Source organism: Mytilus trossulus, chromosome 7 (assembly GCF_036588685.1).
Source record: "Mytilus trossulus isolate FHL-02 chromosome 7, PNRI_Mtr1.1.1.hap1, whole genome shotgun sequence".
Classification (NCBI taxonomy): domain Eukaryota; kingdom Metazoa; phylum Mollusca; class Bivalvia; order Mytilida; family Mytilidae; genus Mytilus; species Mytilus trossulus.
Window position 1 is genome coordinate 33,831,451 of NC_086379.1, and position 59,822 is coordinate 33,891,272.

Below are 59,822 nucleotides of genomic sequence, written 5' to 3' on the forward strand. Positions count from 1 at the left end.
ATATTAAACACACTGCATATTTTTACAAATAAACATGCCTCTAATATAAAAAGTACTATGCCGTAAGCACGTAAAGGAACCCTTGCAACATTTTAAAGGATTCGGAAGTTGCAATATTTGTAAGTCATAATAGGAGTCTTACAAAAATATTCCTATCCAAAATGCTTTGTTTGCCTTTGCCGGTCCCTTTTGATCACCTTTTTACTTCCTACTTATTATAGTCATTAAAACATTTGCCTTCGTATTGAATACTTATTTAATATATTAAGGTATTGTAAAATACACGAATGAATAATACATATATTAAATTGGAGGTGAAAAAGAGATAATGAAGTTAACACTTACCTAGTAAAAGTATTATTTCATAAACAAATCCACTATTTGCAGTACCATATACCATTGTTCTGTTCCAATATCCGAATGGTGTGACTATGGTAGTGTATACCATTGTTACGCTGAGGTTAAAATCACTTGTTATTGGTGGCGACGCGGTGCTTGTAACATAAAAAGACGAATACCATGTAGTAGAATATTATATGTTATTCAGGTCTCAGACAGGGTATATACTGTGACATTCCCGGCTTAGAGTTTATATTCCCTGAGCCGAAGGCGAAAGGGATATAAGCCCTAAGCCGGGAATGTCACAGTATATACCCTTTCTGAGACCTGAATTACACATATATTACGGATTACCCCTGATTTAATTTTATTTTTCAGTGCAGGTATTTGATGTCAACACATATATAAGTTGAAACACCTAATCTGATATGTTCGGCATACGTGAAGGATTTTCTAAATGTTGTGAACATAATTTTATCGTGTATGTAATGATTTATAATAACACTTTTAACATTAAATTTAAGTATTAAAAATGTTAATTGCGTGATTTTGTATCAAAAATGTATTATTGACTGAAGCACGTCATTATGTCCCCTCTGTGAGCCTCTGACAGGCTGATAGCTTTTGACTACGTCACATAGTAACCGGTATTATGATGACGTTTTTGAGGTTCCAATTGGGGATAAAAACGTCGTATATACCCCGGCAGTTTCCTGAATATATACTGACATCTCTGTGTTGTTATCCAATCACAAACCTCGACACATTTGTAATCCGTAATATATAATTGATACTGGTGCTTTGAACGGCACTGTATTGTCTGAATTCGTAGATGAAAATGTTGTTGACAATCCTTGGACTGATAATGATTTCAACGATTTCCTATAGACTGACTTCGTAGACACGACTGATGTTGACATCCTAGTCGGAGGTGATATGGGTATTTCGGTGGTTGTTTTGCTTCGGGTTGAGAGGAAAGTTGTAAAATGTTTAACTGATACTGATGCTGTTAACGGCATTGTATAGTCTGAATTGGTAGATGAAAACGGTCTTGGAATTCCTGGGACTGAAGATGACGTAAACGATTCTGTAAAATCTGTCTTCTTAGACAAAATAGATGTTGACATGTTAGCCGGAGGTGATATGGGAGTTTCTGCAGTTAATGTGCTTAAGGTAGAGATTAATTGTATCCATTGTGTGAACATGGTGAAGTTTCTTTGTTTCTGTGACATGCTCTCTTTCATTATTTTTGTAGTGTGTCCTTGATAATAAAAATAAGATCATCATATTCAGTTATTAAAAAGAAAAGAAAAAAATAAACATTACTAGTTTACTATGATTAGAATGTTTACCATTAACATGATAAATGTATCTGCATAAATTTGAAACAATGCAGACACATTCATTACTTAGAATGTTAAGTGTTGTGAATATCGAAAATTTAACTATTGGACAAACGTGGTTGCTTACCACATGCTTGACATGCTATTATTTCATTATATTTAGATTTTAGAATTGATTATTCTGTTTATATAGGAAATATTGATATGCCGTTAATCAGCTTTGACCTATTGTCATGATTAAAGTTTTCGTTCGATTTCAAAATACAACAGAATAAAAAAAAGGCGTGTGTGTTCATACAATGAGAATCAATCAACACCAATGATTAATTTTATGAAATTTATCATTTTGTTTTCCGGAAATGATGCAGGTGTTATTGGTATACTGTATAACCAAAAGTATCTTATTTTTTGTCAAGGGCAGTACTTAGTCTTAATCATAGAATAGGTGTGCACCCTTTAATTTCTGTAGGAATATAAACCAGTTAGTGTGAAGAGTAAAAATATCTCACTAGTTCCGGAATAGATGTTGCACTCCCAAACGTGTCCTTCCCCCCCCCAAACATGTCCGATTCTCCCAAACGTGTCTTTTCTCCCTAAACGTGTCCGAAATGTACAATATTTTCCAAACGTGTCCGATTTCATAACCCTTAAACGTGTCCGATAATTGTTATTCGCCAAAACATGTCCAATATTTAACGTCAAAATGTTACACGTCTTTAGCGCGTTTACGTGTATCTCGTAAATAAAATCGCTGATAACGTTTACGGCAATTCTATGATGAGAGACACACGTGATGAAGTTGTCATTTATCAGATTAAGTTAGTTCGATGTAGGTTTTTAATGATTATAATAATTGCAAAATTAATCTGTTATTGTTAAGTAACTTTGACTGCAGTTGTTTATAGTCCAGTTGCAAGTATTTCATATTCGTTCAGAGCGAACATACACATAGTTCTGGAGTTGAATTAATCGTTAACTTTGTTAATTATTTTGTACTTATAAACCCCGATGATGCCTTTTATATTTATCCGAAAATTGCATGGCGGGCTTTTAACAGTAACTTTTTCCACTTTTGTCAATAGTTTGTGTGTATTTCAAAAGCCTATCAAATTATAAACTTGTTAACCGGGTTTTAAATAAATTTTAGGTTTCCACCATCACTAAAGACACACGATAAGAAACATAACGTCCAGTGCCAAATATTTCATGCATACGGTTTATAGATTTGTTTTATGAATATGACTGTTATGTGATCAACGCCAGTTTTAAATGCAAATTTATTTTGTAGTGTATAAATAAACTTTAGACAGTTGATAACGTATTGTCCAGTTGCAAGTACTTTATGCATATTTAGAGCGCACAATAGTTTTGCAAGTTTTAATGTTTTTACAGTTGTACTGTACACATGAACTTTAAACTAAACTTTAAACTGATGAGTGCGTATTGTCCAGTTGCAAGTATGTCATGCATATTTAGAGACAACATACAAGTTTCAATGTTTTTGAAGTTCTATTTAGAGAGAATATAGGCTACCTGTTTTTTTTTACACTTTAACATACATGTTTTAATGTTTTTACTGTTCTTTTGTTAAGATAAACTCTAGACTGCAGGTTGCGTATTGTCCAGTTGCAATTATTTCGTGAAAATTAGAGAAAGCATACTAGTTTTAATGTTTTTTTCCAGTTTTGTTGAATAAATTAACTTCAGACTGTTGATTGCGAATTGTCCAGTTGTCAGTATTTCATGCATAATTAGAGAGAACATTAAAGTTTAAACGCGCAGAGAAAGGGACACTTTGACCCGTTAACTGTACAGTTTAACTCAACATGTTTGCTTACAATTTACAAACAAAATAGCCGAAATGACGCCCCACTTAAACCCAGTTTAATTCTTCCGTTTTGAAAAAGTACTAACGTGCTTATGTATATTTTTAATGAAATGGTAAAATTAGTATACGTTAATGAAATAGCAATAACCAAATAAGGCTTGATATGGACACGTTTTGGGGATTGGACACCTGTGGGGATTAGTTGAGAAATGGACACGTTTGGGCGTTTATACAAATGACACGCTTTGGCGCAGTTTTCAACTAGACATGTTTGGGGGAATCAGACAGACAGACACGTTTGGGGGAAGGCCACGTTTCTGAGTGTTACATATATAGGAAATGTTAGTTAAGCTATGAGTTTTTCGCCAGTCATATAACTAGCTCTTCTTTAAGGTTGAAAAAAAATTGTTTGTTTTACGGGAAAATTAAAAATATCTACCCCAATGAAATTCAGAACAAAAAGTCTTTTTGCAAATATGGTAAAATCAAAAGCTCGAAAGCAGCTGAAGAATGGCAAACAACCTAGATATTCCTGACGTGGTACCAGCATTCCCTAATAGAAAATATGGTGGATTGAACCTGATTTTATAGCTAGCTAAACCTCTCACTTGTATGAAAGTCACCTAGAATTCAATTGTATCGATAACAATGTGAAATGATGTGTGCAAAATAAAAATCTTAGCTATACTCATACTTCTCTTTCACTTGGTTCGGATGTATATATATATATGTTTTATTAAAATTCAGTTTTCCAGCTGAGACAACACTTTGACATCTCATTGTATTATATATCATTCTTACATTGACAAACTTTTTTATCTTATTTTGTCTAGCAAAACAATTAAAAAGATATTGAATATTAAGGGAGTAATCAAATGAGTTCTGTTACAGAATTTAAACAATATTGCCTTGTTGTTTTCGAATATGAGTGATTGTTACAAAATGTTGTGCAGTTTTTTCGTAAATTAATAATTGAGTTTAATTTTACATGATGAATTTATGTTTAAATCTAGTGTGTTTTTCAGAAGCACACTCAAGTGAAAATATCTGTATTACCAACAGCTGGACAATGTCGAATGTCACCTAGATCTCCTGGTTGTTTTGGTTTGCAGATTGCCTTGTATGCATATTTACAAGGTAATGGAATGTACTTAACTTTCCTGTATATCACTTTTAAATATACACAATCAATATTTACGAATTGTTGAACTTGATCTGAAAAAATATAACAAATAGCTTAGATACTTTTATTCAATCACTCTTATAATGTAGAAAAAATGAGATCTGATATGTCCACCAAAGTTCCAACGAAGTGGATGAACATGTAAGCAATTAGAAGCAACCGTAGGTTTTTTTATCCATGCTGATGTTCTGAACCCTAAAGCCAGGGGAATGGAAACTAAAATATATCAACAAATTGATGCTTTACCTTGTCAACCTGTATCATTAGATATATTTGTCTAGTCGACTTTAAAACATGTTAGTTGATTTTGTTTGATTTCAATCAAAAATGATTTTGATAATGTGCCTTCGAATTTGTAAATGTCAACATGTACCATATGTAGTTTTGAAAAAAACATATGAACATCTTTTAACAGTAGAGGTTCAGTAAAATTAAACAATATGATCAAGTTGATAAATTCTTAGAAAGAGGACTACAATCAAGAACATCATATAATGCTCTTCAACTTTGTAATTTATTTAGCTTTTTTTTAAACTTTTTTGGATTCGAGTGTCACTGATGAGTCTTTTGTAGACGATACGCGCGTCTGGCGCATATATAAAATTTAGTTCAGATGTTTATGATTAGGTTATTTATCAGATTTTGAAAGGTTCTTTGACAAACGCTTGTTCTTGTCGTTATCCATAGATAGTTTATGATATGTTTTTTTTACCCAAAGAGCAGAGGTACATCAATGTAGGTAGACTTAAATGTATCACAATATTGATGCTATAATGTGTAAACCTGTATCATTGTATTTTCTGGTCTACCCGAATTTCAAAAGTTTCACTTTTATTGTAACTATAAATTGCATGTCTAAATACATCGAGTGTTATCCTTATTATTATTTTAATGAAATACATGCTTGAAGTAAAACAGGGTGCACCTAACTTAAACATATCACTAAATTATTGAATATATGGCAAAAATCTACAATATGAATCTGGGATATGAGCGCAATAAAAGTCGTACATCTCTAGAGCAAACAGTCCATCATACTCATTAAATATAAAAACATAAACATATAACTACAATAACATCATGATCTCCTGCTATGCAGCATACGCGACCGAGTGACTAAGAAAAATCTTGCACGAACATTAATTTTGAATTTCGACTCATCAAACCGTATTATATAAAGATCAGTACTCAAACATTATAATGAACTGCACATGTGGCTGGGAATAGGTTTGTAGCGATTACTTTGTAATTTTATCTTTACGTTTTGATTGCATTATAGAATGAAAACCGTTGATTTAAACACTATAAAGGCTAGTTTGGTACAACAAATAAAATCCAGTGCAAAGGCAACAATAGGTTACTGTTTAATGTATAAACTTACTGCAGATTTCATGAAACACTTCATCAGTGATCCATTTGCGAACCTTGGCCCTGTAGATATTTGACCAGTACTCTCTTCCAAACTCAAAATTATGAACATTATCTAAAGTGCTCAGTATTTTACCATTTAACGAAGCACACCTACTGATGGCCGACTGATACGTGTCTGTGAGTCGCATATGCTTGATTACTAAAATAATAATAAAATAACCATGGACGAAATGGACCCAAAGTTAAAACAACTGATGCAGTTCTAATAGGAATTCGACTTTAATTATGTCAACGATAAGAGAAGTGTGTGCAATGCAACAACTGTCAAAATACATGGATTGTTGTAAAATGTAGTGCCGGTAATAATTTAATAACTGTTAAAGCTTACATTTTATCTTATAAATAAAAAGTGACATGCTTGTATATAGATTACGAAAATCATTTGGAAATGTATTTTTGGTACTGACGCTTACCTTGTTAAACATAAAACTGATACATACTATAGGCTTATTTCATGAATACTGGCCACCGTTTCACAAAGGGTCGTAAATCGTGAAAAAGGTCGTACGACCATTTTAACGATATGCGACCGTTTCACAAATATTTACGATTTACGACCTACGAGGAATATTGGTCGCAAATTCCCGACTGGGTTTAAGCAGTCGTAAATCGGAAACTTTAATAAAACGGGAAATAATACGTGTCATTTTTAGCAACTATGGCTGCGTTCATGGCTTTGCTAGAACAAGAAGAGAGGAAAGAGAGGAGGCCGCGTATTTTCCGTGATCGGAACAACCCAATCGACTATATGACAGATGTTGAGCTGATTGAGCGATACAGGCCATCGTTTCACAAAACATCGTAAATCGTACGATTTACGACTGGTCGTAGAATATGTTCCCGACCAAGTTAACGAGTGTTTCACAAACGTGTCGGAAAAATTATCGTACGACTTCCGATTACCGACCACGGTTTATACAGCTCTTTTGTGTGAAGGTCGGTAAATTGATCAGACGCGCACCTGTGTTGAATTAATAATATCATTTATCGGAGCTCTTTATCGACAATCATATGTCATATGATATATTTCTGGTTTATGTATACAGTTCTTTCAAGTAAGACAAGCAGGTTATATAAGAATGGAACGGTTTCAGGTAAGTATGTTGAGTATCGAATTGTAATATAAACATTTATAGTTAAAAAAAAAATCCGCGAAATGTGCTTCATGAAAGGTTCCCAAGCAGACGACATCATAACTTGAAGATGGACTCTATTGTTAGCACAGGGAAGGCCATCCGGTGGTCAAAAGAAGAGGTTTCAACCCTTGTAACTCTTGTTACCGGGAGTATAGACATAATTAAGGGGAAATTTTCTCCTGGCCTATCCAGTTCCGACAAAACTAAATGTTGGGACTCCATTACAGAAAGGTAAACAATCTTCAACTCAACCCTCCCCTATATCTGTAGCCAATGAAGAAAAGTAACGCATAACAATATGTACATTTAAAATTCAATTCAACATGTTCAAGAGAAGTCCGAATCTGATGTCAGAAGATGTAACAAAAGAAAATAAACAAAATGACACTTGATTATATATATTACAACAGACTACTATAGCAGTTAACTGACATGCCCTATCTGAACACCTGATCAACAACAAATTGAATAGTTGACCTTTAAATTTCATGTAAAATCTATCAATAGAAATTCTGTTCAGTGAGGCATAAGTGAGTAGAATAAACCTGATCATCATTGCTTTCAATCATGGTAAACAATAGATTTTATATTTAGTCGGGTAAGCATCAAACTGGGCATGTACATATTAAATTAAGAACATCAATTGGTGCATCAACTGTTTCAGGTCACTGCCATAATAAGTAGAGAATGCCAGTGACAGTCTGCCCTGGCCTATTTTGATTTAAATCCAGATTAAACAAAAATAGATTATCCTTCTATTCCATGTATTACCACCATATAGAGGGTTTGTTCCCAACCTCTTCAATATTTTCATTTTAAAGATTACTTTTGAAATGATAAGAAAAAGTATATATGTTTAACTTGTCCAACCGATATAATTATCATTATTATGTGTAAAACATAACATTTCCAAAGGGAAATTCTTTACTAGCCACTGTTGTAACATACAATGTATTCACTTGTACATTGTACTGGTTTATTTCTCAGGTTTCAATTTTATTTTATTTTATTTTGAACATTATATAATAATAATTACTTTAATTTAATAAGACTAACATGAATTTTATCTAGCACATTCACATCTACTATCATGACTATACAGCCAACTTTAAAAATAAATAACATAAAACATACAGGATAAAAACTGACAAAGTTTTATTGCTGACATCATGTTGATATAAATAAGGCAGTACAATCATCCATACAATTAGATATATAAACATGTTCCTAAATATCAAGAATGATTTATAAGAATATTTACAACTCAAAGTGAAAACAGTTGGAGTACATTTACTGTAAAAACAGTCAATATCATTATTATATCTAGATCATCAGTTTTAGAACACTTAATAATCATGATAATATAAATTTTATAAAATTAGTAAGAATTTGATAGGAAGAAATTATTTATTGTTTCTGAATTTCATACTCCAAAATAAGAAAAAAAAATAATTCTAAAGCCATTGTTAGCAGGTTGAAGTTCATCTTGCTAATTTATATCTTTTTATTACATAGGTTGCAATTATTTACATAAGATAAAATCCGATAATTTCACATGTGAAATAAACATGGTTACTGTAAATTCAGAAATTATTGCGTGCATTTATTATTGCGATTCTGTCAATTTACACTTGAGAAAAGTCATGCTTAATTCAGTTAAAATATTACAAAATGCGAGTTTTAATTATTGCGTTTACAACTCAGACGCATTATTCGCAATAATAAAAACCTCGCAATAATTTCTGAATTTACAGTATTTCACTCTCTGACATCATACAACGATAGGCATTGTCAAGACGTTGATAACGGCAGAACAAAACAAATAGTAAATGCATAGAAAAAAAGATATAGTTTCTAACATTTTTTACACAAATTTCTTTAAAAAAAGCCATTTGCCAATGTAATAAAAAGAAAAACTAATCAAAGAATTCAAATATTGAAAAATATTCAACTTGTGACCACACAACACTTATATCGCGTCGCCAGGCAAACTGACAGTAAAACTACCGATGGACGTCCTTAAAGCTTCAAATACAATACAGTTATCTCTTTATTATTGCTTTTATTTTCCTTTGATCTTGTTGATTAATAAATCCCTTTCTCATCGGGGTAAAGAGGTAAGAAAAATTATCATTAGAAACTTAGGGGCATGTGGCCTTTAATTGACAATTTTTTATTGTCAAATAGCGATTAACATGATAACAGACTTTCAAATGGTCATCTCTTCTTGATTGCTTTTTTTTGCTTTTGCTGTATTGGCTAAAGAGACATAATCAATCTTCTGGAGATGATCAACGATAATCAATAAATATAAGAATTACATGTATGTTTTTAAACATTACACATTTTTTTTCAGTATCAATTCCTGCAACATACAACCTAGAAGTATCACGCAAGTAAAGAAAAAATGGCTTGATTTGCAAAGTGATGCCAGAAAGAAGGAGAACAAAAGGAGGAGAGACAGTTTGATGACTGGAGGTGGGCCAGCCCCTCCAGAGATTGACTCTAACGAATTAAAGGTGATTAATCAATTTTTCCTTAGTTTTTAAGACTTTCATATTTTTTATGGTGCAAATTCCTTAAGCCATTAAACCTTTACTGTATCATATGGATAAATTGTGGAATAATATACAACACAAATTTTAAAGACTTTTTTTTGACTAAGGACAGAAATATGTATGATGTGTAAGGGCTACACAAATAAGCTTACATGTATGCACCTCCAGGCGCGTAGCTACGTTTACATCAAAACGCATAGGCCTACACTTGAATTTTGGTAAAAAAAATATTTCAATCTCAATGAATTAATAAAATCTGGTTTAAAGCACACCAGCCATTAAATCTCTCTTCAATAGCTTGTAATTGCAAATAAAAGGCACAATATTTGATTTCAATCAAATGGTACCCTATTATTATTGTCTACATGATAATTTTTAAAACCTTCAGATATTGTCATGAGACTTAGGTAGTAGTAAAATATTCCAAATAAAGGAAAATAAATTATAAAGAAACTGTTTGATTATTTAAAATCCTGTGATGGACTGATAAAAAGATTCACTTTTCTTGGGAAGAGGTAATATAGCAAGAACTACGGTTCCATGGAACCCTTTACGAATTAACATAATGCACCATAACATCTATGACAGTTAATAAATTCATATTCATTAACTACATTTGCACAAAAAGAGGGTTTACTCGAGTAATTGCTATACCCCACGGTTCCATTTGAAAAAATGTTTTAAAGTAACTGGTTTGGATATTTTCTGTTACACCATTGAAATGATTGACCATTTGAAATTTGACCATTAGATTTCAAATCAACACCATGAATGCATTAAACATAAAAGATGAAAAAAATAGCCTATTGGGTATTTTGATTTGCTATTGATCAGTTGTTAATGACACCTCCCCCTCAAATCCACTACTAGAAAGTGTTATAACCTGGGTCGATCAGGGATATCGAACCTCTCGCAAAGGTTGGGGTGTACACATAAAAATAGTCAAGCTAAGCCACTAACCTCTGGTTCTGAAACCCAATGAATGTTTCACACAGTACTTTTACAGGAAAAAACACAATTATACAGTATATTTCTTATTTCTTTTCAGATTATAAGTGTAACATCAGACGCTGCCATTTCAGGGTTGGAATCAGGCTATGATTCTCTAGGTAGGAAGATTATTTACTAACTATACAATTATTCTTGTTTTAAGAATATTATTATATTTCATGCAACAAGGTAAATTGTTTCACCTATCCGGCGTATCAGTCAAATTTTATGGCTCTGCCATATAGTTTTATCCTTGACAGAAATTCTGTAATTCAGAAATTTTAAACGCCTGCTGACAATGGGCTAAATTTTGGTATGTGAGTTAACCATAATGAGTTACAGATCAAGTTTAATTTTAGTTCTGCTTCGCTAATTTTTACCGAAATTACATGGTTTTGACTTTGATAAATTGTTGAAAAGCACAGTTATACAGACTCTTTTTCAAAACGCTTTTAGATATTGGGCAAATTTTTGGTATGTGAGTTACCCATGATAACTTACAGATCAAGTTAAATTTTGTTTCACTTGACTATTTCTGCTGTTATTTTGGGCTTTGGACTTTGGTTTTCTCAGCTAATTTTTGACAAAATTAAGGGATATCAACTTTGAAAATTGTTGAAAATCACTCTTGTACAGACTATTTTCTATACACCACTAGATTTTGAGCTGATTTTCGACATGTGAGACTACCATCATGTTTGTGTCCACATCAACCACATGTGTTATTGAAATTGATGATTTTTCAACATTTTGAGACGGGGGCCATTTATGTCGCTTTGACCCATCTAGTTGTTGTTTAAGTCACAATTGTTGGAAAAAGACCAACATTTGTGCAAAAGGTGGATTCTGGTGGATACCGAAATAAAAAGCTAGAGCTACATTATGAGTAAAGATTCTGATTGGTACTAATGGTAATGGTCCAAAATGATTTCCTTACCTTAATTTAGGATACATGGATTCACCAATAAACATACATTTAAAAAAGATGTCAATGAAACGAAAAACTTGCAGACTATTTGAATTGATCCGAGTACAGACTACACAGTTATTTTGAGTGAACTACTTTTAGACAATAAATGAAAATGAAAAAAAAATCCCCCCCTGTGATTTCTCAATAATATTTTTAAAGTGTGTTGTACTACTTTTGGGACAAATTATATCAAAATTAGAGAAAACTTCATTTTTAACTCGAAATATGGAAATTTTAAGTTACGGGGGTCTTGAAAGCTTTTGACAGCTTCCGAAGTGCTATTTTTTGTACCTTTTTCAGCTGGACATAATCACTACTTTACATTAATATTTATAACCCAAATTTTTTACAGTGTCATTTCACCCCCCCCCCCCGAATTGCTAAATGAGGCATAAAACAGGGAGAAATAAATTTGGGAGGGGTATAACAAAATTTAGCCAGTAATTCACTGTCCACACTAAGGACTATATACGTGGACAAAGAAAATCAAAGAACGATAACTGTGTACTCTGACCAATTAATTTTTTTTTCATTCGTTGATTTATAAATGTTGTCCCTAAGGATATTGACCTTCTGTATTGAATTAACTTGTATTGTAGAATATTTTTTTTATTACTCCAAATCAGTTTATTTACAGTTGTAATAGTATGAATAGTGTTCTTGTCGCTATAGTATTCTACTTTGAAACTTAACATTTCAGCAAAGCCAAAGAACTTCATACAGTTTCATGAGGAAGGTGAACCAAGTGTCCTAAGTAAGTGCAATTATTGAAGAACAAATATATCATTCTGCTTATATGGTGCTTTTAACATGTCTTAAAAATGTATGTATATCTCTACACTGAACTGAACCACAGTTAAACCAAAAAATATTTTATTTCATTTTTTTTGGGGGGGGGGTATGGTGAGGCTGAATAAAAACATCTTAATTAATGCCAAGGCTAAAATGCCAACACCTTCATCACCAGGTTCTATTAACAAACCATTGCATGTTAGCTTAACAAATTAAATAAACTTAAACATTACAAATGGACCATCACACTTTAGAGTTACTTTCAAAGAGACCAAAATCACCATTATTGAACTTGACCTTCATTTAGTTGTTAGTAACAACATATTAAAATTTTAAAAGTTTTGGTTGAACGGTTCATGAGTTAATGCACTGACAACATTTGATTGCCGCCTGCCCGGCCGCCCGACCACAGTACATCCCCAAATCAATAACTGACACTTTGTAACAAAAATCTGGTTAAAAATGTAATAATTGGAATAAAATCATAACATTTTATATTTTCATTAAGTTTTTTAAAATTATGATATAATTTTGTTTCAGAAAATCCTGAAACAGCTGAGGCTAACTTGTCTGCAGCATTGCCAACAAGAGGTATGTTACTTTTGATAAGTCCCATGTCAACAAAGCTAAAGCTTAATCTAAACAATATTTATTATTTCTTCTAATTTTAACTTTTATTACGCAGAATTTAATTCAGGTACAGCGCATAAATATATTTGAACATGTCAATTTATGCAGATAATCAGTTTTCCACACTTTTTAATCATGATAAGCATGTTTTAAGATAATTATTTGATATTTGTTTTTTCAAGTGTTAATGATGAATAATATTTTGTGTTTTATGCCTACTCATAATGTTAATTGTACCTAATTATAATATAGTTTACAGAAAAAAATGACACTGAAAAGAGATTAATACTATCTCCAGTCAGGAAAGAAACCAAAAATTATCCTGTTCCGTCTTCATCAGGTTTGTAAATTAGAACAATAATCAAGGAATTACTGTAATATGAGGTGGACACAGTATAACCTGCAAGCAATTTATTTTAAAGTGTGTGCCACATTTTTTATGTTATTCAGGATAGACCAAAAAAGTATTTATACATTCATTTCTTATAATTTAATTCTTAACTCCAATTTAAACTGAAGTAAATCATGAAAAAACAATGATAACCATCATAACCACATGATAAAGTTATGTCTATGAGCTGATAAACAAAAAAGGCTCAGCCAATCAGAAGAAAAGTTAAATTAAATTATTGTGAAATGTTGTGCATAGTAATACAAGAAATGGATGCCACACTGAATCTAAAACATCCATATGAAATAAAATTTGTAAACATAAAAGACAAAATTAAGTCCATGTTTTCCGGACTTGAAATGGGTGCATAGATACTTTTCAGTTATATTTTTTTTTAGTGATATTTAAACTACTCTCTGTATCTTGAGTCTGCATTAAATAAAATATTACAGCTTTGAACTCACTCCAAATCAGTTCAAAGGAAATCCGAGTGTGATATTAAAAGAAAGTAGAAGAGGAAACTAAGCAAATTGACAATTATCAATATAATACCAATTTATACTAAAACCATGGCCAACTCAAGATATCAATTGAACTAATTTAAAGACTATATTTTAGTAATCATACAGAAAATTAACCAGTATCACTTTAAGTTAATTCATTTATCACTAGTGTAAAGAGCAAAAAGATCTACATGATGAATTTATTTCCACCAAGTTCTTGTACAATTTTAATGTAAGAGATACCTATATATAAATAGTGTTGGACGTGTCCTTTTGTTATGTAAGTATTTAAACAATGTTTCTTTACAGAATTGTTATTAGAAGTTGAAAAAGAAAAGCTGAAAGTTAAAAAAGAAAAACTGGAATTGGAAAAAAAGAAATTTGCCCTAAAACAGGAAAACCAAGAGGTTTATAGAAGACAAAGGGAAGAAAAACTAGAACTGTTAAAACAAGGCATTGCAATGAAGAAAAGGGGCCTGGAGCTATTTGAAGATTATGTAAAGTTGAAGAAAATGAAATTTTCAAACGACTTATCTGATGTGATGTTGTCTCCAATTATTAAAATGATAAATGAAAATTAAACCAAAAATATGAAAGCTAAAAAAAATTTTTTTCAAATAACAAAACTTAAATTTAAACTTTAGTAAATTAAAGCAGTTTTTCCACAGATACCAGAATTTTAGCCAAGACACCATCTAATTAACTATTGAGTTGACCTTCTATGACCATATAAGCGATGTATACATAAACATAGATATAAATAGATTAAACTACCCATGCAATTCAAATTTTATAGGTCTGTTAAATATAAATAGAATAAACTGCCCTTGCAATTAGAACTTTATAGGTCTGGTAAATTTTGTTTTATAAATTATAAATTTATGTTTATCATGGTTTTTACTGTTATCAGAAAGAGTTTTTGTGGATTGAATTAATCAATCAAATTATTTACCTTTGTTTCATTTTCAAGGTTGACATTCTTTTCCTTTAAATAACAATACACAGGCAGCGCATGCATATTCTATATCTTTCTACAGGGTTAATTTGGAGTTCACATAAATACGGATTTAAATAGGTTGAGTTTTTCACTGGCAAATGAATAATTCAATGATTATTAGCTTTATTTGAAAAAACTGAACCATTCCAGCTGATAAAAGCAAATTATTATTTCACTATTTCACTTTCATTAATGATTGAACAAAAAAAAACATACTTCAGATTTTTTATATATCTAGTAGCTAGTGCCCCTTTAAAGATAATTTTATATAATACCCTACAGCCATATTCTCATTCATATTTCTTAATTGTGAATTACTGAGTACATGCAATTATACATAATAGTAAAAATTGAGATTTCTGTTATATAAATTGAAAATTGATATAAATATATTTTTGGTGGAAAACAGAAACATGTTTTTCTAATTTTCATGAATCATATAGGCATATAAATAAATTTTTAGGCAAATCTCTGAATAATGTGTTCTCTAAGAGTTTGAACAGTAGCAGGTGCAATATCTCTAATATGGTTATCTACATTGTCAATAAAATCATCTGTAAAATCTGGAAGTGGCAACTTGTCATCTATACACTTATTGTGGAGTTTAAAAACAGCTGTAACAACTATTGCAGATTTGTCAGGTGTAAATGGCAAACAGCCCCCTGTTTTATGCAAACGCCTGTAATGATAAAAAAAAGCAATATTTTTTTTACATTGGAAATTGTTGTAATTTGCACTTAAGAAAAAGAAAATTGTTTCATTCTTCATATTTTATTAATAAGATGTAGTACGAGAGTCAATGAGACATACTCTGCACCCAAGACTGAATTTAGCAGAATTATAGGTAACAATACAACTTCTTCAATAAGGAGTCTTGGTGCACATGGAACAGCAAGTTATAGAGGGCATAAGAATGACTGTTCGTTAACATATATTTAAAATGATATTTTTTGAAATTTGAAAATAATATTTTTGTTTACCTATATCTAGATTTGCATACACCAAATGCCTGTTCCACTATGGTGCGTGTTTTTGAGTGAGCCTTATTGTATTTCTCCTCAGCCAGTGTGTTAGGATTTAATTTTGGAGTAAGCAAATACTTTTTTAGACCATATCCAGAATCTCCCAGTAACCATCCATCCACATTGTTCTCTTCAAAAAAGTATCCCAATTCAGAGTTTGAAAAGATGTACGAGTCATGTACACTGCCTGGAAATTTTGCTACTAGGTTTGTAAATCTGAAATAAAATAAAATGTGTACATGCATAAAGCTAAATTATTAAATAATTGTAAGAATCTTAAATATTTAAAAATCACTCCTATCCCCAACAGCCTTATACAATTTATTATACAGTGCTTATCATTAATATAACCTTTTAAAATCTTTTGATAGGGGCAAAACAAGTTTTTATAACTTTTTAAAAGATTTTATTATACATTGATCATAAAGTACATATAACATTCCACTAAGAAAAACTGCTATTTTAGATTTTATTGAATTCTTACATCTTAACCTATTATTATTTTAATACATAGATCTTTTAAATAAAACCTCCCTTTAATGTACATTTTATGCATACTAAAAAGCAAATTTAAATGAAACATAATTTTAAATTTAAATAAAACTAAGTCACATACTTAAGTGAATATACTTGTATGGTAGAATATTTTGTAATAATAAGGTCCATGTAAATATGCCATACATGACATTCCTATAGTTAATTGTTTATTTATATGTGCTGTACATATGTTGGAAAATTTTTGTTTTATCATTTTAAAAACATTTTTTTTTAAGTTAAGGGAAAACTCCATATATATTTGAAGGTGCTCCTAATTAAAGGAGGCTTATACCAAGAAGAAGAAGAAGTTGCCTTTCCTACCCTATTTTATGAATTTAATTTCAATGCTTATTTTCATGTTGTTGCTTTTTTTCATCAGTGAATTATAATACTGTTATTTGTTATTTTTATTGTGTTTATTTTTGTTTCCTGAATAACAGGTAAGTATATACAGTAGCAAATTAGTAATCTCCAAATAAATATCATATCATATTTCCAGTTTTGTTTTCACTCACCTCATCTCATGATCCACAACTGCCTGTATATTCAAGGAATGGTATCCTTTCCTACAGACATATGCAGGTTCATTCTCTTTTGGAGCAATAATGGGGATTAAAGTACCATCTACTGCACCGATGACATTTGGGACCTTGGCAATACGATAAAATCCCCTTTTAATCACATTCATCTCAGCTTCTGTTGATGGAAATTTTATGTTGTCCATTTCTGACACGATGGCTTTAGATACTCTTGTGATGCATCTAGACACACTGGCTTTTGAAATTCCATGCAAATCTCCGACTTCAGAGTAAAAATCCCCCTTTGCATAATATCTCAAAGAGACCAATACCTGAAAAAAAGGGGTTGAAAAAGTTGAATACTGGGGAAACATCAAGTTAAAGTTTGAACAGGACAAGCGAGGCAATCATTGCCATTTGTGTTGAACATTTGCATTTTACTATCGAGAATCTAAGATAACTACCAGGCAAAACATATCTCTGTGTCCACATTTCAATAATGTTTAGTCAAGTTGCAAAATTTTTAATAAGATTTGTTTTGACAGTAAGAAATGCTATCTGCAAGACAAGGTTGCTAGACTATTGGCGGCCATGTTTTTAATTTATAGACAAATCGGACAATATTGTTTGGTTGCTGTCCATGCATAACTAAATTGAAGTACATTTTGCAGTTTTTATAAGGATGCTAAAATTGGTGGTATATTGTTATCAGGTCGTTGAAGTTATCAGCGTCATCCGAAGACGAATGATTTCTAGATAATTACTTAAGTATTAGATTGATTTTGGAAGTTTTTGTCACAACAGTTTAAGAATTAGGGGCCAAAAACAGGTCCCAAATAAGCATTTGTCTTGGTTTTTTGCACAATAACTTAAGTATAAATTTATAGAAATCTATGAAATTTTAACACAAGGTTTATGACCACAAAAAGAAGTTTTGGATTGATTTTGGGAGTTTTGATACCAACGAATTAGGGGCCAAAAGTGTCCAAAATTAAACTTTGTATGATTTCATCCAAAAATGAATTATTGGGGTTCTTTGATATGCCAAATTTAACTGTGTATTCAGATTCTTAATTATTTGGTCCGGTTTTCAAATTGGTCTACATTAAGGTCCAAATGGTCCAAAATTAAACTAAGCTTGATTTTAACAAAAATTGATTGCTTGGGGTTCTTTGATATGAGGAATCTAAACATGTACTTAGGTTTTCGATTTTGGGCCCAGTATTCAAGTTGGACCAAAATTATTAGTACAAGAATTTGGCAGTAGCAAGAAATCTTCAATTGCACAGTATTGGGCAATGGTAATAAATCTTCAATTGCACAGTATTGTGCAAAAGCATGAAATATTCAATTGCACAGTATTGTGCAATAGCAAGAAATATCTAAATACACAATATTGGGCAATAGGTATGGAATGATGGTAAGGTGTATATGTGTAGCCGGCAGATGTCATCTGACCTTGACCTCATTTTCATGGTTGAGTGGTCAAAGTTAAGTTTTTGAGTCTTTTTATCTAATACTATATGTCATAGGTCAACTATATTTTGTGTATGATATTATTAGCTCACCTGGCCCAAAGGGCCAAGTGAGCTTTTCCCATCACTTGGCGTCTGTCGTCTTTAACTTTTACAAAAATCTTCTCTAAAACTACTGGGCCAAATTAATCCAAACTTGGCCACAATCATCATTCAGGTATCAAGTTTAAAAAATGTGTCTGGTGACCCCGACAACCAACCAACCAAGAAGGCCGCCATGGCTAAAAATAGAACAGAGTGGTAAAATGCAGTTTTTTGCTTATAACCCGAAAACCAAAGCATTTAGAGCATTTTTGATAGAGGGTAAAATTGTTTATCAGGTCAAGATCTATGTGCCCTGAAATTTTCAGATGAATCAGACAACCTGTTGTTGGGTTGCTGCCCCTGAATTGGTAAGTTTAAGGAAATTTTACTGTTTTTGGCTATTATCTTGAATATTATTATAAGTAGAGATAAACTGTAAACTGCAATAATGTTCAGCAAAGTAAGATTTACAAATAAGTCAACATGACCGAAATGTGCAATTGACCCCTTTAGGAGTTATTGCCCCTTTATAGTCAATGTTTAACCATTTTTCGTAGATCTTAGTAATCTTTTATGTAATAGGTCAATCAAATTTGGTGTATGAAAATATTTTATGATCTACATTTCAGTGACGCAAGTTTTATTTGACCTTGACCTTATTTTCATGGTTCATTGCTCAGTGTTAAGTTTTTGTGTTTTGGTCTTTTTTAGCTCACCTGGCCTAAAAGGTTTAACGGTTAAGTCTGTACCAGATTACTAGTAATAAACTCATATGGAAGCTTAAGTATTTTTGGCGTACGTAAGTTGTTAAAGCGGCCGACCAGGGAATCATCTTGATATGACAACAGTGTCCTGACCATTGGTTAATTGTTCTCATCCAGGTCTGATTTATAAGCATTAATTTAACTATGTGTACATGCCGGTTGATGTTTATTTGACTTTACCCTCATTAATTTAATTGGTAGTTATGTCAACTTCTCTGAGTCAATTAGTATACGGTGGCGGATCCAAAGTGGGATTGGGTTCATGTTTAAATATGCTTCAGTAATTCCCTTTACTTTTGTATATATATATAATCAGAAGTCCCTTACTAGTCTATATAGGTGGATATAGGGGGCCCTTTCCGGGGAAGATTTGATTGCAGATTATATAGGGAATCACTGAAGCATGACTGGAACGCCCCCTCTTTTGGAATAGTCAGAGGGCCCCCACGTATTAAAAGTTCTAGATCCGCCACTGGTATAGTAAAGCACTTCTGTTTTCTGTTATAATCCACTACATTTCCCACAAAAGGATGGACCCCTAGCCCCATGAATCCGCCTATGATGTAAGCAATAGGCAACTATATTGGGTGTATGGTATGATTGTAATGAGTACTCTTTTGTCTTTAAAGGATTGTCTCACGTTGGCAACGTAAACTTGGAGCTATAAGTTTCGGGGAATAACTGTATATAGTAAAGCATGAAGTAATGATCGTCTCTTTATGATAAGAATTAAAAAAAGACAGCTAGACATACCAGCTTGAACACGCTGGACTATAATTTACACGCCTTTCAGCCTAATATTCCAACTGGTGGTAAGTTAATTTAAATAAGGAACAATGAGACACATATCGGACGTGGTAGGGTAATTATTTTACGTACTTGTGGGATGTAAGGCTACTAATATATGTTATTGTACATGCATGACCATGTGATGTCATAGTTAGCAATTACAGTTCCTTCATGACTTACTAGATGTTAATGCAAGGATAAGTTCTGAGATAGACACATGCATACATGCTGTTATTAATTTAATAAAAAAAATCCTGGACGAATAATACTTTTAATACACCATCAATTTTTGGATAGGATTTTGATGACTGTATGTATTGTGAGGAAGAAGGCTACTTGAATGAGGGGGGGACAAGGGGGTCCCCATAACAGCAAAACAGTGAATTAATTTGGTGGAAAACAGATAACAAGGAATTGAAAAGGGACAATAACAGATAACAGTAAATGAAATATGAAAATAAATGTCCAGAACAAATCCAGTAGAAGACTCGTAGATCTTAGTATATTATAACTTGTGGTATGGACCTGGAAATTTGTAATTTGTGTAAACAAGACATTTCGGCCGTTGAGGCAGTTCTGTTTTGGTTGATTTTTATAACAGTACAGCATAAATACTGGAATGGTCCTGGTCCAAACGATTTTAAAAGTTTTTTTCTGATGAATGTTACTGAAATTCTTCTGCAAATACAGGGCCACTCGATATTACAAGAAGAAAGACCCCAATAGATATACATTGTAAGAAGATGTGGTAAGCATGCCAATGAGACTGTTATCCATTCAAATCACAATTTTCAATTATCTTCATTTTCTACGGAAGATAGGCTGTCAAAATGCTAACATTTCAATTTCCAATAACAGTTAACAGCAAATAGATTCTCACAATAACAGATAACAAAATAGATAAAACTCCTATAACAGCTAACAGAGAATAAGACAATAACAGCTAACAGCTAACAGTAAATTTATTTTCAAAATAACGGATAACAAAGAATTAAAATGCCCCATAACAGCATAACAGTTAAACCCCTTGCCCCCCTCTTGAATGCCCTCGATGAAGGTGCTTATATGGAAAATACATCTTTGTTGATTTCGTTGTATTGTTCTGTCTTACTTCGGTACTATAGAATTTGTACACGTGTTCAAATGCCCTTATAAAGATTTGTTCAGAGTTAAATTTAAAATACTGGTAGATAATTTGTTATTTTTGTCTCTGATTCATGAGGGTCTTCAATTGTATATTGTTTAATTTTTTTAGCCCTTTATTCCGCAATTTTTGTCAACACATCTCTATTCTGTAGACTGGACCATCGAGACCCTCATTTCTGTTCATTTTTATGTTCACCAAAACAGACTTAGGAAAGTATGTATAGTAGTTATTGCAGGTAAGGAAATGGGACGATGAAAATAACTTATGTCTGATTCATGTTATGTAATGCATATGGTGTACTTTTATTGGAATATTTATAATGTTACACGCAGCGGAGTTACGGGCCGGGGGTGTATACTATTTTGTACACTCCTCCTTCATCGCCAATATATATATATATATATATATATAGATGAAGATGTGATGTGGTGTGAGTACCAATGAGACAACTCTCCATCCAAATAACAATGTCCGGTGTGTATTTTTTTTGTCCAGTGTTAGTTATTTTTTTTAACCATTTTCGTTCGTTCTTTGTTGCTATTACAATGTACTTTATAATTTATCTCTTTGTACCAGTCGTTCAAGTTTAAGTAAAAGTTGTGCGTTAAGGATCATTTACACATGTAATAAAAATAATTGTATTATGGTGTATGACTATAATAGTTAAAATATTTGAGAAATATGTTTGTTAAAACAGCTATCACGGATTTATAAATATATATCGTTAGAAGTTACTGCTATTATGAATACTTCACATAGTTTTATAGTAATGTTTGATAAAACTTTTTAAATAATTCTTATTCCCTTTTTGTAACTTATTTTTAATATTAACTTGACGGGGAAAAGAAACAAAAACACAAAACACATATCACACAGAAAACCTGACCGTACCAGCTTTGTTTCGTATGTTATTTTTTACAAGGGAGATAAACGTTATAAGTGGGAAAATGGCAGGATCATAACAAAATAAAGGATTTCACACCTGTAAAATTGCTGGAATAGCATGACTTCTGTATGTTGGACTCTCTATATCTTTTCTAACTAAATCAACAACTTCCAAGATCTTAATTCTTGGCATTCTGGCCACCGTTTCACAAAGGGTCGTAAATCGTGAAAAAGGTCGTACGACCATTTTAACGATATGCGACCGTTTCACAAATATTTACGATTTACGACCTACGAGGAATATTGGTCGCAAATTCCCGACTGGGTTTAAGCAGTCGTAAATCGGAAACTTTAATAAAACGGGAAATAATACGTGTCATTTTTAGCAACTATGGCTGCGTTCATGGCTTTGCTAGAACAAGAAGAGAGGAAAGAGAGGAGGCCGCGTATTTTCCGTGATCGACTATATGACAGATGTTGAGCTGATTGAGCGATACAGAATGCCAAGATTTAAGATCTTGGAAGTTGTTGATTTAGTTAGAAAAGATATAGAGAGTCCAACATACAGAAGTCATGCTATTCCAGCAATTTTACAGGTGTGAAATCCTTTATTTTGTTATGATCCTGCCATTTTCCCACTTATAACGTTTATCTCCCTTGTAAAAAATAACATACGAAACAAAGCTGGTACGGTCAGGTTTTCTGTGTGATATGTGTTTTGTGTTTTTGTTTCTTTTCCCCGTCAAGTTAATATTAAAAATAAGTTACAAAAAGGGAATAAGAATTATTTAAAAAGTTTTATCAAACATTACTATAAAACTATGTGAAGTATTCATAATAGCAGTAACTTCTAACGATATATATTTATAAATCCGTGATAGCTGTTTTAACAAACATATTTCTCAAATATTTTAACTATTATAGTCATACACCATAATACAATTATTTTTATTACATGTGTAAATGATCCTTAACGCACAACTTTTACTTAAACTTGAACGACTGGTACAAAGAGATAAATTATAAAGTACATTGTAATAGCAACAAAGAACGAACGAAAATGGTTAAAAAAAATAACTAACACTGGACAAAAAAAATACACACCGGACTTTTATACATTGTTATTTGGATGGAGAGTTGTCTCATTGGTACTCACACCACATCACATCTTCATCTATATATATATATATATATATATTGGCGATGAAGGAGGAGTGTACAAAATAGTATACACCCCCGGCCCGTAACTCCGCTGCGTGTAACATTATAAATATTCCAATAAAAGTACACCATATGCATTACATAACATGAATCAGACATAAGTTATTTTCATCGTCCCATTTCCTTACCTGCAATAACTACTATACATACTTTCCTAAGTCTGTTTTGGTGAACATAAAAATGAACAGAAATGAGGGTCTCGATGGTCCAGTCTACAGAATAGAGATGTGTTGACAAAAATTGCGGAATAAAGGGCTAAAAAATTTAAACAATATACAATTGAAGACCCTCATGAATCAGAGACAAAAATAACAAATTATCTACCAGTATTTTAAATTTAACTCTGAACAAATCTTTATAAGGGCATTTGAACACGTGTACAAATTCTATAGTACCGAAGTAAGACAGAACAATACAACGAAATCAACAAAGATGTATTTTCCATATAAGCACCTTCATCGAGGGCATTCAAGAGGGGGGCAAGGGGTTTAACTGTTATGCTGTTATGGGGCATTTTAATTCTTTGTTATCCGTTATTTTGAAAATAAATTTACTGTTAGCTGTTAGCTGTTATTGTCTTATTCTCTGTTAGCTGTTATAGGAGTTTTATCTATTTTGTTATCTGTTATTGTGAGAATCTATTTGCTGTTAACTGTTATTGGAAATTGAAATGTTAGCATTTTGACAGCCTATCTTCCGTAGAAAATGAAGATAATTGAAAATTGTGATTTGAATGGATAACAGTCTCATTGGCATGCTTACCACATCTTCTTACAATGTATATCTATTGGGGTCTTTCTTCTTGTAATATCGAGTGGCCCTGTATTTGCAGAAGAATTTCAGTAACATTCATCAGAAAAAAACTTTTAAAATCGTTTGGACCAGGACCATTCCAGTATTTATGCTGTACTGTTATAAAAATCAACCAAAACAGAACTGCCTCAACGGCCGAAATGTCTTGTTTACACAAATTACAAATTTCCAGGTCCATACCACAAGTTATAATATACTAAGATCTACGAGTCTTCTACTGGATTTGTTCTGGACATTTATTTTCATATTTCATTTACTGTTATCTGTTATTGTCCCTGTTCAATTCCTTGTTATCTGTTTTCCACCAAATTAATTCACTGTTTTGCTGTTATGGGGACCCCCTTGTCCCCCCCTCATTCAAGTAGCCTTCTTCCTCACAATACATACAGTCATCAAAATCATATCCAAAAATTGATGGTGTATTAAAAGTATTATTCGTCCAGGATTTTTTTTATTAAATTAATAACAGCATGTATGCATGTGTCTATCTCAGAACTTATCCTTGCATTAACATCTAGTAAGTCATGAAGGAACTGTAATTGCTAACTATGACATCACATGGTCATGCATGTACAATAACATATATTAGTAGCCTTACATCCCACAAGTACGTAAAATAATTACCCTACCACGTCCGATATGTGTCTCATTGTTCCTTATTTAAATTAACTTACCACCAGTTGGAATATTAGGCTGAAAGGCGTGTAAATTATAGTCCAGCGTGTACAAGCTGGTATGTCTAGCTGTCTTTTTTTAATTCTTATCATAAAGAGACGATCATTACTTCATGCTTTACTATATACAGTTATTCCCCGAAACTTATAGCTCCAAGTTTACGTTGCCAACGTGAGACAATCCTTTAAAGACAAAAGAGTACTCATTACAATCATACCATACACCCAATATAGTTGCCTATTGCTTACATCATAGGCGGATTCATGGGGCTAGGGGTCCATCTTTTTGTGGGAAATGTAGTGGATTATAACAGAAAACAGAAGTGCTTTACTATACCAGTGGCGGATCTAGAACTTTTAATACGTGGGGGCCCTCTGACTATTCCAAAAGAGGGGGCGTTCCAGTCATGCTTCAGTGATTCCCTATATAATCTGCAATCAAATTTTCCCCGGAAAGGGCCCCCTATATCCACCTATATAGACTAGTAAGGGACTTCTGATTATATATATATACAAAAGTAAAGGGAATTACTGAAGCATATTTAAACATGAACCCAATCCCACTTTGGATCCGCCACCGTATACTAATTGACTCAGAGAAGTTGACATAACTACCAATTAAATTAATGAGGGTAAAGTCAAATAAACATCAACCGGCATGTACACATAGTTAAATTAATGCTTATAAATCAGACCTGGATGAGAACAATTAACCAATGGTCAGGACACTGTTGTCATATCAAGATGATTCCCTGGTCGGCCGCTTTAACAACTTACGTACGCCAAAAATACTTAAGCTTCCATATGAGTTTATTACTAGTAATCTGGTACAGACTTAACCGTTAAACCTTTTAGGCCAGGTGAGCTAAAAAAGACCAAAACACAAAAACTTAACACTGAGCAATGAACCATGAAAATAAGGTCAAGGTCAAATAAAACTTGCGTCACTGAAATGTAGATCATAAAATATTTTCATACACCAAATTTGATTGACCTATTACATAAAAGATTACTAAGATCTACGAAAAATGGTTAAACATTGACTATAAAGGGGCAATAACTCCTAAAGGGGTCAATTGCACATTTCGGTCATGTTGACTTATTTGTAAATCTTACTTTGCTGAACATTATTGCAGTTTACAGTTTATCTCTACTTATAATAATATTCAAGATAATAGCCAAAAACAGTAAAATTTCCTTAAACTTACCAATTCAGGGGCAGCAACCCAACAACAGGTTGTCTGATTCATCTGAAAATTTCAGGGCACATAGATCTTGACCTGATAAACAATTTTACCCTCTATCAAAAATGCTCTAAATGCTTTGGTTTTCGGGTTATAAGCAAAAAACTGCATTTTACCACTCTGTTCTATTTTTAGCCATGGCGGCCTTCTTGGTTGGTTGGTTGTCGGGGTCACCAGACACATTTTTTAAACTTGATACCTGAATGATGATTGTGGCCAAGTTTGGATTAATTTGGCCCAGTAGTTTTAGAGAAGATTTTTGTAAAAGTTAAAGACGACAGACGCCAAGTGATGGGAAAAGCTCACTTGGCCCTTTGGGCCAGGTGAGCTAATAATATCATACACAAAATATAGTTGACCTATGACATATAGTATTAGATAAAAAGACTCAAAAACTTAACTTTGACCACTCAACCATGAAAATGAGGTCAAGGTCAGATGACATCTGCCGGCTACACATATACACCTTACCATCATTCCATACCTATTGCCCAATATTGTGTATTTAGATATTTCTTGCTATTGCACAATACTGTGCAATTGAATATTTCATGCTTTTGCACAATACTGTGCAATTGAAGATTTATTACCATTGCCCAATACTGTGCAATTGAAGATTTCTTGCTACTGCCAAATTCTTGTACTAATAATTTTGGTCCAACTTGAATACTGGGCCCAAAATCGAAAACCTAAGTACATGTTTAGATTCCTCATATCAAAGAACCCCAAGCAATCAATTTTTGTTAAAATCAAGCTTAGTTTAATTTTGGACCATTTGGACCTTAATGTAGATCAATTTGAAAACCGGACCAAATAATTAAGAATCTGAATACACAGTTAAATTTGGCATATCAAAGAACCCCAATAATTCATTTTTGGATGAAATCATACAAAGTTTAATTTTGGACACTTTTGGCCCCTAATTCGTTGGTATCAAAACTCCCAAAATCAATCCAAAACTTCTTTTTGTGGTCATAAACCTTGTGTTAAAATTTCATAGATTTCTATAAATTTATACTTAAGTTATTGTGCAAAAAACCAAGACAAATGCTTATTTGGGACCTGTTTTTGGCCCCTAATTCTTAAACTGTTGTGACAAAAACTTCCAAAATCAATCTAATACTTAAGTAATTATCTAGAAATCATTCGTCTTCGGATGACGCTGATAACTTCAACGACCTGATAACAATATACCACCAATTTTAGCATCCTTATAAAAACTGCAAAATGTACTTCAATTTAGTTATGCATGGACAGCAACCAAACAATATTGTCCGATTTGTCTATAAATTAAAAACATGGCCGCCAATAGTCTAGCAACCTTGTCTTGCAGATAGCATTTCTTACTGTCAAAACAAATCTTATTAAAAATTTTGCAACTTGACTAAACATTATTGAAATGTGGACACAGAGATATGTTTTGCCTGGTAGTTATCTTAGATTCTCGATAGTAAAATGCAAATGTTCAACACAAATGGCAATGATTGCCTCGCTTGTCCTGTTCAAACTTTAACTTGATGTTTCCCCAGTATTCAACTTTTTCAACCCCTTTTTTTCAGGTATTGGTCTCTTTGAGATATTATGCAAAGGGGGATTTTTACTCTGAAGTCGGAGATTTGCATGGAATTTCAAAAGCCAGTGTGTCTAGATGCATCACAAGAGTATCTAAAGCCATCGTGTCAGAAATGGACAACATAAAATTTCCATCAACAGAAGCTGAGATGAATGTGATTAAAAGGGGATTTTATCGTATTGCCAAGGTCCCAAATGTCATCGGTGCAGTAGATGGTACTTTAATCCCCATTATTGCTCCAAAAGAGAATGAACCTGCATATGTCTGTAGGAAAGGATACCATTCCTTGAATATACAGGCAGTTGTGGATCATGAGATGAGGTGAGTGAAAACAAAACTGGAAATATGATATGATATTTATTTGGAGATTACTAATTTGCTACTGTATATACTTACCTGTTATTCAGGAAACAAAAATAAACACAATAAAAATAACAAATAACAGTATTATAATTCACTGATGAAAAAAAGCAACAACATGAAAATAAGCATTGAAATTAAATTCATAAAATAGGGTAGGAAAGGCAACTTCTTCTTCTTCTTGGTATAAGCCTCCTTTAATTAGGAGCACCTTCAAATATATATGGAGTTTTCCCTTAACTTAAAAAAAAATGTTTTTAAAATGATAAAACAAAAATTTTCCAACATATGTACAGCACATATAAATAAACAATTAACTATAGGAATGTCATGCATGGCATATTTACATGGACCTTATTATTACAAAATATTCTACCATACAAGTATATTCACTTAAGTATGTGACTTAGTTTTATTTAAATTTAAAATAATGTTTCATTTAAATTTGCTTTTTAGTATGCATAAAATGTACATTAAAGGGAGGTTTTATTTAAAAGATCTATGTATTAAAATAATAATAGGTTAAGATGTAAGAATTCAATAAAATCTAAAATAGCAGTTTTTCTTAGTGGAATGTTATATGTACTTTATGATCAATGTATAATAAAATCTTTTAAAAAGTTATAAAAACTTGTTTTGCCCCTATCAAAAGATTTTAAAAGGTTATATTAATGATAAGCACTGTATAATAAATTGTATAAGGCTGTTGGGGATAGGAGTGATTTTTAAATATTTAAGATTCTTACAATTATTTAATAATTTAGCTTTATGCATGTACACATTTTATTTTATTTCAGATTTACAAACCTAGTAGCAAAATTTCCAGGCAGTGTACATGACTCGTACATCTTTTCAAACTCTGAATTGGGATACTTTTTTGAAGAGAACAATGTGGATGGATGGTTACTGGGAGATTCTGGATATGGTCTAAAAAAGTATTTGCTTACTCCAAAATTAAATCCTAACACACTGGCTGAGGAGAAATACAATAAGGCTCACTCAAAAACACGCACCATAGTGGAACAGGCATTTGGTGTATGCAAATCTAGATATAGGTAAACAAAAATATTATTTTCAAATTTCAAAAAATATCATTTTAAATATATGTTAACGAACAGTCATTCTTATGCCCTCTATAACTTGCTGTTCCATGTGCACCAAGACTCCTTATTGAAGAAGTTGTATTGTTACCTATAATTCTGCTAAATTCAGTCTTGGGTGCAGAGTATGTCTCATTGACTCTCGTACTACATCTTATTAATAAAATATGAAGAATGAAACAATTTTCTTTTTCTTAAGTGCAAATTACAACAATTTCCAATGTAAAAAAAATATTGCTTTTTTTTTATCATTACAGGTGTTTGCATAAAACAGGGGGCTGTTTGCCATTTACACCTGACAAATCTGCAATAGTTGTTACAGCTGTTTTTAAACTCCACAATAAGTGTATAGATGACAAGTTGCCACTTCCAGATTTTACAGATGATTTTATTGACAATGTAGATAACCATATTAGAGATATTGCACCTGCTACTGTTCAAACTCTTAGAGAACACATTATTCAGAGATTTGCCTAAAAATTTATTTATATGCCTATATGATTCATGAAAATTAGAAAAACATGTTTCTGTTTTCCACCAAAAATATATTTATATCAATTTTCAATTTATATAACAGAAATCTCAATTTTTACTATTATGTATAATTGCATGTACTCAGTAATTCACAATTAAGAAATATGAATGAGAATATGGCTGTAGGGTATTATATAAAATTATCTTTAAAGGGGCACTAGCTACTAGATATATAAAAAATCTGAAGTATGTTTTTTTTTGTTCAATCATTAATGAAAGTGAAATAGTGAAATAATAATTTGCTTTTATCAGCTGGAATGGTTCAGTTTTTTCAAATAAAGCTAATAATCATTGAATTATTCATTTGCCAGTGAAAAACTCAACCTATTTAAATCCGTATTTATGTGAACTCCAAATTAACCCTGTAGAAAGATATAGAATATGCATGCGCTGCCTGTGTATTGTTATTTAAAGGAAAAGAATGTCAACCTTGAAAATGAAACAAAGGTAAATAATTTGATTGATTAATTCAATCCACAAAAACTCTTTCTGATAACAGTAAAAACCATGATAAACATAAATTTATAATTTATAAAACAAAATTTACCAGACCTATAAAGTTCTAATTGCAAGGGCAGTTTATTCTATTTATATTTAACAGACCTATAAAATTTGAATTGCATGGGTAGTTTAATCTATTTATATCTATGTTTATGTATACATCGCTTATATGGTCATAGAAGGTCAACTCAATAGTTAATTAGATGGTGTCTTGGCTAAAATTCTGGTATCTGTGGAAAAACTGCTTTAATTTACTAAAGTTTAAATTTAAGTTTTGTTATTTGAAAAAAATTTTTTTTAGCTTTCATATTTTTGGTTTAATTTTCATTTATCATTTTAATAATTGGAGACAACATCACATCAGATAAGTCGTTTGAAAATTTCATTTTCTTCAACTTTACATAATCTTCAAATAGCTCCAGGCCCCTTTTCTTCATTGCAATGCCTTGTTTTAACAGTTCTAGTTTTTCTTCCCTTTGTCTTCTATAAACCTCTTGGTTTTCCTGTTTTAGGGCAAATTTCTTTTTTTCCAATTCCAGTTTTTCTTTTTTAACTTTCAGCTTTTCTTTTTCAACTTCTAATAACAATTCTGTAAAGAAACATTGTTTAAATACTTACATAACAAAAGGACACGTCCAACACTATTTATATATAGGTATCTCTTACATTAAAATTGTACAAGAACTTGGTGGAAATAAATTCATCATGTAGATCTTTTTGCTCTTTACACTAGTGATAAATGAATTAACTTAAAGTGATACTGGTTAATTTTCTGTATGATTACTAAAATATAGTCTTTAAATTAGTTCAATTGATATCTTGAGTTGGCCATGGTTTTAGTATAAATTGGTATTATATTGATAATTGTCAATTTGCTTAGTTTCCTCTTCTACTTTCTTTTAATATCACACTCGGATTTCCTTTGAACTGATTTGGAGTGAGTTCAAAGCTGTAATATTTTATTTAATGCAGACTCAAGATACAGAGAGTAGTTTAAATATCACTAAAAAAAAATATAACTGAAAAGTATCTATGCACCCATTTCAAGTCCGGAAAACATGGACTTAATTTTGCCTTTTATGTTTACAAATTTTATTTCATATGGATGTTTTAGATTCAGTGTGGCATCCATTTCTTGTATTACTATGCACAACATTTCACAATAATTTAATTTAACTTTTCTTCTGATTGGCTGAGCCTTTTTTGTTTATCAGCTCATAGACATAACTTTATCATGTGGTTATGATGGTTATCATTGTTTTTTCATGATTTACTTGAGTTTAAATTGGAGTTAAGAATTAAATTATAAGAAATGAATGTATAAATACTTTTTTGGTCTATCCTGAATAACATAAAAAATGTGGCACACACTTTAAAATAAATTGCTTGCAGGTTATACTGTGTCCACCTCATATTACAGTAATTCCTTGATTATTGTTCTAATTTACAAACCTGATGAAGACGGAACAGGATAATTTTTGGTTTCTTTCCTGACTGGAGATAGTATTAATCTCTTTTCAGTGTCATTTTTTTCTGTAAATTATATTATAATTAGGTACAATTAACATTATGAGTAGGCATAATACACAAAATATTATTCATCATTAACACTTGAAAAAACAAATATCAAATAATTATCTTAAAACATGCTTATCATGATTAAAAAGTGTGGAAAACTGATTATCTGCATAAATTGACATGTTCAAATATATTTATGCGCTGTACCTGAATTAAATTCTGCGTAATAAAAGTTAAAATTAGAAGAAATAATAAATATTGTTTAGATTAAGCTTTAGCTTTGTTGACATGGGACTTATCAAAAGTAACATACCTCTTGTTGGCAATGCTGCAGACAAGTTAGCCTCAGCTGTTTCAGGATTTTCTGAAACAAAATTATATCATAATTTTAAAAAACTTAATGAAAATATAAAATGTTATGATTTTATTCCAATTATTACATTTTTAACCAGATTTTTGTTACAAAATGTCAGTTATTGATTTGGGGATGTACTGTGGTCGGGCGGCCGGGCAGGCGGCAATCAAATGTTGTCAGTGCATTAACTCATGAACCGTTCAACCAAAACTTTTAAAATTTTAATATGTTGTTACTAACAACTAAATGAAGGTCAAGTTCAATAATGGTGATTTTGGTCTCTTTGAAAGTAACACTAAAGTGTGATGGTCCATTTGTAATGTTTAAGTTTATTTAATTTTTTAAGCTAACATGCAATGGTTTGTTAATAGAACCTGGTGATGAAGGTGTTGGCATTTTAGCCTTGGCATTAATTAAGATGTTTTTATTCAGCCTCACCATACCCCCCCCCCAAAAAAAAAATGAAATAAAATATTTTTTGGTTTAACTGTGGTTCAGTTCAGTGTAGAGATATACATACATTTTTAAGACATGTTAAAAGCACCATATAAGCAGAATGATATATTTGTTCTTCAATAATTGCACTTACTTAGGACACTTGGTTCACCTTCCTCATGAAACTGTATGAAGTTCTTTGGCTTTGCTGAAATGTTAAGTTTCAAAGTAGAATACTATAGCGACAAGAACACTATTCATACTATTACAACTGTAAATAAACTGATTTGGAGTAATAAAAAAAATATTCTACAATACAAGTTAATTCAATACAGAAGGTCAATATCCTTAGGGACAACATTTATAAATCAACGAATGAAAAAAAAATTAATTGGTCAGAGTACACAGTTATCGTTCTTTGATTTTCTTTGTCCACGTATATAGTCCTTAGTGTGGACAGTGAATTACTGGCTAAATTTTGTTATACCCCTCCCAAATTTATTTCTCCCTGTTTTATGCCTCATTTAGCAATTCGGGGGGGGGGGGGGGGGGGGGGGGGGTGAAATGACACTGTAAAAAATTTGGGTTATAAATATTAATGTAAAGTAGTGATTATGTCCAGCTGAAAAAGGTACAAAAAATAGCACTTCGGAAGCTGTCAAAAGCTTTCAAGACCCCCGTAACTTAAAATTTCCATATTTCGAGTTAAAAATGAAGTTTTCTCTAATTTTGATATAATTTGTCCCAAAAGTAGTACAACACACTTTAAAAATATTATTGAGAAATCACAGGGGGGATTTTTTTTTCATTTTCATTTATTGTCTAAAAGTAGTTCACTCAAAATAACTGTGTAGTCTGTACTCGGATCAATTCAAATAGTCTGCAAGTTTTTCGTTTCATTGACATCTTTTTTAAATGTATGTTTATTGGTGAATCCATGTATCCTAAATTAAGGTAAGGAAATCATTTTGGACCATTACCATTAGTACCAATCAGAATCTTTACTCATAATGTAGCTCTAGCTTTTTATTTCGGTATCCACCAGAATCCACCTTTTGCACAAATGTTGGTCTTTTTCCAACAATTGTGACTTAAACAACAACTAGATGGGTCAAAGCGACATAAATGGCCCCCGTCTCAAAATGTTGAAAAATCATCAATTTCAATAACACATGTGGTTGATGTGGACACAAACATGATGGTAGTCTCACATGTCGAAAATCAGCTCAAAATCTAGTGGTGTATAGAAAATAGTCTGTACAAGAGTGATTTTCAACAATTTTCAAAGTTGATATCCCTTAATTTTGTCAAAAATTAGCTGAGAAAACCAAAGTCCAAAGCCCAAAATAACAGCAGAAATAGTCAAGTGAAACAAAATTTAACTTGATCTGTAAGTTATCATGGGTAACTCACATACCAAAAATTTGCCCAATATCTAAAAGCGTTTTGAAAAAGAGTCTGTATAACTGTGCTTTTCAACAATTTATCAAAGTCAAAACCATGTAATTTCGGTAAAAATTAGCGAAGCAGAACTAAAATTAAACTTGATCTGTAACTCATTATGGTTAACTCACATACCAAAATTTAGCCCATTGTCAGCAGGCGTTTAAAATTTCTGAATTACAGAATTTCTGTCAAGGATAAAACTATATGGCAGAGCCATAAAATTTGACTGATACGCCGGATAGGTGAAACAATTTACCTTGTTGCATGAAATATAATAATATTCTTAAAACAAGAATAATTGTATAGTTAGTAAATAATCTTCCTACCTAGAGAATCATAGCCTGATTCCAACCCTGAAATGGCAGCGTCTGATGTTACACTTATAATCTGAAAAGAAATAAGAAATATACTGTATAATTGTGTTTTTTTCCTGTAAAAGTACTGTGTGAAACATTCATTGGGTTTCAGAACCAGAGGTTAGTGGCTTAGCTTGACTATTTTTAAGTGTACACCCCAACCTTTGCGAGAGGTTCGATATCCCTGATCGACCCAGGTTATAACACTTTCTAGTAGTGGATTTGAGGGGGAGGTGTCATTAACAACTGATCAATAGCAAATCAAAATACCCAATAGGCTATTTTTTCATCTTTTATGTTTAATGCATTCATGGTGTTGATTTGAAATCTAATGGTCAAATTTCAAATGGTCAATCATTTCAATGGTGTAACAGAAAATATCCAAACCAGTTACTTTAAAACATTTTTTCAAATGGAACCGTGGGGTATAGCAATTACTCGAGTAAACCCTCTTTTTGTGCAAATGTAGTTAATGAATATGAATTTATTAACTGTCATAGATGTTATGGTGCATTATGTTAATTCGTAAAGGGTTCCATGGAACCGTAGTTCTTGCTATATTACCTCTTCCCAAGAAAAGTGAATCTTTTTATCAGTCCATCACAGGATTTTAAATAATCAAACAGTTTCTTTATAATTTATTTTCCTTTATTTGGAATATTTTACTACTACCTAAGTCTCATGACAATATCTGAAGGTTTTAAAAATTATCATGTAGACAATAATAATAGGGTACCATTTGATTGAAATCAAATATTGTGCCTTTTATTTGCAATTACAAGCTATTGAAGAGAGATTTAATGGCTGGTGTGCTTTAAACCAGATTTTATTAATTCATTGAGATTGAAATAATTTTTTTACCAAAATTCAAGTGTAGGCCTATGCGTTTTGATGTAAACGTAGCTACGCGCCTGGAGGTGCATACATGTAAGCTTATTTGTGTAGCCCTAACACATCATACATATTCCTGTCCTTAGTCAAAAAAAAGTCTTTAAAATTTGTGTTGTATATTATTCCACAATTTATCCATATGATACAGTAAAGGTTTAATGGCTTAAGGAATTTGCACCATAAAAAATATGAAAGTCTTAAAAACTAAGGAAAAATTGATTAATCACCTTTAATTCGTTAGAGTCAATCTCTGGAGGGGCTGGCCCACCTCCAGTCATCAAACTGTCTCTCCTCCTTTTGTTCTCCTTCTTTCTGGCATCACTTTGCAAATCAAGCCATTTTTTCTTTACTTGCGTGATACTTCTAGGTTGTATGTTGCAGGAATTGATACTGAAAAAAAATGTGTAATGTTTAAAAACATACATGTAATTCTTATTTTTATTGATTATCGTTGATCATCTCCAGAAGATTGATTATGTCTCTTTAGCCAATACAGCAAAAGCAAAAAAAAGCAATCAAGAAGAGATGACCATTTGAAAGTCTGTTATCATGTTAATCGCTATTTGACAATAAAAAATTGTCAATTAAAGGCCACATGCCCCTAAGTTTCTAATGATAATTTTTCTTACCTCTTTACCCCGATGAGAAAGGGATTTATTAATCAACAAGATCAAAGGAAAATAAAAGCAATAATAAAGAGATAACTGTATTGTATTTGAAGCTTTAAGGACGTCCATCGGTAGTTTTACTGTCAGTTTGCCTGGCGACGCGATATAAGTGTTGTGTGGTCACAAGTTGAATATTTTTCAATATTTGAATTCTTTGATTAGTTTTTCTTTTTATTACATTGGCAAATGGCTTTTTTTAAAGAAATTTGTGTAAAAAATGTTAGAAACTATATCTTTTTTTCTATGCATTTACTATTTGTTTTGTTCTGCCGTTATCAACGTCTTGACAATGCCTATCGTTGTATGATGTCAGAGAGTGAAATACTGTAAATTCAGAAATTATTGCGAGGTTTTTATTATTGCGAATAATGCGTCTGAGTTGTAAACGCAATAATTAAAACTCGCATTTTGTAATATTTTAACTGAATTAAGCAGGACTTTTCTCAAAATCGTAAAAATTAAAATCGCATTCAAGTGTAAATTGACAGAATCGCAATAATAAATGCACGCAATAATTTCTGAATTTACAGTAACCATGTTTATTTCACATGTGAAATTATCGGATTTTATCTTATGTAAATAATTGCAACCTATGTAATAAAAAGATATAAATTAGCAAGATGAACTTCAACCTGCTAACAATGGCTTTAGAATTATTTTTTTTTCTTATTTTGGAGTATGAAATTCAGAAACAATAAATAATTTCTTCCTATCAAATTCTTACTAATTTTATAAAATTTATATTATCATGATTATTAAGTGTTCTAAAACTGATGATCTAGATATAATAATGATATTGACTGTTTTTACAGTAAATGTACTCCAACTGTTTTCACTTTGAGTTGTAAATATTCTTATAAATCATTCTTGATATTTAGGAACATGTTTATATATCTAATTGTATGGATGATTGTACTGCCTTATTTATATCAACATGATGTCAGCAATAAAACTTTGTCAGTTTTTATCCTGTATGTTTTATGTTATTTATTTTTAAAGTTGGCTGTATAGTCATGATAGTAGATGTGAATGTGCTAGATAAAATTCATGTTAGTCTTATTAAATTAAAGTAATTATTATTATATAATGTTCAAAATAAAATAAAATAAAATTGAAACCTGAGAAATAAACCAGTACAATGTACAAGTGAATACATTGTATGTTACAACAGTGGCTAGTAAAGAATTTCCCTTTGGAAATGTTATGTTTTACACATAATAATGATAATTATATCGGTTGGACAAGTTAAACATATATACTTTTTCTTATCATTTCAAAAGTAATCTTTAAAATGAAAATATTGAAGAGGTTGGGAACAAACCCTCTATATGGTGGTAATACATGGAATAGAAGGATAATCTATTTTTGTTTAATCTGGATTTAAATCAAAATAGGCCAGGGCAGACTGTCACTGGCATTCTCTACTTATTATGGCAGTGACCTGAAACAGTTGATGCACCAATTGATGTTCTTAATTTAATATGTACATGCCCAGTTTGATGCTTACCCGACTAAATATAAAATCTATTGTTTACCATGATTGAAAGCAATGATGATCAGGTTTATTCTACTCACTTATGCCTCACTGAACAGAATTTCTATTGATAGATTTTACATGAAATTTAAAGGTCAACTATTCAATTTGTTGTTGATCAGGTGTTCAGATAGGGCATGTCAGTTAACTGCTATAGTAGTCTGTTGTAATATATATAATCAAGTGTCATTTTGTTTATTTTCTTTTGTTACATCTTCTGACATCAGATTCGGACTTCTCTTGAACATGTTGAATTGAATTTTAAATGTACATATTGTTATGCGTTACTTTTCTTCATTGGCTACAGGTGGCACGGTAGTATTTCCTGGCCCATAGGGGATAATGATAGCCTTTTTAGAATTTTCACCACTTTCTAACACTGCAAAAAATTCTACATTCACAGTTTACTGAAGTACTTTCATTTTACTATTCAGAAATGAATTTGAATATGTATCATGACCGTTTACTTTTTTTGCTATTTTTAAAAACCTAAGGCCACTAGTACTTTTAGGTCTTTTATGGTGCAGTGAATACAAAATTTAAAAAAAATCTCAAAAATTCATTTTCATCTGTATGTAAAATTATTTCATATTTTTCTACACCTGATTCATCCCTCAGTTTGGGAAAGTATGTTCAGTTGATACTGTACTTTTTGTCCAATCACACTGTTTAGATACATTTACCTAAGTAGGGTACACAAAAGAGCAACCTAAATTCTGGAAAGCAAATACTACCGTGCCACCTTAACCAAGACATAACAAACTTGCAACCAGTCATGACACCTATGATGCATAGACTTCTTATTTTGGAACATATTACAATAAAGAATACTAGTCTGCACTCATTTCTTACCCAAAAAAAATGAAACATTACATCCCTACCCCATCTGGCAGATTTTCACTTTTTTTTTCATCTTACCATTTTTACTTAAGGAGTGAACAAAACCCAAATATATGATGTTTCAAATCAACACAGAAGTCAAACATGGTGATTCAGGAGGAATTAGTGGATTGCCAACTCTGTTTATGGTTAATCTGACTGAAAGAAACAGTTTTAGCACCAAATCATAAAAACTGGTATTAAAGTCCATTCCACATTTTACAGCATGCCTTATATTACTTTAAACATTTCCAGATTATGAGGATAATACAACAAGAGTCTTTAGATTGCAGTTAACTATTATTCCAAAATCTGTTTGGCAATACATGTACTAGAACACATCTCTTAGTTGACTGTTTGTCTATTTCTCATGTATGCATTAAGTTAAATTATGTCCCCTTACATAATCAATTTGCCTTTATTGTGCTTTTCACTGTCAGAAAATCTTAAAAGTTAATGGTATTTGCATGGAAAATGAATAAACCATTTAATCTTGCTGATATAACATCATAAAAACATTCTTTGTCAAAAATAATGTCTTGTCAATGTAAAGACACCCCTATTTCTATCACTATTTCAGACCAATATGAGAGCTAAATCAATAAGTAAGGACCCCTTAACCACTTACTGGTTCCCCAAAAGCTGCTACTGGTGTCATGTTACATCAGAACTACAAATTAAACCTGAATAAAACTAGTATAGCTGTACTTCTGTTGAAAAAAATAAGAAATTATGCAATTTATTCATTTCGGTGAAAATAATAGGACCTACATGCAACCTAAGAATGTCGCGTCTCAAATTTCAGTGGTTGCACATGTGTTAGACACTGCGAAAAGTTAAAGCGAGCATTTATAATTGAAAGTGTATTGCATGTTACATAAAAATAATGAATTTCAACTTTCTAGGTAAATATCTACATTATCACCCACAGGTCAGGCAAAATTTGCTGAATCAGCAATTTTTACTCTCAGGGGTGGAATTTAAGGCTTGTTTTTATCATAGTTGCCCTTAATCAACTTTTTATTGATAAACTTACAAATTGCATAGGTAAAAAAGAATCCTTTAATGATTTAGTGTAAAAATATATATCCCCCTTAAGGTGGCACGGTAGTATTTCCTGGCCCATAGGGGATAATGATAGCCTTTTTAGAATTTTCACCACTTTCTAACACTGCAAAAAATTCTACATTCACAGTTTACTGAAGTACTTTCATTTTACTATTCAGAAATGAATTTGAATATGTATCATGACCGTTTACTTTTTTTGCTATTTTTAAAAACCTAAGGCCACTAGTACTTTTAGGTCTTTTATGGTGCAGTGAATACAAAATTTAAAAAAAATCTCAAAAATTCATTTTCATCTGTATGTAAAATTATTTCATATTTTTCTACACCTGATTCATCCCTCAGTTTGGGAAAGTATGTTCAGTTGATACTGTACTTTTTGTCCAATCACACTGTTTAGATACATTTACCTAAGTAGGGTACACAAAAGAGCAACCTAAATTCTGGAAAGCAAATACTACCGTGCCACCTACAGATATAGGGGAGGGTTGAGTTGAAGATTGTTTACCTTTCTGTAATGGAGTCCCAACATTTAGTTTTGTCGGAACTGGATAGGCCAGGAGAAAATTTCCCCTTAATTATGTCTATACTCCCGGTAACAAGAGTTACAAGGGTTGAAACCTCTTCTTTTGACCACCGGATGGCCTTCCCTGTGCTAACAATAGAGTCCATCTTCAAGTTATGATGTCGTCTGCTTGGGAACCTTTCATGAAGCACATTTCGCGGATTTTGTTTTTAACTATAAATGTTTATATTACAATTCGATACTCAACATACTTACCTGAAACCGTTCCATTCTTATATAACCTGCTTGTCTTACTTGAAAGAACTGTATACATAAACCAGAAATATATCATATGACATATGATTGTCGATAAAGAGCTCCGATAAATGATATTATTAATTCAACACAGGTGCGCGTCTGATCAATTTACCGACCTTCACACAAAAGAGCTGTATAAACCGTGGTCGGTAATCGGAAGTCGTACGATAATTTTTCCGACACGTTTGTGAAACACTCGTTAACTTGGTCGGGAACATATTCTACGACCAGTCGTAAATCGTACGATTTACGATGTTTTGTGAAACGATGGCCTGGGGAATATTGTCCCGAGTAAATTTTTATATTGCACGAGCTTGCGAGTGTAATTTATGTTCTACGATGGACAATATTCCCGAATATTTATGCATAACCCTTTTATTGTATAGCAATATAATATTTGGAAGTAAATCTTGGTTTAAACTAAGATTTTGTCGTTGATGACGTCATGAATCTTAAAGATGTATTGCACTAGGGTAATATTGGAATTTATTGCACGCTAGCTTTTGGCTACTTTCTATGTTAAAGGTTATATTGCTTTGCAACAAGATTTATTAATTCATGTATTTCTTTTGTAGACGAAACGCACGTCTGGCGTGAATACTTTTATGTTAAAAGAAACTCTTGCAACAAATTTTTCTTATGGTACGAACGTAACTGCCGATATATTGAATCAATGTTGAATACATTTGTATCATAGCTTTCTCTACCTGTTTAACCATGTATATTTGCTCTGTGGTTTTTGTCTGAAGGCTTTATTATTACAGTATTTAAAAAACAGTGACAGAAGATGTTACATAATAACTTTCAAAAGAATGACCAAACTAGACAGGAAGGAAGTTAATCAACACTGCTATGACGTATCACTCTTACCGCAACAATATTGGGAGGAAATACAAGTAATATATGTACATTTACGATCATTCTTGTATTTAAAAGGGTTGGAACTCTAGTATACCTAGAGCGTCACAAATTATACATTTATTATCATCTGTATAAATGTGTTACAATCAATAATTTGGTACTCGAGTAATAGTTTCAAGTTTTTAGAGGCTTCCAATCCGCCAGTTATGATAAATTCGATTACTTCTTTAAAGACCCAAATGTTGCAAAACAACTATCCTACATCCATGACAAATATGTTGTTGTCCCCGCATATAAAGTCCCAAGCATCATCGTGTTTGTGCGCAAAGCTCGTGACATTAAATGCTTGATACACGAATAGGTATTGGCAATTCACTTGAAAATTCAACATATACCCTCACGACACTTTACGAAGAGGACATCGTGGATAATCATAGGTCTGTACTATTTTCCTTTGGAACAATGTTAAAATTCAACTAATTTGAAAGAACTTGATCTTCGATCACTGTATTAATTACCTAAACTTCATAAAAACAACGGTAAATTGCTGGGTCTTCCTAGTTTTCCCCGAAACCTCTTTCTAAACTATTAACATCTATTTTATCAACAATCAAAGCCGGGCTTCAAAGTTATTGTAAAACTGCATATTCTAGAGGTGGCGTGAATCAGATGTGGAAAATAAATAAATCCAAAGATATTGTAGATGACATACAATCTAACTCTCTTTCATCTTGTCTATTCTACACTTCGGACGCATGAAATTTTTAAAAGAGTTGTTTTGAATTTTTTACACAAATATTCCACATTCCAAACTAAAAGACAAATTGAAAGAGTTGACATTGCTTTGTTTCATGTAAAATAATGGCCAACGTAGATTCAAGTATCTTGTCATATGGAAATGAGGGAGGAATAAATCCTACTTTGTAAAGGATCACTCCGATTTAAACAAAAAATTCTCTGAAACTGCATTATAAAGATGTTTGATTTCTTGATTGACAACATATTTGTTGCGTTCGAAGGAGGTGTTTTCAAAGAGACTTTCGGCATTCCAATGGAAACCAATTGTGCCCCTCTTCTGGCCGACTTGTTTCTATATAATTATGAGGTTGACGTCATACAGACACGTCTTAGGATTAAAGATTACAAGTAAGCAATTTCATTTAACTCTACTTTTCGCTATAAAGATGATTTTCTCTGACTAAATATATCCAAGCGAACTAGAGATACAGGATACAAATGATACGGTTAAGTCGGCTTCATATCTTGATTTACATCTAGAAATTGACAATGAGGGTCGGTTGAAAACAAAACTTTACGACAAAAGAGATAATTTAGGCTTTCCAATTGTGAACTTTCCATTTCTAAGTAGCAACATTCTAGCAGTACCTGCATACGTGGTTTATATCCCCCAATTGATACGATACTCTCGTGCTTGCATTGCCCATCAAGTACTTTTTGATAGAGAGCTGCTGCTGATCACAAGGAAGCTATGAATCCAAAAGTTCTAAATAGTGAAGTAAAAATCATCTCTTCGTAATTTTTTGCGCACGCCATTACGAGTTGGTTGACTGTTATGAAATGACAGTTTCACAAATGATATCGAATATGTTCCTAACAGTTATCAAAGGTACCAGGATTATAATTTAATACGCCAGACGCGCGTTTCGTCTACATAAGACTCATCAGTGACGCTCAGATCAAAACAGTTAAAAAGCCAAACAAATACAAAGTTGAAGAGCATTGAAGACCCAAAATTCCAAAAAGTTGTGCCAAATACGGCTAAGGTAATCTACTCCTGGGCATAAGAAAACCCTTAGTTTTTGAAAAATCAAAGTTTTGTAAACAGAAAATTTATAAATTTGTAACGTTGTAACAACAACCCCTTTCCCTTTCATGAATGTGACCTACTTGATTGTGAAGACGTGTCTTTACTCTAAGATCGATTATGAATAATACGAATTCATGAACCTGACGAAATTTTACATATTAATAATTGGCAAGCATCTCGCAAAATGTTCAATTGGTATTGATCCGTTTCAGATCCGTTTATCATCCTTTTAATCCGTTTTACGTCCGCTAGAAGTCCGTTTCTAATTCCTTCAGTATCCGTTTTATCCGTTAAATATCCGGTAGAAGTCTATTAGTGAATTTGTTTACCAGACCTCTAACGGATGAATACCGTACAGGTAACGGATACAAACGGAAAACGGAAACAAAACGGTCAAGTACCTACAAAACGGACGCCTACTGGGCAGTCAACGCACATTTTATCCGTTGGACGTCCTTTCGAAGTTTTGAACATGCTCAACATTTTCATCCGAACAGAACGGACGTCAACAGATAAAACGTTCGCTAAACGGAAATGAAACGGATATGAACGGCAGTTTAACGGATAAGAAGGGACGTCTAACGGTTATGAACAGATTGAAAAAAAGTATTCATTATGCATCCGTTCGAGCCATCCGTTAAGGTATGCCTGAGGCTTGATAATTTCAAAATTTATAAACGGAATATTTTAGTTAGATTGAATAATGTTAGTACCGAAGCACTGACTACTGAGCTGATGATACCCTAGGGGACTGATAGTCCACTAGCAGATAAAACAACACGATTGATCATTTCTAGCGTCCGAAGCGCTTTTCTGGATTTACCTTCATTAGAAACGCTCAAAGCCAAACATTTGAAATCTGAAGATGTATAAATACCGAAACCGTTGAAGAGCTATATGTAAAAAAAATAAAAAATAGCTAAATTCATCTAAAGCCAATTTTGTATGAGAGCTGAAACCTTAGTTTTTTTTTAATTATTTCAAAATTTATAAACGGAGTATTTTAGTAAAGTTTGTTACATCATGTCAGTATTGGATCACTGACTACTTGGCTGATGATAACCTCGGGACTGATAGTCCACCAGCAGAGGTAGTTAACTGTTCCACTGGTACCGTTTGTCCCTCTTTTATATGTGTTAATTATATTTACCTCCAGATATATCACAAACTGTCCAGTACTTGAAAGTGCAGTCAACAGCTTTGAGTTCAAACGTATTATCACCACGTACAACAGCTGAACATGTAAGTTTTTGATCGACATCATTTTGGATTTGTATTTTCCTATGAATTGAATTAACATTTATAGATATCCAGTACTACAAATCAAGTTGTTACAGTAATTGGGTTATTTTACTCTTTCATTTAACACAAACCTATAGCATTGATTTTTATTCCATACCAAAGACCATATGCAGCAGAAGACAAAAAAGTTAAAAGAAACAGCTAAATTGATCAATGCCAACAAGACAAAGCTAATGTACCTCAATATAGAGAGACATCCTGTCATATTTGTAAAAGGGAAACAGCTGGAAACAGAAGATTCATTTAATTTTCTAGGCAGTTGTATAACAACAGAAGGTGGCGCTGAAAGAGATATAAAGAACATAATAGGAAGATCTAGATCCGCATTTATTAGATAAGGCAACATCTGGAAAACAACAGCATTTTCAAAGAAGACCAAGCTCATGCTCTTCAACAGCTATGTACTCTCTATACTCCTATATTGTTCAGAGTGCTGGAGAATGACTAAGAAAGACATCAACATACTCTCCAGCTTCCATTACACATGTCTGCGAAAGATAACGAAGATAGCAAAGACCTACATGAGATGACGAACACCAAAGACATGGAGACTTTGCTGATACAAAAAAGGTAAAAGTGGCTTAGTCATGTTATACACCAAACCATCTGATGACATGACCAAGGTAGCCCTTAGATGAACACCAGAAAGGCACAGAAAGAGAGGCCGAACTAAAACAACATTGCGAAAATTTCCATAACCCGGAAAGAGGATAAACCTGTGGAACAGTGGAAAGAAAAACAAACAGAATGGAGGAAACTTGTCCTTGCCCTATGTGCCATAAGGCATAACATTTATTAAGTAAGTAAGTAAAGCATTGATACCCATTCTTAAAAACACTTTTATCTTCCTAACCAAAAGTGAGGTTTTAAAATTGTTCATGTAGTTATATTGGTTCAAGAGACAATCGAACTAGAAAGATTCATTGAGTACATTAATCTACTTATGGTAGATTGTCGTCAATTAAGAACAAGTTTTTAAAATAAAATTTTAATGTTATTGTTTTTATGAATAACTTGTTAATATTATGAAAAAAACAATAACAACTTTTTTGTTTAAAATAATTAGAATTTACGGTGCATTAATTTGATGGCAAAATTTTCCATCAGTTAACATTGTACGTCGTCGTCAAAGCACTTGCAACGTTTCCAGTGCACTAGACATTCAATCACCTAAGACATTTCTAAGTTTAATCATGTAAAGTTTCAGTGACTAATATAATCATCTTCGGTTTTATCTAGTATTGTAATACAGTGCATGGTGTATAATAGAAGATAAATGGTGTGCTATTGATACGAGGTGTCTCGTTTGCCGCAGCCATCTCAAGTTTCAATGAAATATTATACGTCTAAACATAAAACATTTATCTTACGGCATGGTAATCCATATGCACATTATTATGCTTAAAAAAGCAAGTGAATATAGTAGTACATAAACATATTTTACGCACCAGTAATGTGCTTGTATACTGTGAAATGCGATCGTTCTCCACATACGTCTTTGTTTGAACCTTGACATTTGTATGTGCACTTTGATGAGTCTACTCCCTCTAAATTGTAAAGGGAATTAAGGCAGACACAGCAGTTGTACTACATTACAAAGAATATAGATACCTTACATGGATACCTTAAACAAGCACATTACAAAATATCGTAGCAAAAATAGCCTTATTTTTTTTTATTTTTTTTTTACAAAAACATACAAAGGTGTTCATTACCATTTAAGTCACAAGTCAGGATTGAATACAAATTATAAATGCTATTAAACAGGGTACGTCATTCATTCCTGGACAACCATTCTGAAAATTGATTCTGCGACTGATGACATCAAAACATAAAGCAAAAAGAACAATAGCTGTAAACAGTTGCAAGCTATATCTTTATACCACATTGCTTTGCATTTATAAGTCAATAAAAGATGCAACACCTTATTTCATTTCCGAAACACTATAGACTACACAAGGTTTCTGTGGGGTTTTGCCTAGAGCCATCTTTATTTGTCTATGCTTTGTGCTGGTGTATTTCATGGTGTCGTTTTTTCTTGGTATTATCAGTTTCTTTTACTACTTTCGAATTTAAATATCCTTTTGGTATCTGTTGCCCCTATTTTATAACGGTAACAATAACTGAAACGCAGAAACCACAAAACAAATGTATTACCTTTAGTGCAAAATATGGTAATATTTTACATTTCTCTGAGCAAAGTTGTGGGGATAATCTTTTAATATCATGGACATCATTACTATTCATTGCTCCAGACTTGCTATAACATCCTACAAAACAAACAAAAAACATATTTCTATATCAACAATAATTAAATAAATTCAATAAAAAGGACATTTTGAATAGCCGAACACAAATATTGTTAATAATTTATTATAATGGGATTGATGAAGGACAATTGTGAACACACTGTGATTGGAAGTCAAAACCTACAGCGGCATATTTCTTAGGCACAATTACACGGTGGCATATCTAACCATGTAATCACGCTTTACATTTGTTATCAGAATAATTTTGAAATGCGACGAACAGTAACTGTAATGTTTATGCCATTTTAGAATACAAACGTCATATCACGATTTACGGGCGATTAGCGGCATAACATATATATTATAAGTATAAGATATTTAGAATACATTTTTGATCTCCGTTGCAGGCCTTGCCATTAAACTGAATATGTAATAATGGGAATTTGGAAGATTCCACTTTTTTAATATGTTTTGTGGCATTTTTACTTATATTAAGTGTTATGCTGATAATATCATAACTTCTTCAATAAGCCTTTTCCTGATGATTGAGTGAACTTTGTATTTCGTGGCAGCTTGCAACGTTTGCAAATTTTGTAAAACGTCATTTCTATGTAGCCAGTAGTAAATGAATCATTATACATATTACTCAATTTATTTCACTTGACTGGGCGGAGTTTAACCGGTTCGCCCATAATAAACCAGTCCATCTATAGATAGGTGTATTAGGATAAACTCATCAATGAAGTGTCCAGTAATTCTTTTGTAAATTCCTTTGATGACACTGATAGGTGATTAGAAATCATTAATAATTATAACGGCAATCATCCTTATCACACACATCTTCAAATAGACTTTCCTTATGCAAATAAAAACCTAGCTCCGCCCGATCAGTTGAAATAACATTGGTAATACCAGGATTCAAATTTGCATTCAAGCCAGAAGCGTGTTTTTATGTACAAAAACCTTATCAGTGTCTCTCCAATCCAAAAGAAAATTTAAAAGCCAAATGAATTACGAATTTGAAAGCATCGAGGATCAAAACGTTCCAAAAGTTTTGCAAAATACAGCTTAGGTTATCTATTCCTCAGGTAACTTATTTATGTACTATATCTTTAAGCTTATCTTTTATTCATACAGATCGTTTACTGTTTCGAGTCCTATACAACCTCCACTTAAAAATATTCGGCTTTAAGCGTTCCTGGTGAAAGTAATTTAAGAAAAGCACTTCAGACGCATGAAATGAAAAACGTGTTGTTTTCATTTTCTACTCACTTGGTCGATACCTCTACCGCTGGAATATCAGTCCCAAACGGTATCATCAGCTAGTATGTAGTCATTATTTCGGAACTGGCGTGATTTGTAACTAACCTTTCTAGAATTGCGCGTTAATAAATTTTGAAATTATAAAAAAAATTAAAAAAAATGAATATTGTTTTGTACTTTTGAGCATACCGCTACAGCTAGTGAAATATTTCGATTCGCCATGTTTTTATGAAACATCTACCAGCATTATTCCTCGACTAAATGGTTGTACGCAAAATTTCGCACAGATACTTGCCTTATAAATAAGTATGCAAGGCACGTGTCAGTTCTACAAAATGATTTCCTCAGTGAAACTTAAGGTAGATCTTCGGCACAGTACTGTAGATTCAGAAATTATTGCGAGGTTTTTATTATTGCAAAAGTTGTAAACGTAATAATTTAAACTCGCATTTTGAAATGTTTTATATGAATTAATCAGGATTTTTCTCAAAATCGTAAAAATAAAATCGCATTTAAGTCTAAAATGACAAAATCGCAATCATTTCTGAATTTACAGTATTTGTTTTCCGCTATACCATGTTCTTATACTTTGTCAAAATGTGGATTTTACTATGCTCTTTTAAAAAATTTAATAAAAACCATGGGTCACCAATCTTTTGTTCAAGAATTGACTCGTTGAAAATTGCCTAAAATTGCTTAGATTGTTCATGAATAAAAACATGTTGGTGCATAAAAAGAAATCTATGAAATATAATTATAAAATAAATTGTGAGAAGATAGGTTTTATAAGAAGTTTTAAAGTCATACACAACTACTTTTGCATAGGTACTATTTCTGTACTAAAAATGCAGTACTAGAAATTTATTTTTAATATTTAGTACTATTTCTTTACTTTAAAACTATTGTAATATTTTGATACTTGTATTTTGAAGTACTTGATTTGTACAAAATATTATTGTACAGAAATAGTACAATATTTCATGTTTGAAAATCATAACTTAAAAAGAGATTTAAAATAGAAAAACTTTCAAAATGCTAAATATTTAAAGATAGTAACCAAAAATTGGTAGTACCTTAATTTCAAGTAATCATAAAGTACTGTAAAATACAGGTACATAAATATCACAATAATTTTAGTGTAACAAAATAGTATTGAATATGAAAAGTAGATTTCCAGTACTACAATTTTTTAGTACAGAAATAGTACCTATGAAAAAGTAGCTGTGTATGAAACGAGTGAGTGATGAAAAATAATGTTTATCCATTTCTTGAACCAATGCATGTATATATCATTGAAGTCGAAGTTTACTGATTGTCACCTTATAGTAAATAAATAACAAAAAGCATGGGTATTGAGCACATGTTTCACATGTACAACCAGATAATTGGTTATTTTAATGACAGATTCATGCGTATTGCGATCACCCATTTTTTACGAGGAGGGTTACGCTGAGGACACTATGCATACCGAAAATATTTCGAAGAATTGCTTCCTGGAAGCAAGCAATTAAAAAAAGGTAAACTTCATCTAAATGTGGACAAATTAAAGAATGTTCATCAGAAAAAAATATATGTACATAAGTTGTATAATGAAAACTATCCATTTAGTTATAAAAAAAACATATGCATCATTTTTTTTAATTTGAGGTTTCTTATAACTTTAAGAAAATAAAAATAAAACATGTTTTCACAGAAACATTTTTCTCGCTACAAATAAAACATTTCCATATCAGTCAAGTATAAATATTTTGTTTAAATAGTTATCTCTCCTTAAATGGCTTGCTTGAAAAAAATGATTCTAAAACACAAATGTGTGTTATTTGTTTAGATGTTTTAAATGATGCAATAAGCTAGAAAGTTATCTTGATATAGTTATACTGTCTCACCAATACAATTGCACCTCTGTCTACAAATTTGCAAATTTGAGCAAATAACTAGAATGCTTGTGCACTGCAATAGTACAATTCAAAATGGCGGTATATCATGAATATACCTTAAATCTATACACAAAAAAATACAGGTATGTTGGACAAGTTTTTATGATATTACTAATATTATTATGCATATCGCCTCAGCAAGCTTTAATGTCAAAATAAGACGACTTTGCATATATATATATATATATGTTACAGGCATTTTCTAAATTTAGGCATTTTGTAAAAGACTGAAATTTTTAGGCATTTTCTAAAATGCCTGCATGATTTAGGCATTTTACAAATTGACTATTTTTATCAGGCATTTTATAAAATGCCTGAAAAAAATGTAAGGCATTTTACAAAATGCCTAAAAGATTAGAAACTGAATTGAATGAACTCAATATTTAACGACTTGAAATATCAAATAGATAATTCTATTCTATCATTACATATGGCAAGCAATTTAAACGGCAGCAGTCCCTTTGCGCCAATTACTGTTTTTCCGTAGTATCATTTCGCCAAATTTTGTTTTCCAAATGCATCAATTGCGTCAATATTTGGAGTTCATTTGCGCCAATTTACCCGTATGCATCATGCACATATCTATCATAAATATATATATTTTTTTATTTTTGGCTTAACCCTTTCCTCCATTGATTTTTTTTTTTGGCATTCTTGATTCGCATAGGATTTTTTTGATAAAATGCTGAACTTATGCTTTGAAGTATTAAAGCATTGTGAAAAACAACTATTTCATCAAATAAATTTAAGTCAGATATTCCTATGATATTCCTTTTCATATTGGATACAAACTTTATTAAGTCAACTGCAGACAAAAGGCGTCATTATGGAGGAAAGGGTTAAACAGTATCATATGTTCGAAAATATTTCAGGAAAGGAAACATTTGTCGTGTAAACTGCCGGCTCTAAGTCAGAATAAAGGTGGAGGGAAGTTATTTTTCCTCTAATTGGCGCAATCATATGTTTTATTTTTGGCGCAAATGATACCATGTAATTTTAAAACAGGTGGCGCAAACGTAACATTGGAAAAAAAAAGTTGTGGCGCAAAAGGACGCATTTTTGGCGCAAACGGATTTCTCCCATTTAAACAGTTGCAGTTTTATAATTGTAATTAAATCATTTACATAAACACTGAAGATGGCTTTTATTTGTTGCTTCTTGTAATGTTTGGGTGACAGCGACTGTAACATATTTGTCCTGACTTTTTGCAAAGACAACTCTTAGTGTTACATCTAGTCTTACCACTAGCACTAGAGCCACATTTTGTGTAACCCTGAACATCACGTAAAGAAACTTTACTGAAAGCTTTTCTAAAGGATATTTCATTATCATAATTGCAGATCTCCTAAGAGTCTACAGAATTGACACTTGTTTTGAAAACTTTTAAATAAGTTATAGCTCAACAGAAGAAATGCACCTAGTTTTGCATATGATAATAATCCGAGGAATGTCCTTTAATTCCAATCTTAAATTTGTTCAAAATAGTTTCATAGTTTTCTCTGTTCCATATAACACTTTTCTGATCAGAGTCAACATGTTCAATTAGTTGGTTTGTAAATCTTTGTTCAGGTGTAAGGACAAAATGCCCTTCTTCCATAATGAAAGAAGATCATTAATGAACTACAGATCGAGTTAGTACAAACTCATAGTTGTTGCTCTATGGAGTTTCTAATTATAGACATTAAAACTAGTAAAACATGAAAACTTAACCTGCAGGCTACATTTTTTAAAGAATAATCTTAACTTTATTTTACTCAACACTTTTTTGTAGCTTTACAATATATTTCTATCATCTATTTCATGTATTTCCTATTTACACAATTTTCCTGAAACAGACCAGGCAATTTGTGAAATTTTCATCAAAAATTTCAGGCATTTTACAAAATGACTAGATTTTTTTGGGCATTTTGTAAAATGCCTGTCAACTTTGGGCATTTTAGAAAATGCCTGAAAATTCAGTCATTTTACAAAATGCCTAAATTTAGAAAATGCCTGTAACATATATATATAACTCGTCTAAACATAAACCCAACAATGTAAGATCTGTAAATTTGCTTTCGCAAATTTTTGGTTCTTCCCTCGCCGGGATTCGAACCCATGCTACTGTAATATCGTGACACAAAATCGCCTGCACAGCAGCCGTCCCGCTGGACCACACGACCACCTGGGCTCTCTAGCGGCGTACTACAGTACATGATATATAAGGCATGAAGATGTTATTGTTACAGATCACCTAAATTATCTATAGTAAAGGATCCTACAAATTAATGTAAAATACAGTCACAGAAAATAATTATATTCATAAGTACGTCTGAGTCATTGACAACCCTACAACAGATTTATCCATCGGATCGCCATCAATGATGGTGATACATGGCTGTGTACATAATGTATAAACAACTCGTCTAGACATCAACCCAACAATGTTAGATCTGTAAATTTGCTTTCGTAAATTTTTGGTTCTTCCCTCGCCGGGATTCGAACCCATGCTACTATGATATCGTGACACCAAATCGCCTGCACTGCACCCGTCCCGCTAGACCACACGACCACATGGGCTCTCAAAAAAAGAGCTTTCGCTGGCCATGTGTTACCTTTCCACGTCAGTTTTAATCTAGCGGCGTACTACATTACATGATATATAAGGCATGAAGATGTTATTGTTACAGATCACCTAAATTATCTATAGTAAAGGATCCTACAAATTAATGTAAGATACAGTCACAGAAAATAATTATATTCATAAGTACGTCTGAGTCAGTGACAACCCTACAACAGATGTATCCATCGGATCGCCATCAATGATGGTGATACATGGCTGTGTACATAATGTATAAACAACTCGTCTAAACATCAACCCAACAATGTTAGATCTGTAAATTTGCTTTCGTAAATGTTTGGTTCTTCCCTGCCGGGATTCGAACCCATGCTTCTATGATATCGTGACACCAAATCGCCTGCACTGCACCCGTCCCGCTAGACCACACGACCACCTGGGCTCTCAAAAAAAGAGCTTTCGCTGGCCATGTGTTACCTTTCCACGTCAGTTTTAATCTAGCGGCGTACTACAGTACATGATATATAAGGCATGAAGATGTTATTGTTACAGATCAGCTAAATTATCTATAATAAAGGATCCTACAAATTAATGTAAGATACAGTCACAGAAAATAATTATATTCATAAGTACGTCTGAGTCAGTGACAACCCTACAACAGATGTATCCATCGGATCGCCATCAATGATGGTGATACATGGCTGTGTACATCATGTATATACAACTCGTCTAAACATCAACCCAACAATGTAAGATCTGTAAATTTGCTTTCGCAAATTTTTGGTTCTTCCCTCCCTGGGATTCGAACCCATGCTACTGTGATATCGTGACACCAAATCGCCTGCACTGCACCCGTCCCTCTAGATCACACGACCACCTGGGCTCTCAAAACAGAGTTTCCGCTGGCAATGTGTTACCTTTCCACGTCAGTTTTAATCTAGCGGCGTACTACAGTACATGTTATATAAGGCATGAAGATGTTATTGTTACAGATCAGCTAAATTATCTATAGTAAAGGATTCTACAAATGAACGTAAGATACAGTCACAGAAAATAATTATATTCATAAGTACGTCTGAGTCAGTGACAACCCTACAACAGATGTATCCATCGGATCGCCATCAATGATGGTGATACATGGCTGTGTACATCATGTATATACAACTCGTCTAAACATCAACCCAACAATGTAAGATCTGTAAATTTGCTTTCGCAAATTTTTGGTTCTTCCCTCCCCGGGATTCGAACCCATGCTACTGTGATATCGTGACACCAAATCGCCTGCACTGCACCCGTCCCTCTAGATCACACGACCACCTGGGCTCTCAAAACAGAGTTTTCGCTGGCAATGTGTTACCTTTCCACGTCAGTTTTAATCTAGCGGCGTACTACAGTACATGTTATATAAGGCATGAAGATGTTATTGTTACAGATCAGCTAAATTATCTATAGTAAAGGATTCTACAAATGAATGTAAGATACAGGCACAGAAAATAATTATATTCATAAGTACGTCTGAGTCAGTGACAACCCTACAACAGATTTATCCATCGGATCACCGTTAATGATGGTGATACATGGCTGTTTACATAATGTATATACAACTCGTCTAAACATCAACCCAACAATGTTAGATCTGTAAATTTGCTTTTGCAAATTTTGGGTTCTTCCCTCGCCGGGATTCGAACCCATACTACTGTGATATCGTGACACCAAATCGCCTGTACTGCACCCGTCCCGCTAGAAAACACGACCACCTAAGCCCTCAAAAACAGAGCTTTCGCTGGCCATGTGTTACCTTTCCACGTCAGTTTTAATCTAGCGGCGTACTACAGTACATGTTATATAAGGCATGAAGATGTTATTGTTACAGATCAGCTAAATTATCTATAGTAAAGGATTCTACAAATGAATGTAAGATACAGTCACAGAAAATAATTATATTCATAAGTACGTCTGAGTCAGTGACAACCCTACAACAGATTTATCCATCGGATCGCCGTTAATGATGGTGATACATGGCTGTGTACATAATGTATATACAACTCGTCTAAACATCAACCCAACAATGTTAGATCTGTAAATTTGCTTTCGCAAATTTTTGGTTTTTCCCTCGCCAGGATTCAAACCCATGCAACTGTGATATCGTGACACCAAATCGCCTGCACTGCACCCGTCCCGCTAGAAAACACGACCACCTGGGCCCTCAAAAACAGAGCTTTCGCTGGCCGTGTGTTACCTTTCCACGTCAGTTTTAATCTAGCGGCGTACTACAGTACATGATATATAAGGCATGAAGATGTTATTGTTACAGATCACCTAAATTATCTATAGTAAAGGATCCTACAAATTAATGTAAGATACAGTCACAGAAAATAATTATATTCATAAGTACGTCTGAGTCAGTGACAACCCTACAACAGATGTATCTATCGAATCGCCATCAATGATGGTGATACATGGCTGTGTACATAATGTATAAACAACTCGTCTAAACATCAACCCAACAATGTTAGATCTGTAAATTTGCTTTTGCAAATTTTGGGTTCTTCCCTCGCCGGGATTCGAACCCATACTACTGTGATATCGTGACACCAAATCGCCTGTACTGCAGCCGTCCCGCTAGACCACGCGACCACCTGGGCTCTCAAAAAAAGAGCTTTCGCTGGCCATGTGTTACCTTTCCACATGGGATGTGTGGGCTAGTGACTGTCGGTGCCTTATGTAGTTTGCTTTTCGGATTGAGGCAAGGCTCCGTTTTGAAGACCCTGCAAGAACTTATATGGTTTACTTTAAAATTTATAAACTGGGATGTTTAAACACGTTCTACTTGGGATAAATAGATAAATTCAGAATGTACAAAAACTAAATTACGTATACTCAATACGATAACAAACAAACTGAAAATTTTTGAAAAAGACACAATTTTGCATCAGGCAGATTACAAAGTAACTCTTCTTTTATTTAGGCATATTGCTATATCATGAACCAGAGTAACATAATGTATTTGTAGCACAAACTTCTTCTTTCTATTAGCCATTGATATCAGTTGTCAATTGTTGAAAGTGCTGCTGTGTATTTTATCTATCAAATTTAAGGAACAATGACATTCGTTGATTTTATGATTACCGTGATGAATCATCCACTGTGTGTTTAAATAAATGCCACCAGCCCAACCAGCGTACTCCTTGTTATATAAATAATGCAGATTGTTCTCAGAAACTAAGCTACAGTAACTTAAACTGTCTATCCAATTTCTTCTTCTGGTGGTCATAAACATGCCATTGTCTGAAATAAAAACAAATCAAGCACAACATTGCACCTGTTCTAAGTCAGGAATCTGATTTTCAGTAGTTGTCGTTTGTTGGTGTGGTTCATAAGTGTTCTCGTGTTTTACATATTATAGCCAGTTGGTTGTCCAGTTTGAATGGTTTTGCGCTAGTGACTGTTGGTGCCTTATGTAGTTTGCTATTCGGATTGAGGCAAGGCTCCGTTTTGAAGACCCTGCAAGAACTTATATGGTTTACTTTAAAATTTATAAATTGTGACTTTGACGAAGAATTGTGACATTGTCATTTATACCACATCTTTTTATATCTATATAATATTTCCCTAGTTTATTTCAGAACGAACAAATTTAATGGAACACCCAGCTCATTAATTTCAGTTAATTCATAAACACAAGTTAAATTTATATTGATCCATCAAATCACCAACTGTTGATTTATAAAAAATAGATATAACAGAGTGGCATGTGCAAATGTCCTCGGATATTGACCGTCTACCATCTGTATATTTGACCTCCTGAAAGATTAGTTTTGGCAAATGAAGTAATATTCTGTTCTAATAAAAGATTTATTGTGTATATCGTTTTCTGATGTTGAACACACAAAGGTAACCGTGAAACTTGAGATATATACAAAGTCAATTTTGAGGTTTTTATGGTATTTTTTTTTACTAAAATAATGCATATATAAGATCTAAGACAATAATGTGCAGTAGTTAGTTTTAAGAATACTCTTCACTTCAAGGAGATATTTTATTCATGGCATGCTGTATCAAATCCATCTTCACCAGTTACTAAAAGTTTTTGATTTATAACGCTCTAAGTCTATATGAAAATTGTTAAAGAGTCTAGGGGAAACAATGTAATGCATGGTTTTATATCAGCATTGCTTTTACTGTTTTGACTAGACGCCATTAAATAAACCACTGAGATAACCTTCGCCTTCGAATTATATTATGGACGTATGCCCACAGGTACACATTCAGATGAACATAAACTCACAATTAAATACTTCGAATTATGATGGGATGCTGTGTATGATATCATGTCAGTGAGTTCAAAAATAAGTAAATATTTGTTTGCGCGCATAATCAGTTAGTATCCCAATTTTCACCAATGTCCTCTGTGAATGTTAAGTATTAGTTAAAGTCAAATGAATAAGCTATCAAATGAGCCTGCTAGTAAATATTTGTTTTCTTTCTGTTAAGCAATGTTGATCAGCTTATGTGTACAAAATAAAATCTAATGGGTTCTTGGATGAAAAATATTATTTCGCCATATGCTTTCATAAATGTTATATATCAAATGAAGGGTATTAGTATAAGTTAATGTTTCAAACATAAGTTATGTCCTTAAAACTTGTTAAAACATATTGCAATTACCTGTTTTCACTTTCCATGGTAAGAAACTAAAGACACATAAAATAGTCCAAATAGTTTTTAAAGTCATATCTATGTTTCACTTCATGTCGCTACAAAGACACATGTCCTGTCACTAAATTGATCAACATCACAATAACATCCTGTTAATTTGTGCAATTAATAATATTACGATATTTATATTGGTAGTGAAACTATAGCCTCTTCATGCACAAATTTGGAAAATAGATTTTAGGAAATGTTATATTGTTCATTTGTGTTAATTGCGGAAATGAAAATAAGGTGAAGTGTAAAGCGCTTGAACATGATCTGATATCACTGGGGAAAAAACAAATTAAAAATAAATTATTTCCTCTCACCAACTTTCCTATTTTCCCGGAAAAATCAGCTGGTTGAGAGCCAAAAAAGGCAGACAGGAACGGATGTCCAGCAGACCAAGCACAGTAATACTAAAGGGCTTTTATATGACTTTCTGGACAAATTTTACGTTTTATGTTTTGTACATTTGAATAGATTTATTTTTACGCTTTTAGATGTATGTGTTGGTACCCAGCCTACATGATCTGAAATTGGAAAGAAGTAGTTTGTAATAAGTTTTACATCTCATTATATTAGCTACGATTATACTTAGTCTATTTCTTTATGGAAAGCAAATTAACATTTATCTTATTAATTACCTGGATATAGCCCTGACATTTATTCTGACTATGACCTAACAATAATAATGATTATAACGCTAATCTTTATCATGACTACAACCATAACCCCGATGCTAGCTACCCGAACATTAATGTTTGTTTACTATACCCCCAAATTTATCCTAAATATAACCCAAACGTAATTTTACTATAACCCTTATCATAAATGTGACAATAACCATAACTCTAATGATGTTTATAACCTTAACCCTAATGCTGACATGGCCCTAACCCTATCCTTGTCCTGATTATAACCTTTACCTAAAAAGTGACACTTAGCATAATCATAAAGGTGAATATAATCCTTGTCATCTTACTGACTATAACCCTTACCATAATGCTGGTTGTAAGTCTTACCTTAATGCTTGTCATGACATTTTCCTTTATGCTGACATTTACCCTAACCCGATCGCTAACTACTAGTATAACCCTAACCCTAGTGCTTGACAATAACAGTTATTCTGACTTTTCTTCACTTACCGTAATGCTGACTAAACCCTATCCCTTATGTAGATTTAAACCCTCAGCCCCTATGTTGGCTATAACTCTCACCGTATTGGTGACTATAAACCTAACCCTTTTATGAAACCTTAACCCTAACCATAATGCTGGCTATAACCCTAAATATTATTGTGAAAATAACTGTAACCCGATTGCTGGATATAATCTTAACCTCAGTTCTGACAAAAATCTTAACAATAATGTTGATTATAACGCTAACCCTAGTGCTGACCACATCCCTTAATATAACGCTGGCTATAATTCAAACCTTAATATTGACCCTAACCCTAAACGGAATGAAAACTATGATCTGTCCATATTCAACAGGCTGACTAATAACCCTTACTCTGACCATCATAGTGACTAGTACCCTAGCTATAATGCTGATTATAACGCTATCCCAAATGCTGACCTATAACATAACCCTGGTTACGGATCATAACCCTAATATCGACTCAAAACGTAAACGTAAATGTGGCTATAACCCAGATCCTATTTCTGGTATCATTACTAACCTTTACGATAGACATAATACTAACCCTTATGATAACCATACTGCTAGCCCTATCAATGCCTATATCTCTTACCCTAATAATGATAAAAACCTTCACCCTTATGATGACTATAATATAAACCCAAAAGCTGAATATAACCCTTACTCAAATGATGACTACATGTGTAGCCCTTACCGTTTTGCTGGCTATAACCCTAACCTTAATAGTGACCAAATAGTGACCAAAAAAACTCACCTTATTAGAGGTCGGTCATTTAAAGACACATCAACCGTAATATATACGTTGACGTATCCGAATCTGTAGATAAAAAAAAAAAGTATATGATCCCGAGCTTTAATTTCATGTACTTTAAATAATTCAAATGGGCGACTGATTAATTTCTAATGCAGAAATTTACAAAACAATAAGAAAATATCGAGTTTTTGTGAATATGTATCCCTACTTTTAAAGATATTCCGGATAGTTGGAACAGTTTACAGGTATGATAGGAGTGAATACGGTAATTCGTTTGTTTGTGTATGAACTTGTGCTCACGAAGAACCAAATTGACAATTCCGCGCTTCACACAAAATGTACTTCGGTCAACGCTTTTACACCCCAATGAAGTTACAAAAAGAAGCATTCAATTCTTAAAAAAAATATAAAAATGATCGGACATTTTTTATTAACCTGAATCTAGAATGTTCAAGAATGATAAAAGCAAGATGCGTTGAGAAATCCTTCAAGTAAAAACTGTTAAAGATGACAAATGTGTACCTTGAAAAGGCTGATGTGATTATATGTTACAGTGTATAAAACATGTATTTGTCTTGCTGTGGATGACAACTAGCACCAGCATATGGAGTATATGTGTCTCAATTGATACGTTACACTAGAGCTATCTCACAATACGTTGATTTTGTTGAACGAGGAATACTGCTTTCTCAAAAGTTGCTAAGACAGGGCTATGAATCAATCAAATTCAGGTCATCACTCAAAAAATTTGACGGTCGCCATCATGAGATGAATTGCCATTATGGCAAAAGTGTGTCAGAAATCATATGTGATATTCTTCCTCGGTCATAAAAACCTTACATCATTACCGAACTGAACAAAGAAATAACACGACAGATGCTGTATACGGTGCAAGAAATGCTTACCCTTC

General features: G+C 32.5%; 6 protein-coding genes across 7 annotated transcripts; 2 read left to right on the plus strand and 4 right to left on the minus strand.

Annotated features, from left to right (window-relative positions):
- Nucleotides 1-4,541: 4,541 nt before the first annotated feature.
- On the minus strand, nt 4,542-44,238 carry LOC134726974 (uncharacterized). The gene is made up of 3 exons (XM_063591371.1): nt 44,142-44,238; nt 6,075-6,263; nt 4,542-4,725 (listed from the first exon to the last, which is right to left on the minus strand). The coding sequence occupies exons 2-3, from the start codon at nt 6,250-6,252 to the stop codon at nt 4,544-4,546; spliced, it is 360 nt and encodes a 119-aa protein (XP_063447441.1). The 5' UTR covers nt 6,253-6,263; nt 44,142-44,238; the 3' UTR covers nt 4,542-4,543.
- On the plus strand, nt 7,074-15,367 carry LOC134726971 (uncharacterized). The gene is made up of 7 exons (XM_063591367.1): nt 7,074-7,218; nt 9,617-9,779; nt 10,867-10,927; nt 12,479-12,532; nt 13,111-13,161; nt 13,460-13,540; nt 14,404-15,367. The coding sequence occupies exons 2-7, from the start codon at nt 9,729-9,731 to the stop codon at nt 14,673-14,675; spliced, it is 570 nt and encodes a 189-aa protein (XP_063447437.1). The 5' UTR covers nt 7,074-7,218; nt 9,617-9,728; the 3' UTR covers nt 14,676-15,367.
- Nucleotides 15,551-22,505, minus strand: LOC134726065 (putative nuclease HARBI1). The gene is made up of 4 exons (XM_063590461.1): nt 22,410-22,505; nt 17,166-17,500; nt 16,072-16,329; nt 15,551-15,770 (listed from the first exon to the last, which is right to left on the minus strand). Exons 1-4 carry the CDS (start codon nt 22,503-22,505, stop codon nt 15,551-15,553), a joined length of 909 nt encoding a protein of 302 aa, XP_063446531.1.
- On the plus strand, nt 27,954-29,829 carry LOC134726973 (putative nuclease HARBI1). The gene is made up of 3 exons (XM_063591370.1): nt 27,954-28,158; nt 28,995-29,252; nt 29,555-29,829. Exons 1-3 carry the CDS (start codon nt 27,986-27,988, stop codon nt 29,772-29,774), a joined length of 651 nt encoding a protein of 216 aa, XP_063447440.1. The 5' UTR covers nt 27,954-27,985; the 3' UTR covers nt 29,775-29,829.
- Nucleotides 29,958-40,415, minus strand: LOC134726972 (myb-related transcription factor, partner of profilin-like). 2 transcript variants are annotated; one of them, XM_063591369.1, is made up of 7 exons: nt 40,261-40,415; nt 35,561-35,723; nt 34,413-34,473; nt 32,795-32,848; nt 32,164-32,214; nt 31,785-31,865; nt 29,958-30,921 (listed from the first exon to the last, which is right to left on the minus strand). In XM_063591369.1, the coding sequence occupies exons 2-7, from the start codon at nt 35,609-35,611 to the stop codon at nt 30,650-30,652; spliced, it is 570 nt and encodes a 189-aa protein (XP_063447439.1). In that variant the 5' UTR covers nt 35,612-35,723; nt 40,261-40,415; the 3' UTR covers nt 29,958-30,649. The 2 variants fall into 2 exon arrangements, with proteins under 2 accessions (XP_063447439.1, XP_063447438.1); XM_063591368.1 differs by lacking the exon at nt 40,261-40,415 and adding an exon at nt 39,988-40,244.
- Nucleotides 44,239-44,718: 480 nt separating the features above from the next.
- Nucleotides 44,719-57,074, minus strand: LOC134726356 (uncharacterized). The gene is made up of 4 exons (XM_063590755.1): nt 56,968-57,074; nt 55,429-55,587; nt 46,451-46,563; nt 44,719-44,781 (listed from the first exon to the last, which is right to left on the minus strand). Exons 1-4 carry the CDS (start codon nt 57,032-57,034, stop codon nt 44,719-44,721), a joined length of 402 nt encoding a protein of 133 aa, XP_063446825.1. The 5' UTR covers nt 57,035-57,074.
- Nucleotides 57,075-59,822: the final 2,748 nt, after the last annotated feature.

Excerpts from the sequence above, each read along its gene's own strand:
- LOC134726973 (XM_063591370.1), top strand. The coding sequence starts at position 27,986 with ATGAATGTGATTAAAAGGGGATTTTATCGTATTGCCAAGGTCCCAAAT. Across the intron at positions 28,159-28,994 it reads GTTGTGGATCATGAGATGAG|ATTTACAAACCTAGTAGCAA; the intron begins GTGAGTGAAAAC and ends ATTTTATTTCAG. Across the intron at positions 29,253-29,554 it reads GTATGCAAATCTAGATATAG|GTGTTTGCATAAAACAGGGG; the intron begins GTAAACAAAAAT and ends TTATCATTACAG.
- LOC134726065 (XM_063590461.1), bottom strand. The coding sequence starts at position 22,505 with ATGCCAAGAATTAAGATCTTGGAAGTTGTTGATTTAGTTAGAAAAGAT. Across the intron at positions 16,330-17,165 it reads GTTGTGGATCATGAGATGAG|ATTTACAAACCTAGTAGCAA; the intron begins GTGAGTGAAAAC and ends ATTTTATTTCAG. Across the intron at positions 15,771-16,071 it reads GTATGCAAATCTAGATATAG|GCGTTTGCATAAAACAGGGG; the intron begins GTAAACAAAAAT and ends TTATCATTACAG.
- LOC134726356 (XM_063590755.1), bottom strand. The coding sequence starts at position 57,034 with ATGACTTTAAAAACTATTTGGACTATTTTATGTGTCTTTAGTTTCTTA. Across the intron at positions 46,564-55,428 it reads ACAGTGGATGATTCATCACG|GATGTTATAGCAAGTCTGGA; the intron begins GTAATCATAAAA and ends TTTGTTTTGTAG. Across the intron at positions 44,782-46,450 it reads TACCATATTTTGCACTAAAG|ACATGTGTAATGGAAGCTGG; the intron begins GTAATACATTTG and ends TATCTTTCGCAG.
- LOC134726974 (XM_063591371.1), bottom strand. The coding sequence starts at position 6,252 with ATGCGACTCACAGACACGTATCAGTCGGCCATCAGTAGGTGTGCTTCG. Across the intron at positions 4,726-6,074 it reads AGTGTTTCATGAAATCTGCA|ATCAAGTTCAACAATTCGTA; the intron begins GTAAGTTTATAC and ends ATATTTTTTCAG.
- LOC134726972 (XM_063591368.1), bottom strand. The coding sequence starts at position 40,151 with ATGGACTCTATTGTTAGCACAGGGAAGGCCATCCGGTGGTCAAAAGAA. Across the intron at positions 34,474-35,560 it reads TTGACTCTAACGAATTAAAG|ATTATAAGTGTAACATCAGA; the intron begins GTGATTAATCAA and ends ATTTCTTTTCAG. Across the intron at positions 31,866-32,163 it reads TGCAGCATTGCCAACAAGAG|AAAAAAATGACACTGAAAAG; the intron begins GTATGTTACTTT and ends TATAATTTACAG.
- LOC134726971 (XM_063591367.1), top strand. The coding sequence starts at position 9,729 with ATGACTGGAGGTGGGCCAGCCCCTCCAGAGATTGACTCTAACGAATTA. Across the intron at positions 10,928-12,478 it reads ATCAGGCTATGATTCTCTAG|CAAAGCCAAAGAACTTCATA; the intron begins GTAGGAAGATTA and ends TTAACATTTCAG. Across the intron at positions 13,162-13,459 it reads TGCAGCATTGCCAACAAGAG|AAAAAAATGACACTGAAAAG; the intron begins GTATGTTACTTT and ends TATAGTTTACAG.